A 72,089-nucleotide genomic window follows, 5' to 3' on the forward strand; every position below is an offset into this window, starting at 1 on the left:
AGGATGAAGAAGGGTGGAGAGTGGATCTGAAGGGTCAATATCCGCCCTCACCCCAAAAAACTTTATTTTTCCTTCATCCTGATTTCCTCATTTATTTTTCATTATTTTACTACTCAGACTCTATGTTTAGGTCAGCTGCTTCAAACCCTTTCTTTTTAAAGCCAAAAGAGGAATAACCATCATATATATATATATAAAGTTGGAACGGGCTTCCCTGATGGCTCTGACAGTAAAAAGTCTGTGCAATGAGGGGGCCTGAGTTCTTTGATCTCTGGGTCAGGGAGATCCCCTGGAGAAGGAAATGGCAAACCAGCAGAAAGTCCTGCCCTAGTCCCCAAGGTGCTCTGTCCTCTGGAGTTTTCACGCTGCATGAAGCCTGTTGTTGAGTCACCATGAGGGCTCTCAGAGCCCTTTGCTCACGCTCTCCTGGCCACTCATCCAGTTACATAAACTCCCAGCAGGCTCCCTATCACCAGGGCTTTCCAAGGACATATTTGAGGCAAGAGTCATCTTGGCACCAAGTGCTTCTGACAGATGTTGCAGATTGCCATGCAAGAGAGGCCCAGATGGGGGTACATAGGGGGAGGAGCAAGCCCCAGAAGGGTCCACAGGCTCCTCATCTCACATGGAGAACACATCAAATAATTCTGGGCACAGGCTGGGAAGATCGTCTTTCCTCCCTGAGCCCCAGCTCACTGCAGGAGTATTTAGACACAGGAACAGATGTCAGAGCTGGGAGGACTCTTGAGACCGACAATGCAAGCTCTTTGTTATACAGATGTGCAGACTAAGGGCCAGAGAGGGGCAGGCTAACAGGGTAACATGGCTAGGGAGTGATGGGGCCCCGGCTCTTAGGCACATTGTGCTATATGCCATGTTCATTCATTCATACTGTTACTCATCAAAGACCTGCTGTACCTGCTACGTGCAGGGCACCAGGCCAAAAAATGCAGGTCCATATGGGGACAAGGCTAGCATTACTCTGTCTTCGTGGAGTGTACAGAATAATCAGCTTTCTACCACCATCACTAATCTTCACACAAGCCTGCAAGGTGTGGGAAAGTCTGGGAAACCAAAAGGACCCAGCCCAACATTGTTCATAAGTGGAAAACTAAAGACAAGAAAGTCACCACCTGTAAGTTAAATATTAACCCTTTACAGAACATCACAGAGATGTGCACAGTCATGGAAGGAGGCAGAAAATGCTTCCAGACCTGGAGGCCTTGGCTTTAACCTAATTGAAGATACCAGTATTCCTAAAGGAAGAGACTGTCCATCTGCAGGGTATGGGTCAGGCATAGAGGCCTAGAAAATGAATAAACAGAAGCTTCTGTTTAGGAAAAGGTCAGGAAGTACTGCCTCAGCTCTATTGTGGTTTTTCTCCCTATTTTCAATGAATAAAATAGAGAAAAACCTGTTTTCCTCAACTTCAGGGAAAATTGGATTTTCTCTTCAAATCAGTCTTCTGATTGCTAATTGATTCTAACAATCAAATGAGTTTGGACTCAGCATTGAGCCAACCCAAGACCGTGACTTACATGGTCTTGTGATGCAGGCTCATTTTTGAAGGGCTGTCTTGTATTTCATGCTGTCCAGGAGGAAAGTGCCTTCACCAGTGGACTTCTAGTGAAGAAGAACAGGGTTCCTGGTGTCAAACTAACTGATTATAAGAACTGGCTCCACCATTGAAAACTCTGTGACTCTGAGCAAGCCATTTACCCATTAGGAGTCTTGGTTTTCTCATCTATATAATGGGAAGGATTATAATCCTTCCTATAAGTCTGTTTTACAGGTAGCAATTGATACCATAAATAGAAATGTTTAAATGCTTTTCATGTAGTGAGTACTAAACAATTGCCATTATCAGTATTACTGCATAGAGCACTCCATAATTATTAGTTTTATTAATTATTAGGTATTAAAAACAACCATTTACAAAGTTCACATGGTTCACAGTGGTAAAGTTGTGAAAGTTTTTGCTGGATAACATTTTTAAGTCAATTTTTTACTTTCTTTTTTTATTCTAAAGGGGAATACACATTCCTCATGGAAAAATAGAAAGTACAGAAAGATTTAAAAGAAAGTTTTATTTTTATCTACAGTCCCACAGTCTAGTGATAACCCCTCTTAAGTTGGTATATTTCTCTCCAATTTTCTTTTCTTCACATGTGTGTGTTAGAAAGAAAGGAGTTTTACATAAATAAAACCATACTTTACGTATATGACTACTTTCCACAGAAAATGGTTCTGTGATATTACTTCTGTGCACTATAATTTTACACAACCAGGCTCAGATGGTGAAGAATCTGCCCACAATGTGGGAGACCCAGGCTCTATTCCTGAGTCGGGAAGATCCCCTGGGAATGGCAATGCACTCCAGTATTCTTGCCTGGAGAATCCCATGGACAGAGGAGCCTTGTGGGCTACAGTCCATGGGGTCACAAAGAGTCAGACACTATTGAGCGACTAACACTTTCACTTTCTCTCATTCTCTTACTGTTAGGCTTTTGAGGTTCCACCCCCCACCACAATATTTCGATTCTTATAGTTCATGCCGCAATGAAATTGTTTGCATAGAAATCTTTTTATATCTCTCATAATTCCTTAGGAGAAGAATCTCTTGGAAATTTTGGATCAAAGGATATAAACTTTTTTAAGTCCATAACACATTTTGTCAAGTTAATTTCCAATAGGATTATGCTAAATCACCCTTTCAACAGAATGTGAATATCCATTTTAAAATGTTTCATTTCATGAAAAAAAGTGAAAATACCTTTTCTTTATTTTCATTGCTTTGATTAATAGTAAACTTGATAGCTATTGCTGGTTCTTTTACTAAGAAATGTATGTTTAACCTTTGACCCACTTTTCTACTATATTTCATAATTTTTCTTATCACTAGCCATGATCTCTTTATATAATAAAGATACTTTAAAAATATGTGGCAAATAAATTGCACAGTCTATTTTTTGCCTTTTACTTCTTAATGTTATTCTGACATATATTTTTAATTTTATATAGTTTGAAAATTTACTATAAAATTTAATTTTGTTCCTATAAGTATAGTCAACTACAAACCCTTAAACCTCACAACAAGCAAAAATCTCAATATAGTTAGATCTTTTCTATAATAATATAAAACATGTTATATTATATAATATATAATAATTATAAAGCATATGTGATGTATGGTTTATATTATAAACATAATATATAGCATGCTATATTCTTGTTGATTTGTGGGGTGATGGGTGCACAGAGATTTATTACACTGTTCTCTTTCTGTGCATGTTTTAAATTTTCTCATGCATGCATGTTTAGTCATTCAGTCGTGTTCGACTCTTTGCAACCCCATGGACTGTAGCTGCCAGGCTCCTCTGTCTGCAGGATTATTCAAGCAAGAATATTGGAATGGGTTGCCATTTCCTCCTCCACGAGATCTTCCTGACCCAGGGACCGAACATGTGTCTCCTGAGTCTTCTTCATTGGCAAGTGGATTCTTGACCACTGAGCCACCTGGAAATTTTCTTATTGTTGTTCAGTCACCCAGTCGTGTCCAACTTTTTGTGACCCCATGGACTGCAGCACACCAGGCTTCCCTGTCCTTCACCATCTCCCAGAGCAGACTCAAACTCATGTCCCTTGAGTCGGTGATGACATCCAACCATCTCATCCTCTGTTGTCCCCTTCTCCTCCTGCCTTCAATCTTTCCCAGAATCAGGATCTTTTCTAATGAGTCGGCTCTTTGCATCAGGTGACCAAAGTATTGGAGCTTCAGCTCTAGCATTAGTCCTTCCAATGAATATTCAAGATTGATTTCCCTTAGAATTGACTTATTTGATGTCCTTGCTGTCCAAGGGACTCTCAAGAGTCTTCTCCAACACCATAGTTCAAAAGCATCAGTACTTCAGCACTCAGCCTTCTTTCTGGTCCAATTCTCATAACCATACATGACTACTGGAAAAACCATAGCTTTGACTATATAGACCTTTGTTGGAAAAATGATGTCTCTGTTTTTTAATATGCAGTCTAGGTTTGTCATAGCTTTTCTTCCAAGGAGCAAGCATCTTTTAATTTCATGGCTGCAGTCACCATCTGCAGTGATTTTGGAGCCAAAGAAAATAAAATCTGTCACTGTTTCCATTGTTTCCCTACCTATTTGCCATGAAGTGATGGAACCAGATGCCGTGATCTTTGTTTTTTGAATGTTGAGTTTTAAGCCAGCTTTTTCATTCTTCTCTTTCACCTTCAATCAAGAGGCTCTTTAGTTCCTCTTTGCTTTCTGCCAGAATGATGATGTCATCTGCATATCTGAGGATATTGACGTTTCTCCTGGCAATCTTGATTCCAGCTTGTGCTTCATCCAGCCTGGCATTTCACGTGATGTACTCTGCATATAAGTTAAATAAGCAGTGTGACAATATACAGACTTGACATGCTCCTTTCCCAATTTGGAACCAGTCCTATTGTTCCATGCCCAGTTCTAACTGTTGCTTCTTGACCTGCATATAGGTTTCTCAGGTTTCTTATAACAAACCCTGAAACATTACTTTCATAGTCTTGACTTATTTTCTGCTGCCATTCAAGTTTCATGGACATAAATTTCTAATTTGTCACTTCAGACAAATTTTGAAATCTCTCTAAGCTTCGGTTACCTCTGCTACTAAAAATCAAAATCAAACAAATAAGTAAAAATACACCAAAATGTTGAAAGGAGGAAATGAAATAATGCATCCTAGTATATAATGTTGGGCTTTACCAGTGGTAAAGAATCCACCTAACAATGCTGGAGACATGGGTTCAATCCCTGGGTCAAGAAGATCCCCTGGAGAAGGAAACGGCTTCCCACTCCAGGCTTCCTATCTGGGAAAATCCCATGGACAGAGAAGCCTGGTGGGCTACAATTCATGGGGGTCACAAAGAGTCAGATACAACTTAGTATCTGAACAGCAACAAAGTATAGGATATAGTGCCTGGATCCAGGAGGTGTTCAGTAAAGGTTTTTTATTATTATTATTATAGACTCTTTACCATCTGAGCCACCAGGGAAGCCCATTATTATGATTATTATGATTTTATTGTTATATTACTACTAATATTATTTCAATGTTTATGTCTCAGACTTCCTTGCTGCAAGGATCAGAAACTAAGGTTTATTTCAAAGATATTGGGAATGGCAGAGGACAAGTTCAAGGAAAGTTTAAGAGAGATGCTTAGAGACTTGGCCTCAGAAGAAACTTGTGACTGCTGCAGGCCTGCCGAGCACAAGTGCAAACTACCCTGGCTACAGTCACCCTCATAGAACCGGTCCTGCCCCAGCCCTGGGCACCTACCCTGACACTGGCCCACGAATGTTTCTGAGCAAGCCCTGCTTCCTCTAGCTGCTCCTTTGGGTAGGTCTGACCAGTGAATCCTTGAGGAGTCGGACCCATAAAGCTTAAACCTCTGAAACCAGGAGTTCAAAAAATGCTGACAACCAGGCAGAAAACTTAATGATGTCCTATACAGTCTCCCTGCTAGCTGCCCAAATTTCACATAGATCTTCCTTCCATTCTGGAGCTTGACAACGGCAACAGTTATTATTACCCAACAACAAAAATCTAACACGACGAGACTCTCCATCCTTGGGAATGTCCTCGCCCTCTGCGTACAGGAAGTCAACCAAACACTCATCAATTATCATTCTGGGCAATGCATCTGGGGTCTCTAGGTAATGTTTCTCCTCCTCTAGTTCCATCACAATTCTATCTGAATGTGCTAGAGCCTGTAGACAAATCTGTAAAATTCACCACCGCCACTATGCGCCAGTCAGACCATAAGAGAACAAAAGGCAAAAAGGGAGATTTGTTATAATACAGCCAAAAAAATAAAATCCTAGAGATATCCTCAGTAACTTGTCATGAAATTACAGTTAGGAAGAGTGAGGGAGAAAGAGAAAATTAAATACTGTGTTTGTTCCACTCTCAGCCAGCATCTCAGCTGGTCAGAACTCTTGACTTCGTGGGGTGACCCAAACCAAATCTTCATTCCTGAAGGATCTGAGCCATTGGTGGTCTTATCAGTATGGAGACTTAGAAGTTGTTTTTTCTTCTTTTTTTTCAAACCCCCAAACGTGAAAAAAAAAAAAATTGTAGAAGACTCCACAGAGGAACTTAATTCCAGATAGACCCCTCCATGCCCAATTTCATTAGCAGCAACCTATTTTCTCTTGGTCATCAAGACTAACCACCATAGAAACACAGTAACCTCCTTTTCCACCTGTTCACTGAGGGTAAGAAGGAGTCTGAAAATATCCAGATGGTGATTCAGCTTCTAGCCCCAGGACCCATTGCTAAGCACCCTGATGAAAGAACACCTTCCTTGGTACAGAGACCTCTGAACACACAGAACCCAGACAGAGTCTCAGGGGTGGAAAGTACAATTCCATAATCGGAGTCATTAGGGATGGCTGCTCTGGCAGGTCCTGTCTGGGGAAACAGAAGCTCTAACAACTCAAACATCAGGGAACCCAATTCCAGACTGCTATGCATATAATTTAGAGTTTCAGGGTGGCTGGAGCTTGTCCCTTAAGTCTAATTAATGTATGCCATTGAGTTCTCAAGGGTACACATGCCTCTAGAAAATGCTCTGGGTGGTCCTGCTTGATTTGGGGGAACCTGGGATTAAACAAAATGTGTTTGACCAGCAAATCCTTACCTGTTAACCTCGGGTAGAAATATATTCCAGGTAGAAAGGAATGTTGCAATAAATAGTTGAGGACATGCTGCTATAAAGAAATCCAGAGTTGGTTTTGCACCTCTCAGTGGCATGGAATTATTCTGAGGATTATATTAAATAACAGATGTAAAGTGTGTCACATAGTAGGTATTCCATAAAAATGAAAATGTGTCACCCCATGCTTCTAAACCGTGCTAGGGGTAAGGAGGCTGGGTATTCCATTTTATAGATTAAAAAGCTGGGGCTCAGAAAAGATAGATTAATGAGGACACAGTTAGGAAGTGGGAACAGCAATGGCAGGAACTGACCTTGGCCTCCTGGCTCCACTTGCAATTAATTAGACTCACCACTTCCCAAGACACACAGCCTCAATCTGGTCTTACTCACCCCACAAGTTAACATTTCACAAATACTGAGTCACAGCTGCCCCTCCTCTTGGCTGCATGAGAATCCCAGCACGCTCCATCCCAGGCCTGGCAGCCCCCACCCTTTTCTGGGGCCTCTGATGGGGATGCTCGAGGCCCAGCCTGCCAGGAACTGAGGGAGTAGGTAAGGCATCTGTGCCTGGGGAGGCACTGACCCGTGTGAGCTGGCAGAACCTGAGATGCTGCCAAGGACCACATCAGAAAGATAATATTTGAAGAGTGAAATGTTCTCCAAAGAATGTAAAATCCTCCAAGCGAGTAAGAGCCTGAACTTCTCTGGGCATGACTCATGCTAGATGGGCCAGAACGTGAGCTGTAGACAGCAGGTGAAACAGGGCACAAGAGAGCAGGGTGTCCACGCTGAAAGGGATTTAGGAGATTATCTGTCCCTTTAGCAAAGAAGAAACTGTGGTTCAAAGCAGACTGACATTTCTAAGGTCACACCACTGAGGGATAGCCCTAGAACCTAAACCCAGACTTCCTCATTCACTTGTTCAATATTAACTGTGTGCTTCCACGGTGCCTGGAGGGCTATTAGGTAGCACTAAGAATACAGAAGTAAACCAAACAAGCAGGATTTCTGTCTCCCCAGAACTGACTTTCTAGACATGAGGAGAAAGAATGTAACATGTCACTGTGGAGAATGAGAGGTGCTATGATGGTGGCGGGGAGAGGGGTACAGAGTGCTGTGGGGGCACAGGGGAGGGTAGTCTCATCCAGTCTGTGGAGTCAAGAAAGGTCTCCTGGTCCAAGTGATGATACAGCTGAGATCTAAACCCTGAGGAGGCATGAATCAGGTGAATGGAGTTGGGGTGGAAGGAAGGAGAACACCCCAGGCAGGAGGGAGTTCTACTAGGCACAGAACTAGACCCTCATTTTAAAGAAATGCATAAGCTATGGATGCCCCACACTGAACAAGTACGCAGGCACAAAGAAAGTTTGAGAAAAGACCACCTGTCTATCAAAAGGAGGCGATATTTGGATCTTGACGGATGGGTGGGACTTCAGCAAGTACAGAGAAAGCAGATGGCTAGTCCAAGGCCAAGGGATTAAGTGGGAAAAGGCACTGAAAGAGAACTTACAACAGGGTGTACCTGGCACAGGAATTGATCTTTATGTAGGAGGTCAATACATGTTTGTCAAATACTAAACCTCAGGACTAATGGTCTTTGGTGGGGCTCAGAGAAGCACAGAGGGAGTCCTGGTCTCCCATGGCTGTGAGCAACCCCTCCCAGCTGTAGACTTAGAACAGCTGCTGCTTGCGCACAACACAGAGAAGGGGGTGGCCCAGCGTCACTGCCCACACCCAGGTCCCCATGCCGCTCCATGGTCTATATGGCCACTGCAGCCCAACAAGCAGCTGGTGTCCATGGATCCCAGGCTTTCTCAGCCCTGAGGACCCCAGGTGAGCGAGGAGTAGTCAGAAGGAACAGTCTTTCAGCTAATCAATCTTACTCTGATTATGGGATAAATCTTTTGTCTTTTCATACTTTCATGGGGTTCTCAAGGCAGGAGTGCTGAAGTGGTTTGCCATACCCTTTTCCAGTGGACCACGTTTTGCCACAGGATTGGAAAAGGTCAGTTTTCATTCCAATCCCAAAGAAAGGCAATGCCAAAGAATGCTCAAACAATTACACTCCTCTCACACACTAGCAAAGAAATGCTCAAAATTCTCCAAGCTAGGTTTCAACAGTTCATAAACCTAGAACTTCCAGATGTTAAAACTGGATTTTAAAAAGGTAGAGGAACTAGAGATCAAATTGCCAACATCCATTGGATCATAGAAACAACAGAGAATTCCAGAAAAACATCTACTTCTGTTTAATTAACTATACTGAAGCCTTCGACCCTGTGGATCACAACAAACTGTGGGAAATTTTTAAAGAGATGGGAATACCATCTTCTCTGGTAGCTCAGCTGGTAAAGAATCCACCTGCAATGCAGGAGGCCCCGGTTCAATTCCTGGGTTGGGAAGATCCACTGGAGAAGGGATAGGCTACCGACTCCAGTATTATTGGGTTTCCCTGGTGGCTCAGATGGTAAAGAATCCACCTGTAATGTGGGAGACCTGGGTTCGATCCCTGGGTTGGGAAGATTCCCCGGAGAAGGGAACAGCTACCCACTCCAGTATTCTGGCCTGGAAAATTTCATGGACTGTATAGTCCATGGGGTCACAAAAAGTCGGACATGACTGAGCAAACGTTCACTTTCACTTTTTCACTTACCTGCCTCCTGAGAAACCTGTATGCAGGTCAAGAAGCAACAGTTAGAACTGGACATGGAACAACAGACTTGTTCCAAATTGCGAAAGGAACACGTCAAGGCTGTATATTATTACTGTGCTTATTTAACTTATATGCAGAGTACACCATGAGAAATGCCAGGCTGGATGAAGCACAAGCTGGCATCAATATTGTCAGGAGAAATGTCAATAACCTCAGATATGCAGATGACACCATCCTTATGGCAGAAAGTGAAGAGAAACTAAAGAGCCTTTTGATGAAGGTGGAAGAGGAGAGTGAAAAAGTTGGCTTAAAGCTCAACATTCAAAAAACTAAGATCATGGCATCTGGTCCCAACACTTCATGCAAACAGATGAGGAAACAATGGAAACCATGACAGATTTTGTTTTCTTTGGCTCCAAAATCACTGCAGATGGGGACTGCAGCCATGAAATTAAAAGACGCTTGCTCCTTGGAAGAAAAACTATGACAAACCTAGACAGGGTATTAAAAAGCAGAGACATTGATTTGCCAACAAAGGTCCATCTAGTCAAAGCTATGGTTTTTCCAGTAGTCAGGTATGAATGTAAGAGTTGGACTGTAAAGAAGGCTGAGTGCTGAAGAACTGATGCTTTTGAACTGTGGTGTTGGAAAAGACTCTTGAGAGTCCCTTGGACTGCAAAGAGATCAAACCAGTCAATCCTAAAGGAGATCAATCCTGAATATTCATAGGAAGGATTAATGCTGAAACTGAAGCTGCAGTATTTGGGCCACCTGATGCAAAGAGCCAACTCATTAGAAAAGACCCTAATGCTGGGAAAGATTGAAGGCAGGAGAAGGGGCCACAACAGAGGATGAGGTGGTTGGATGGCATTACCAACTCCATGGACATGAGTTTGAGCAAGCTCTGGGAGACGGTGAAGGACAGGGAAGCCTGGTGTGCTGCAGTGCATGGGGTTGCAAAGAGTCAGACATGACCAAGGGACTGAACAACAACAACAATGGAGCAGACAAAATGAAATAGAAAGACAAGAATTCCTAATGTCCCATCCAAGAACACAGGTAGACACGTTAAAGAAAACAGTGCTAAAAATAGCCTCCCCATGCAAAATCTTTGTGGTGCAGGGTGGCAACGGAATAAAGATGGTGTTGCTTCCAGTTCATCACTTCACCACTTGCTTCCATGGGAACTGAGATGAAACAGCTGAGCTGGGGTCACAGCTTCGTCTTTGAGGCCTGGGGAATGGGAGCCTGGGACACAGCCCCTACACAACTCAGGCCTTTAAAAGGAACTCAGAAGGAGGACAGACTGCAGTGTCAGTACCCTGTGGCCTGTCCTTAAGTGCCTGCCCCAGAAACAGAGTCTTAGGGCTGTGCTGGACACAAGATATTGTGCCCAGATGCACTACCTGTGGGAGGCTAAACATTCAGACTTGTAAAAAACCTTTTCTAGATTGGTTTTCATGTATGATTCCCATGTGTTTTTTGAATTTGAATGCCATGCTTATTTTACTGAAGGATTTACTTTAATTTTAAATAGAAATTGATGTTTTACGTTGAAAGTGAAAGTGAAGTCACTCAGTTGTGTCCGACTCTGCGACCCCATGAACTGTAGCCTACCAGGCTCCTCTGTCCATGGGATTTTCCAGGCAATAGTACTGGAGTGGATTGCCATTTCCTTCTCCAGGGGATCTTCCCAAACAAGGGATTGAACCCAGGTCTCCTGCATTGTAGACAGACACTTTACCATCTGAGCCACCAACCAGTAATTACTAAGATGTTTGGAAGACTGTGTTCAACTGATCTAGATGCAGCGTGACTACTGTTTACAATAACCCTGCAAGAGAGCCTCCCACATGTACAGGTGAGGCCTCGACAAGCATGAGAACAGGTCTCTCTGACTCCAAAGCCCACATTCTTTCCACGAGGCAGCATCAAATGAGGACACGTGGGTGGACTGCTTCCCAGGATCACAGTGGTCTGGTTAGTTGACATTTGAGGCACAGGAGGGGGAGCAGTGAGGGATGCATTTAGGGAAACAGAGACTTGTCTCAGGCCTGCACAACCCCATGGAAGATACTGCAGGGACCAGAGAGAGAAAACACAGGGTCTCTCCCCAGGGAGCTCACAGACTCAAAGGAGATAGACAAGAAGACCAGTGTCGAGGTTGAGGCTGAAGGCTCCCTTCAGGAAGGACAAGCAGCCCTACTTCCTCAGCCAGGCAGAGCCGACCACAGTGCCAATGACTATGACCCACAGGCATTCCCTGCTCCATGCTGCTCATATCATCTGGAACCCTGGTCAAACCGTACTGTAATCCTCTCTTTTCCTGTCCTGCGGGTCATTGCTCTTTCCCCCTGTCCCCACTCACCCAATATCAGGGAATACCCAGGAAGCATGTGTGTGGTCCCACAGCCCTGACCACAGCCTCCACGTCAAATGTCAGTTGAGGACTTGCACACACCCCACCCCACCCCCAGTTCTGCAATAAGCACTTCAGCATGCTAAGCCTCTTGGTTTACATTTCTACATCTGGTTCTGAGCGAACAGAACCTCTCTGTCTGGGATGTAGGGGACAAGGCAGAGCAGCTGGTCCCAGCGGCCAGTCAACGGTCCCTAACCTGTGGAAAGTGACGATTTGAATTTTTTTTTTTTTTTTGGCCATACCAAGTGGCATGTGGAATCTTAGTTCCCCAACCAGGACTGGAACCCATGCTCCCTACAGTGGAAGAGTGACGTCTGAACCACTGGACCACCAGGGAAACACCTTAAAGGCATGGCCCACATCTTGTCTCTGCATGCTCAGTGACCAGTTCTAGGTTTGACATTCAGTAGGTGTCTAGAAAACATCTGTGGAATTGAATTAAAAATTCATCCTGGGACTTCCCTGGTGGTCCAGTGGTTAAGAATCCACCTGCCAATGCACAGGACATGGGTTTGACCCCTAGTCTGGGAAGAGTCCACGTGGGGCAGAGCAACTAAGTGTGTGTACCACAATCAGTGAGTCCATGAGTCACAACTACTGAAGCCCATGCTCTCAGAGTCTGTGCTCTGCAATGAGGGAAGCCACTGCGATGAGAAGAAGCCTGTGTACCACAGTTAGAGAGTAGTCCTCACTCACTGCAAATAGAGAAAGCCCATGCAACCACGAAGACCCAGCACAGACAAAATGAATTAACATTTGTTTTTAAGTTTTTTGTGTTTTTAATTTTTTTAATTAAAAAAATTTTAAAAAGAGAAAATTCACCCTGACTCTCTTAAATCTCTAATTTTTAAACAGTAGGGGCCACTTAACAAAATTGTTCCACATATCAGCTCTTTTTAGCAAAAGGAAATGAGTGAGCTGGGAATTAAGCATTTATTGAGCATTTGCTAAGTATCAGGACTACATGGTTTCCAAATGTGGCTTCCTTTAATCCTCCAACAACTCTCTGAAGTAGTTGTTCTTTTTCTTTTTATAGAAGCAGGAATAAATCTTACAACAGCCCCCGATTACGATCCTAACTCTACCATTTATTAGCTGTGTGCCTCTGGGGATACTTCCAGCCTCTCTGGCCCTGTAATCTTTCTAGTTCATCGCTTTGCCTCCTAGGGTTTGAAGACAACAAGTGCATTCCCTCTGAGATTTTTCTTATCTCCAAACAGCACATCACCAGCTATTTTCAATGTCTTTCATGGTACAGTGGTCAAGGGCATTGGCTCTAGAATTAGAATAACCAGGGTTTGTCCCTAACCATGTCATCTTGTGCACAAGAGGCTTAACCTCTCTGAATGTTGGCTTTCCTATCTGTGTGACATGGGATACTCACCATCCCACAGAGTTGTTGTGAAGATTAAATAATATCACAAGTGTAAGCACCTCACACCATGGCACACAGTAGGTCCTCATGAGATGCTGCTGCTTCTGGCTTTGAGTTCCTCCTCCCTCCACCATTTCAACTGAATTCAAGCCAGATTGCTGGTGTCTGATTCCCATCATATGACATCAGAACTGGACATTCTCTGGACCACTTTGTTTTCCAGAGAACATCACAATCTGCCATGTCAGCCCAGATCCTGCCTCTTGAGGAGAAGGAAGGATCCGGAGCATGTGAATAGGACTAGGGTCATACCACTTCCAGGAACCCACACAAGATCTGATGATAAATCATGACTCAAGAACTGGTGATAAATAAACTGATGTTTACTGTAAACACAAGAGCAAAGATAGTGATTTGATATAAATAGTTGGATTTTTGTTACATTAACTGTTTAAGAGCAACCATTGGGGAAGCCTTCTCCCTCCCAGGAGAATTAGTGAGCATAACACCAGGAAGCAGATCACCACCCTGGGGTACTTTCTTAAGTCTCAGAGGACACTTTTTCCCACATAAATGTTCTAAAATCACAATGCATCCGATAACCAATGGACAATAATAATCATTTAAAATAGTGCCAAGTTCCTCCTTCCAAGAATTTATGATTAAATTGATGATGGTGCTCTCTTGGGCAGCACACATACTAAAATTGGAATGATATAGACAAGTTGACACAAGATTGCACAAGGATGGTGTACAAATTTGTGAAATATTCCATATTTTTTAGAGAACAAACTTATGGTTGCCAAGGGGGTGGGGGTGAGGGAGGAATAGATTGGGAGTTTGGGATTAGTAGGTGCAAACTATTTTGTGTAGAAAGGATCAACCACAAGATCCTACTGTATAACACAGGGAATTATATTCAATATCCTACAATAGGCCATAATGGAAAAGAATATGAAAAAGAATGTATAACTGAATCACTTTGCTGTACACCAGAAACTAACACAAAATTCTAAATCAACTGCACTTCAATAAAATAATTTTTAAAAAATAATAAAATAAATTGATGATGAACAGTAGAAGAGGCAACTATTAATTGAGTACCTACTATCTACTAGATCCAATGCTGTGTTCCAGATCCTTTCATTTTCGTTGCTTTCTTTTATGCGCTTTCAGAATGTATGTTCCCTTTATAAAAATTAATAAACATTGAAGAAAACTTTAAAAATACAGGCAACTCAAGTATCCTGGAGTTCCCCAGTAACGAGACATCTAAAGAGCTCCTTCAGAATCTAAGGGGCTGTAACACTGTGAAAATATCAACTTGCATAATTGTAGGAACAAAACCACACTCCACCCACATTACCACCAGCTATTTCTGAAGATCCCAGGATAGCTTACATTCTTTTAGTAGTCCCCTCTCTCTGCAACCTCTGCTCCAAGTTTCTCTACCATTCAATTCTGCCCATTCAAGCTTCCCCAAGCTGCCACTGCATCTTCCCTGGCCTTCCCACACCTAAACATTGATCTTCCCTTAATTTCCCAAAGTACAGGTGATGCTATACCTGAGTGTTTGACCAACTCTACTCAAGTCCTGAAGGGACTACAAGGGCACTACAACACTGAAAAGTAAAATAGAAAAATGAATCCCAGATGGCACTGAATCCAAAGACCAATGTCCTTAGTCTATATAAGGGACCACCATCCTCAACCAAAGCAGGGTGCCATTTCGCTCCATCTGGGCTAACCTCATGAAAGAGAATTCCCTCTTACCTCCTCTCCCCTGGGTTCCATGGCCCCAGTTCTCTCCCTCTGGATACTGCAGAAGAAGGCCAGAATGTATTACTATATTAGTTGAGATAACACTAGCTACTTTAACAGCAAAACTCTGAATCCCAGGGGTTTAAAAGAAGAATTCTGTTTACCCTTACAAAGTCCAGCCAGTGAGAGGCAGGGCTCACAGAGCTGTACTCCATAGAATCGTACATGGAGCCAGGCTCAGAGGATCTGCTGTCTTCTACACAGCTTGCTCTGGACATCAACACCCAGTCTGAAGACAGGGCAAGAGAAGGAATCATGTGTAAATGATTTATTTATGTGGCCAGTGTTGCAAGTGGCATGTGAAATTTCCACCCCTGTTCCATTAACTAGAACACATGGCCATGCTTTATTGCAAAAAAGGCTGGGAAACATAAAACAACTTGTGCCCAAAAGGAAAAGGAAGCAGATTTCTCAAACAATAGTCATCCTGCCACAGGCACTATTATCATGTGCCCCGTACCCAGGAAGCCAACAGCACCTTCTAGATGATGATGCAGAGCAATTTACCACCTATTCCTTTTGCTTCAGGGCTTCCCTGGTGGCTCAGACAGTAAAGAATCCATCGGCAATGTGAGAGATCCCGGTTCGATCCCCGGGTTGGGAAGATCCGCTAGAGGCGAGGCATGGCAACCCACTCCAGTATTCTTGCCTGGAGAGTTCCCATGGACAGAGGAGCCTGGCAGGTTACAGACCATGGGGTCGCAGAGTCAGACACAACTGAGCAACTAAGCAGACACTCTACTTCAAGCTCTCCTGACAGACTGGCTTCTGGCCATGCTGCTCCAGAACCAAAAGCCGATTTCACTGTTTTTCCTAAACAATAAAGAAATCTCCCTCCAAAAAAAAAAAAACATAAATTCTGCTGCCAACTCTAGAACTCAGAAATACTTGCTATTGTTTTCATGGGTGTTTGTCCCCCTACATAGAAAAAATGTTTGAAGAAATTACTCATAATCTTATAACTCTAATAATCTTAATGTATTTCTTTCCTTAATATTTGTAGATGCTCAAATCTTGTATAAACTTCAAAGTCTTGTTCCAGTGATATATCTTTCTTGAGCCTGAGGCTCAGAGAGATTAAGTAACTTGCCAGAGGTCACACAGCTAGGAAACAGTAGAACCAGATTTTGAACCATGCTTTCACCCCAGAGTTGAGACTCTTGCCAATGCAGCATGCTGCCTCTGGATATTCCTTGTAACTGTCCCTGGCCTTTTACTCACTCATGTCTGCTGGATCATAATTATCTGTGTCTAAAATGACCCCCAAATTTGTGAAGCATTCCATATATTATGGTTAGGGTTAGGGTTAGTGACTTCTGTAAAAAACCTTGTCTTCCCAAATGTCACCTCCCAAAAGTACATAGCTGTATTTGATTCCTCTTTGCAACCACAGGCTTCCCTGATGGCTCAGTTGGTAAAGAATCCTCCTGCAATGCAGGAGACCCCAGTTCAATTCCTGGGTCGGGAAGATTCCCTGGAGAAGGGATAGGCTACCCACTCCAGTATTCTTGGACTTCCCTTGTGGCTCAGCTGGTCAAGAATCCTCCTGCAATGTGGGAAACCTGGGTTTGATCCCCAGGTTGGGAAGATCCCCTAGAGAAGGGAAAGGCTACCCACTCCAGTATTATGGCCTGGAGAATTCCATGGACTGTATAGTCCATGGGGTTGCAAAGAGTTGGACACGACTGAGTGACTTTCACAAGGCTTGGCTTATAATAGCTGTTTAATTCTCTACTGCCCAAAGAAGCAAACATCAAATTGGAAGCTACCTAAAAGGTTCTGCTCCAATCTACTGCCCAATTCACAGCCCTCCTTCTCATGTCACCCATGACCACAGCACAGACTTTGTTCATTTCCATCACCACAAATCCAATTCCAAGTTCATTTTCCCCTCCACCACCGTGTGACTTTGGACAAGTTACTGAACTTCTCACTTTGTGAAACTCAAATGAGTTAACACACAGCACATTGATAAATGGTAATGATTGTATGATTGTTGTATTGGCCAAGAAGTTCATTCAGGTTTTCCATACATCTTATGGGAATAATATTACTTATTAATATTATTACTTGTTTTAATATTAATTTATTACTATTCATATTATTACTTATTATTAGCACCAGTATCCACCCTCTGATTTTTCCAAATTGCTTACCATAGAAAGATGTGAATTAAAACTTTAAGGGTTGGCAACAAAAAGGAGGTGAGATTTTGAGTGCTTCTCATGACCCTCGGAGAACAGAGTGGCGCAAGTACACTTTGGGGGAATTCTTGACCCTTCTAAAATCCCATTAAACCTAAACACACATCTGTTAGCACACACCAAGCATGCAGTGTCTGCTTTCACCCAGCACTGAGTAGTACAAGAAGGAATATTATATCCAGTAACTCATATGGAACTATTTATCCCCAATCACTTTGTGCTTTTCCTTCAACTTTTCCATAGTCTTTAGTTTCAAAGGCCATTTTAGAATGACTAAATTTCCTTGCAAAGTAAGTCTCCCCCTGCCCCCACCAAAAAAAAAAAAGAGAGAGAGAGAGATTGTTTTAGGAAAATCTCCTCGGGGTGTAGGGGCTATGAGTTTCCAAACTTGCTTTCTCCTGCTTTCCTTTTTTCTTTTAAATAAAAATTGCCCAGGAAACCAAGATTTGTTAAGAGTGATGGGGAAAAATAAGACTGAATTGAAAGGCATCTGAGGCTTTGGGTTTAGCAGGGAACTCACAAGGCTCTTTTAGGAGAATCTTTTAAGACCAGAGGATATGGGGACAGGAAAAGACTTCAGACATCATATAGCTCCAACTCCTATTTTGGAAGTAGGAAAATTGAGGTCTAGAAGAGAAAAATTATCCAAAGTGACACAGCAAGTCAGCCAAACAACTGAGATTTGAACTCAGGTCTCCCATAATTCAGCCAAATTAGACCAACTTCTCTAGAAAGCAGAGCCTGACGCAAGGACTACATACAGGGTTGATGCTTTACTCAGAAGACACAAGTCCAGGCAGTGAAAGTGAAGAAAAAGGGAAATGAGACCAGAAAAGGTGGTCAGTCGTGCAGGGTGATGCCATGAGAAGCACTCTTGCGCCCGCACCAGTCAGGAGACTGGTTTACTCAGCACTTGGGACTTCTCAGGAGCTGTAAGGAGAAACCGCCTCCCTAGGTTGGGCATCTAGAAACTGCATCATCCCTGACCAGTCAGATGGGAAGTTGGTGGATTATGAACAGTTGGGTTTCCTCAACCTCAGTTGGGCTAGTATAGGCATATGTGCTACACTGACTCCCAGACTGAGTGACTGATGTGTCTGAATTTGCCTGGGATTTCCCTGGATTCTGGTGGCTCAGACAGTAAAGAATCTGCCTACAATAAAGGAGACCTGGGTTCAATCCCTGGGTCAAGAATAGCCCCTGCAGAAGGGAATGGCAACCCACTCCAGTATTCTTGCCTGAAGAATTCCATGGACAGAGGAACCTGGTGGGCTACAGTCCATGAGGTCACAAAGAGTCAAAGATCAAAGAGCTGGACATAACATAACTGAGTGACTAGCACTTTTCTCATACTTTCCCTCAATTTCTCACTGAAAGTTCCTCATCTCAGCAAACCCCTTAACCCCAGGTAAAGTGGGTCAGTTGTTCTCCTTCTCCCAGAGGATCCCTGTGTAACTTGGCTCCAACTGTCCATAGTAACTCCCTACTGGTTTCCTTTCCTTTCCTAGTCATTGTCCTGTGTGTGGTTCCTAGGATCATAACCCAGTTAAACTCTTTGCCTTTCAGTCTTCCTCTCAGGGGTGTCTGCTTCTAGGGGAACCCAAGTGTCTGGCACATAGCATGTGCTCAATAAATGTAATGAGAAATCGTATTAAAACAGCATACACTGTCTTCTCCCTTCCAGCTGCTGTGGGAACTCGAGCAATGCAGTCTTCTCACCCCTGGTCTGCTCCTCAGGCACCCCACAAGTCTGCAGGAGAGCTTGACTCTGGTTTTGCCCGCTCCAGGCAACAGAATGGTAATGGAGATTGTCAGGCAGGATCTAACCTGCCTGGGCACATATTTATATGCCACCGTAGTTGCACAACTGCTTTAACTAGGGACTTTTTATATAGTTAAGAATGACTAAACTAGGCTAGAACACTATATACAATTTATCATACAGTTAATTTAAGTCCCTTGTGTATATAATACTGCAGAATTCCCTACAGTGTGATCAGCAGTCCACTACCTACATCCTAAGCATAGGGCTGGCCGGCTTGTTCAAAATGATGGTCCAAGGTCCTATGCAGACGGCCCCTACGGAATGCTGCCGGGTGCAGCCCGTCATCTGCAAGAGATACTGAGGCCCGTTAAACCTGGAGCTTCTCCAGCCTGAACAACTAACTGATGGAGACTTTTTTCCTCCTCCTTGTGGGACCAGTGAACTTCCTCTCCAGGCTCAGTTTGGCCCCCATGGACTCCTCCCCTTGTACCACCTGATTTCTGAAGTTCCCCTTAGAGAAAGCCCCTTACTGCTCTTGACCAATGATCCAGGCTGACACTGCCACTTCCTAGGGGATCTGTGTTTTCAATCTGTCCTTCAGAGCTTGTTCAAAGTTGACTGTAAGCACAAGCCTTTATCCATCGTGGTGTCCAGAGTAAACGCCTACATCTTATGATGAATTAATCCAGCTGGTACTTGGCCAGTCCTTCCTAACCTGGGCTTCTGTGTCTTCCTGGCTTCGGGTGCAGAAAAGGATCAGCATACTTTGAGCCTCAGTTGCCATCATCAAAGAATGTTCTTTTCTACTCCCTTTGCTGGCAAAATAATCTCATCTCTGGGACCCAAGATGGAAATGGATTTTCCCTGTTGGGTAGAGCCCAAAGATCCTGATATCCCCACATGATGCCAAGGAGTATCTCACCACTGCCCACCCCCTCTCGCCTAGTTGAAACAGTGCCAATGTTCCCGATGAGCCACTTAGCTCCCATGGTGGGGTCTCCTCATATGTTTTCTTGTGAGTACATAGGTTCCTTCTACTACATTATGAATTTCTCAAGGGCAAGGATCATGCCCAAGGGAACTTGCAACAAATCTAAATGATCCCCAGCAAAATGCCTAAATCTTGGTTCAGATAAGGTGTTCCAACAACATTTGCTAGAAAAAAAAAATTTATATATTTGCTATAATATAGAGATAATACATAATAATGAGTGGCCAATTTCTATGCCATTATCTTGTTTTTATTTTCTTTACAATATTTATCATCTAAAATTACCAAGTTTGGGGACTTTCCTGGCAGTCTAGTGATTAAGAAGCTGTCTTTCAATGCAGGGGACATGGGTTTGATCCCTGGTTAGGGAACTAAGACCCCACATGCCGCTGGGAAGCCCATGGGCCACAACTACTGAGCCTCTGCACCACAGCGAAAGATCCTGCATGCTGCAACCAAGATCCAACGCAGCCAAAAATAAATGATAAATAAATATTTTAAAATATTTTCAATAACATTACCTAGTTTGCTTATTTGTTTATTGGTATAGTCATTTGTTGCCCCTCAAACCTGACACAGTCTGTAAAGAATCTATATTGCTTGTAATGCAGGAGACTTGGGTTCAATCCCCAGGTTCAATCCCTGGACCAGGAAGATCCATTGAAGAAGGAAATGGCAACCCACTCCAGTATTCTTGCCTGGGAAATCCCATGGGCAGAGGAGCCCGTTGGGCTACTGTTTATGGACACGACTAAACCACCCACCACCAAACCTGACACACACTAAAATGCAAATCCCCAGCAAGTGTTATGAGCCAAATTGTGTAGCCCCCAAAATTCACATGTTGAAGTTCTACCACCAGTAACCCTGAACGTGACTGTATTTGGAGACAAGATTCTGAAAGAGGTAATTAAGTTAAAATGAGGTCATTACAGTGGGCCGTAATGCAGTATAATGGTGTCTTTATAAGAGGAGTAATTAGGGTAGAGATAAATACAGAGGGAAGACCATAGGAGGACACAGAGAGAAAATGGCCATCTACTAGCCAAGGAGAGAGGCTGGAGAAGAAGCCAATCCTGGGACTTCCCTGATGGCTCAGTGATAAAGAATCCATCTGCCAGTTCAGGAGACACGGGTTCAATCCCTGATCCAAGACGATCCCACATGCAAAGGAGCAACTAAGCCCCTGCATCACAAACGTTGAGCCTGTGCTCTAGAGTCTCGGAACCACAACTACGGAGCCCGTGTGCCACAACTACTGAAGTCCGCATACCCGAGAGCCTGTGCTCGGCAGCAAGAGGAGCCGCCACAGTGAGAAGCCTGCACACCGCAACTCGAGAGTAGCCCCACTCACCAAAACTAGAGAAAGCCCACACAGCAACAGACGCAGCACAGCCAAAAAAAGAAACCAATCCTGCCTACGCTTCCGTCTCAGACTTCTAGCCTCCAGATGTCAAGAAAATAATTTTTTTTTTCAAGCCACCAGTCTATTGTACCTTATTGTGGCAGCCCTAACAAACTAGCACAGCAAGGAAGAAAGAAACCTGCCTTGATTACTCCTGCATCCTGAGCACCTGGAACAGTTTCTGCCACATAGTAGGTGCTTAAGAAGTAATCAGTGGGGACTTCCCTGTAGTCTAGTGGCTAAGACTTTGCCTTCCAATGCAGGTGGTTAGGGTTCGATCCCTGGTCAGGGAACTAAGATCCCACATGCCTCAAGGCCAAAAAACCAAAACATAAAACAGAAGCAATATTGTAATAGATCCAGTAAAGACTTTAAAAATGGCCCACATCAAAAAAAAAGAAAATATTTTTTTAAAAAACAATAATCATTGAACGAACACTCTGAAAAATACAAACTATTCAGTGTTCCCCCTCAAATGTACAAACTCTTTCATACATCTGTGTCTTTGTTGTTCCTCAGCCTAAAACCCCCTTCTCCATCCAGCTAAAGAAGTCCTATTCTTTCTTCTAAATTCAGTTCAGATTCATGTTCTCCTTGACCCCACCAGACAGAACTGACTACTCTCTTCTCTGCTTTTCTGAACTTTGTAGACATACATCTACATCACTGTAGCTGCCAGGCTGCGAGCCTGACTTCAGAAACCATATTCAGTTCTGATCCCTGCCATTCACTTTGGGGCGTGATCCAGAGGACCTGATCCTTCATTAAACCCCCAACCCTTTGAATCCTTCTTATCTGACTGCAAAGCAAACAGTCCTTGTCTGCTAGTAACTTTCTGCCTGATGCGGGACAGACCCATAAACTCACATCTCTGGCACATACTGGTGTAGAAATAACTTTCTAGGCCCAAGATGGAGCCCCTCCTGCCCAGGGTGCCACATCAGGAAACCAAAATGTGGATAGCTTTCATGTTCCTACAAATGCTCCACTTGCCAAGAAACACAGTATACCCGGTCAGCCTGTCCTCAGATGCCAAGCCAGCTCTGGGCTCTCTACTTACTTCCTTGTTCCTTCTCTCCACAAACAAGGTTGACAGGTGACCCCAGCCAATGAGATATTTTCTATTTTCCTCTTTCTTGTTCTTTATTCTTTACCCTGTAAGCTTCCTGCCTATTGCCCCCACATTGCAGTACTATGATTGGAGACTGTCCTGCTTCGTGAAGTTTGTTTATCACCTAATTGTCTTCTTGAATCACGTTTAACACTAGTGAGTAAAGTGAAAGTCGCTCAGTCGGGTCCAACTCTTGGTGATCCCATGGACTATAGTCCCTCAGTCTCCTCTGTCCATGGAATTCTCCAGGCAAGAATACTGGAGTGGGTAGCTGTTGGCAGATTCTTTACAGTCTGAGCTACCCAGGGAGCCCAAGAGTACTAGAGTGGGTAGCCATTCCCTTCTCCAGGGAATCTTCCTGACCTAGGGATTGAACCTGTGTCTTCCGTATTGGAGGCAGATTCTTCACCAGCTGAGATACCAGGGAAGCCCCATTTAACACTAGGTACTCAACAAATATTTGTTTGATTGAAATGTACCAAGTTGTTGGTAAATTTCACATTCCCACTATGGTGTTTGCTTAGCATGTCCACCTTTATCCTCTCCTTCTGAACAAATCACCCCAATTTTTCAAGTCCTAACTCTTTGAGAGTTCCCTACCTGGCTTTTCTCGAATTTGCTGAGTTCTAAGAATTAGTTCTGAACATGATTCACAGTAAGAAACATGAACACAGCCCAGCTGTGAGGGAAGCACAATGCTTCCATCCTGGATCCCAGAGCACTTCTTAACTCTGAAGCCAGCAACAGGCAGGTCTCTTCCTGCCCTGCACTGACCCAGCCTGGGGTGGGGCCCCTCCACCCCCCAGGGACTGAGGCAAAACCAGCCTGGGTTGCACAGCCTGAGTTTTGCCTTAAGGAACAAAATCTGCGTGGAAAGAAAACACTGACAGGAACCATCTGCCCTCCCCCAAAGCTTGAAAGAAGTTGCATGTGGACCCCTTAATCCTTCCTCTCTCTCCTCAGCCAGGAATGAATTTCATTTGGAAGGAAAATGAGGGGGGCTGTGAGGGAGAGAGAGCAGAGAGGTAGGCCAGACACATCTGGACAGCTTTGCTCTGTAAATTCAGAAGACTGCAGGGAATCACTTTCTCCCCTTGACAAAGGAAATGGGCCATGATCAGAAATTGATGACTTGCAAAATTCATGCAGGCGAAGAGGTTATTGTGCCTCAAGGTCTTTGGGGCTTAGAAAAAAAAGGAAAGAGCAAATAATTTAAATGGGGCAGCTGTTTGTGTGACCAGAAACCCCACCACCAGCACCAGTCAGCAGAGAGAGCAGTCTAGGGGCCCCAGGGTCATTCCTCTATTGATTTGTTCAGTTATTCAGCAAAAATATCTTAAAATATACTTGAGGTTTTTTGTTTTTTCTTTTTTCTTTTGCCAGGCAGGATGCTTGGTATTAGGGAAATAGTCACGGGCTTAGATTCATCTTCATCTCTAATACCCTCACAGGGGAAACAGTCACGTAAACAATGATACTCAGACCAACAGTCACAGGCGATCATCCAGAAACCAGGACAGATTGGGTGTGAAGTACTATAAACAAAGTATCTGAAAAAATGATTCCCTTAACTAGTACCTATACTTGGAGAAAGTGAAAGTGAAGTCGATCAGTCGTGTCCGACTCTTTGCGACCCCATGTACTGTAGTCTACCAGGCTCTCCGTACATGGGATTTTCCAGGCAAGAATACTGGAGTGGGTTGCCTTTTCCTTCTCCAGGAGATCTTCCCAACCCAGGGATTGAACCCAGGTCTCCCGCATTGCAGGCAGATGCTTTACCGCCTGAGCCACCAGGGAAGTTATACTTGGGGAAGCAGTGACAAAGCTCTGGAAAACAGGGGACAAAGCTGGATTCTGAAGGCAATTCAGAAAGAAAAAAATTTACAAACGAGAGGGCAAAAAGCATAGTAGTGTGAAAGTCGGTGCACACTTGGGGGAACAGAAGCAGTTGGGTATTGGGTGTGATCACAGCCAGGAACTGCTGTGGAAAGTGGTGGGAGACATGCCTGTAGAAGGAAGCAAGGACAACTTCCTGGGAGCCAGGCCGTACATCAGTACATCAATGCCGTGCAACCTTACTCATGGAAGTAATGATACATACTCCAGAAGAGAGACTGAAGGAAACAAGGAAGAGCTGAAGTCCAAAGCAGCTTTTTATAAACATAAAATTTATTTGGAGCTATCATTTCTCCTTTCAAAAAAAAGCATCTGCATTTTGCAATCTGCTTCATAATTTTGGCTTTAATTTTTTTTAATGTTTTCCTAATTCTTCAAATAGAATGAATACCCAGCAGATGGTTTCATGTCTTCCAACACATGGCCACATAGCCCTAGGCATATGTAAACCCTAATCTGGGAAGCAGAGCTGGTTGAAGGTAGAGCCCCAGTCAAAGTTTTAATCAAAAGAAGATGAAGGAAGAAAATGAAGCCTTCATCCCTAGCTCTACCTTGCTCAATCCCAGAGCCCCCTCCTCCAACAAGCAAGAAAATAGCAGTAAAAGATACAGTTCTCTCTTCTGTGCATGTGTGCTAAGCCGCTTCAGTCGTGTCTGACTCTTTGTGACCCTATGGACTATAGCCCCTCAGGCTCCTCTGTCCATGGGGATTCTCCAGGAAAGACTACTGGAGTGGATTGCCATGCTCCCTCCGGGTCTCTCTTCTGTAAGTGAACACAAATCCAGAGCAACATAAAGGAGGACCCCTATCCACTGCTCAATGCACATTTCCCCTCTTCTGCCAGTACCACAACTTATGAGGGATCTTCTCTAACAAAGTGACCCAGCTCTTCAGTCTCGAAACATCTCAGTCCTTGGTGGTCCTGTTCTTGTAAAGGTCTAACAGTCTAACAAGGGGGCATGGTAATACAACAAGAACAGAGGAATCATCAGAGTTCCCTCCATATTCCTCTCTGCCCTCTACTTTGTATTCAAATACAGTTTCTTTTCATTGGTCAAGGTCAACCACACAAACCAAACTCTGTTTGTTTGTTTTCTGCATGGCTCCTAGAGCCCAAGTGGCCAGGGAACCCCCCATAACTTCTAATTTAGTAGAAGAATGACTGTTTTCCCAATGAGATTATTCCTTCCTTGGGTACTTTATAAGGTTTAGCAAACTACAGAACCCCAAATTAAGAAGCAACATTCTGAGCATGAATCATTCCTTTCAGTTATAAAAGGTACCACCCTACCTCCACCTCTCAGTTCCTGAATCTATAGTTACCCATTCAGAATATGTATTACATTCTGAAAAAAAGCATCCTAAACTTGTTATCGGTTACCTCCCACCTGTTGTCATATCCAAATCTTCAATATAATATTCACTGTCCTTTAAGTTCATCCAGAAAAGGAGATTATGATAAAACCAGTGATTGTCATAATAATCAGTCCACTGCCTTATTTCTTTCACCGTACATATCAGGGGCTTAGAGTTGGTCTGTGGGGCTGCAAAATTAGGTACTAGCAGTGGCAAGAGACATGGAGTGTCAAAAAGACATGAACCCTTGCACAGTATATCCATCACCTCTTTTGCTTGCTTCACATCCTCTCAATTTATCTTCATTTCCACCTATTACTTTATTTTTCTGGGCTCCAAAATCACTGCAGATGGTGACTGCAGCCATGAAATTAAAAGACGCTTACTCCTTGGAAGAAAAGTTATGACCAACCTAGATAGCATATTCAAAAGCAGAGACATTACTTTGCCAACAAAGGTCCGTCTAGTCAAGGGTATGGTTTTTCCAGTGGTCATGTATGGATGTGAGTTGGACTGTGAAGAAAGCTGAGCGCCAAAGAATTGATGCTTTTGAACTGTGGGGTTGGAGAAGACTCTTGAGAGTCCCTTGGACTGCAAGGAGATCCAACCAGTCCATCCTAAATGAGATCAGTCCTGAGTGTTCATTGGAAGGACTGATGTTGAAGCTGAAACACCAATACTTTGGCCACCTGATGCGAAGAGTTGACTCATTGGAAAACACCCTGATGCTGGGAAAGATTGAGGGCAGGAAGAGAAGGGGACAACAGAGGATGAGATGGTTGGATGGCATCACCAACTCAATGGACATGGGTTTGGGTGGACTCCAGGAGTTGGTGATGGATAGGGAGGCCTGGCATGCTGTGGTTCATGGGGTCACAAAGAGTCAGACACGACTGAGCGACTGAACTGAACTGAATTGAACCACCTGTTACTGCAGCAACAAGCCTGCAGACTTAGCCTGACAGATAATGGCCTCAACCCTGCCACTTACCTCCGGCGTTTGCCCTGGCATTCTCTGACACTGTGGTGTAAGATGCCTACAGGGGCCCTTTCAGTTGGCAGGCATAGGCAAACCTAGAAATAAGAGGGTAGCAGTACTCTTGCCTAGAAAATCCCATGGATGGAGCAGCCTGGTAGGCTGAAGTCCATGGGGTCGCTAAGAGTCAGACACGACTGAGCGATTTCCCTTTCACTTTTCACTTTCATGCATTGGAGAAGGAAATGGCAACCCACTCCAGTGTTCTTGCCTGGAACAAGGAGGAGCCTGGTGGGCTGCGATCTATGGGGTCGCACAGAGTTGGACACAACTGAAGCAACTTAGCAGCAGCAGCACTCCATGGAAGCAATAGACTAACGCTTCCTTTTTTGCATCACTTGGGTGGAAAATTCTGAAGTTTTTAGAGGGTCACAATGGAAAAGCCCCAATCACCCACCATGGTGATCAGCTCAATAACATAACCTGACATTGACCTTCCTTTCATCCCTGTTTTCCTCTTCCCAGACCCCCACCTATGTTCTCTGGAGCCACATCCCAATATCAGTAACCTGCCCATAAACACTTGTCTCTAGATCTACTTTCAGGGATAACTTAATCTATGAAAGTTGCGATTAAGAAGTGGTCTTGGGGGCCTTCCCTGGTGGTCCGGCGGTTAAGACTTCACCTTCCAGTGCAGAGGGTGCAGGTTTGATCCCTGGTCAGGGAGCTAAGATTCCACATGTCTTGTGGTCCAAAAAAAAAAAAAAAAAAAAAAACATAAAAACAGAAGCAATATTGTAACAAATTCAATAAAGACTTTAAAAATGGTCTACAACAACAACCAAAAAAGTCTTCAAAAAAAAAAGATGTGGCCCTGGAAAGCAGGACTTCCAGGTGCGATTCTGGAACTGTAGCACTCACTGGCCAGATGGTAAGAACCCACTGCTGCTGGTGGGTGGGGTGGTGATAATCCCCAGAAGTACAAAGTACCAAGACAGAGGTAGGTTGGAAGGAGTTAAAGAAAGCATGGGGACATTGAATGCCATGACAGTGGTGGTAACTGTAAGGACTGTAGCTATGGCCATTTGTGGTCAACAGTTTTCGAAGCCCTGACGAAAAGAAAATGACAGCTCCGTTAGCCAACCACCTATCCAAGACTTGCTATAAACAGTCAGGAGGCCTCGAAGGCAGTTGGGATGGCTCTCTGAAGCTTGGGCATGAATTTGGCCTATAGTATCAATACATGAGGAGGAGGTACCAAAACTGCCCCTGTAGAATACTGAAAGGGCTGGAGGCTCAGGAAGGTAAGAATATCAGAATGGTGTTCTCATATGAGACCATTTAGCACCTGTATTCACAGTAGACCATGAAGCCCATTGTATCCCCAGGTCAGAAGAGGTGATCAGAGAGCCACCCAGACTGCATTTTGGAAGAGCTCAGAGATCCTTCTTTCAATCTGGGCCCCTTTAAGGCTTCTAGTTTTTTCAGGTCACTTGGCAAATGGGTAAGAACAATATACCCAAACGTGACACTAACTGAATTCCAAATATTTCAGAGACCCAGTTACCATCGTGCCTCCTTCATAGTGGAAGGGAGACCAGGAAAGACCATTTTCTCCTTGGAGGAGCTATCTGACATGTGACAGATCAGAGAGGGGTCTGCAAACTAAGATCTACAAGCCAAATCAAGCCCACAGACTGTTTTTGTAAATAAAGTTTGTGGGAACACAGTCTTGCTTATTCTTTGCATATTGTCTATGGCTGCTTTATTACAATAGCAGAAACAAGTGGTTGCAAGAGACACTATGTGCCCAAAGCTAAAATTATTTCCTATCTGACCTTGTACAGATTACTGGAAATGTACAGGCACTTGGTTTCACAGACTGTACAACTCACCCTCTGCACAAATGGATCTTGCCAAACATCTAAGGAATCTGTTAGTTCGAGGTCTTACCCTCTGTAGGAGAGGAAAAAGTTTTCCTTGACCCTTTTAAGGTCCCTGACCGGGTCTGAAAATTAAACTGGCAAAGACAGATAACAGGAGAAAAGCATACAAGTTTTATTGAACTTTTTACATGTGCAAGGGAGCCTTCACAAGAAAATCAAGGCCCAAAGAAGTAACCATGGAAGGAAGCTTCTATATCTTTTAAACAGAGGAACAATAAATTTGTGAAGAATTGAAAAGACAAAGGAAGTCCAAAAGTGAGGGGATATATGTATGGTTCACTTTGCTGTACAGCAGAAACTAACACAACATTGTAGAGCAACTACACTCCAATAAAAATTAATTTTAAAAAGTTTTAACATTTAAATCTACAAAAGGGGAGGTGGTGCTGGGCTGGGGTAATAAATAGTGAAGAAGTAACTGGGAAGATAAGAGTGAGTTTAACAAGGTTTGACTGCACAGTTTTGTACAAATTTCTTCACCTCAAATCCCTCATCTCTTATGAATGTCTTCCTACCTTCTGGTATAGGAAGGGTACCTCTCACAGGGGAGTTTTATGACCTGTTTCAGGGAGAAGTAAGGGCAGGGGTCAGGGAAGAAGTCAGAATGGACTTCCTGCTTCTGACATTTTCTCAAACTCCTTCAGCTTAAGATAGTCAATGTGCCAAGGTGCCATACTGTCACCAAGCTATTGGACAAACATGATATTCTGTAAGATAATGAAGCCATCAAAATCCAGTAGAATAAACTGTAGAATGGCTTGGGAGAATTTACACATTCCTGAATCAGGATAGTAAACATATGAGTGCTCTCCCTACTACTAAGTCGCTTCAGTCGTGTCCGACTCTGTGCAACCCCAGAGATGGCAGCCCACCAGGCTCCCCCGTCCCTGGGATTCTCCAGGCAAGAACACTGAAGTGGGTTGCCATTGCCTTCTCCAATGCATGAAAGTGAAAAGTGAAAGGGAAGTCGCTCAGTCGTGTCTGACTCTTAGCAATCCCATGGACTGCAGCCCACAAGGCTCCTCTGTCCATGGGATTTTCCAGGCAAGAGAACTGGAGTGGGGTGCCATTGCCTTCTCCCTACTAGATGCAAGCAAATTGCCTCTGATGTTCACTGTGACTCAGAATGGGGGGAAATGTATCTGCCTGTTCACTGGCTGCACATCCATTGTCAGGGGTTGTATTCCTTAGTTCCAGGAGGAGACCACATCTGAAACAGCAGTTCAATTGGGTTCTCCACCTAATCACATGTATAATAAACCATTATCAACTCAAGGATCCTTTAACCCTGGCAAATGGGAAAATTAAGTGGGGATCAGCTAGGAGGCAACTTGCCTGTATCTTTCAAGCCTCTGATAGTTCTGAACGTGTCTTCAGCTCTGCTCAAAAATGCAGTATGACTGAATTTGATGTGTCTCTTTTTTGTGTAACTGGTGAATATTAATGTCTTCTCTGTGATCCTTGCTCCATAGTAGGCCTTCCCATGGTTCAGGAAGCAGTGTGCAACTGCTGTCAGTTGCTGAAGATATCCATTCCAGCTATGTATCCAGATGTGGGTAATCATAACAAGGAGATTTAGTGCTCAGCTTTCCTCCTATGAAGAGAACTCAAGTGAGATCTCGATGTATCTCTTGGCCTGCAAAAGTCCTCCTCCACCCCCCAGTTTAAATGATAAACCACGGTACAGTTCTGAATTCCTAAGTTTAGCTTGGAGTCAGTATCAAATAAAATTCCAGAAGGTTGGCTATATCTTTTTCCCTGGGATACAGTTACTGGGCTTAAATGGCAGCAGCTTCCTTTGGGAAAGACTGAGATGTTCACAGGGATGTTATGTGTCTATGGAGCAAGGGTCCATTGTCAACGGTTCAAGTGTTCCAGGCCTCCTGTTCAGCCCTGGAATTCAGGGACTGTCTACTGGGTCAGGTGCAGGGTTGGAGAGAAGTGTAGGCTGCGTTGGGAAGTGTTCACCTGCCTAAGTCATAGTCCAGCAGGAGAGCCAAAAATTATATTTGGAAATGTTTAATATCTAACTGCACTGTGATACAGCATGATATGAGCACAGGGTGATGTCAGAGCATGCACCCTGCTCCGGTCAAGAAAGCTGCCAAGGTAATAACATGTAAGCCAAAATCTGAAGGATAAATAGCTAAAGAATCAGAGTACAAAAAGCATGACATTATGCTCCCAATTTTTGTCCCAATTATCTCTTATTTTAAAAGTTAGATGTTTAAATGTATGATTGGAGAATCCCACTACTCAGTTTGGGGAACATCATTTCTGTTCTGAGAACTGACCAAGTACAATGTGAATCTTTATATGCAACATATACACACACACATGGGCTTCCGTGGGGCTCAGATGGTAAAGAACCTGCCTGCAATGCAAGAGACCCAGTTTAGATCCCTGGGTTGGGAAGATCCCCTGGAGAAGGGAATGGCCACCCCAGTATTCTTGGGGCTTCCCTGGTAGCTCAGATGGTAAAGAACCTACCTGCAATGTGGGAGTCCTGATAGTTCGGTCAGGAAGATCCCTGGGAGAAGGGAATGACTACCCACTCCAGTATTCTTACATGGAGAATTTCATGGACAGAGGAGCCTGGCAGGCTACAGTCCATGGGGTTGCAAAGTCAGACACAACTGAGCAACTAACACTTTGACTTACCTTCACCAGAAATCAAATTGCCAACATCCGCTGGATCATCAAAAAAGCAAGAGAGTTCCAGAAAAACATCTTCTTCTGCTTTATTGACTATGCCAAAGCCTTTGACTGTGTGGATCACAATAAACTGTGGAAAATTCTGAAAGAGATGGGTATACCAGACCGCCTGACCTGCCTCCTGAGAAATCTGTATACAGGTCAGGAAGCAACAGTTAGAACTGGACATGGAACAACAGACTGGTTCCAAATAGGAAAAGGAGTATGTCAAGGCTATATATAGTCACCCTGCTTATTTAACTTATATGCAGAGTGCATCATGAGAAACGCTGGGCTGGAGGAAGCACAAGCTGGAATCAAGATTGCTGGAAGAAATATCAATAACCTCAGATACACAGATGACACCACCCTTATGGCAGAAAGTGAAGAACTAAAGAGCCTCTTGATGAAAGTGAAAGTGGAGAGTGAAAAAATTGGCTTAAAGCTCAACATTCAGAAAATGAAGATCATGGCATCCAGTCCCATCACTTCATGGGAAATAGATGGGGAAACAGTGGAAACAGTGGCTAACTTAATTTTTCTGAGCTCCAAAATCACCACAGATGGTGATTGCAGCCATGAAATTAAAAGACGCTTACTCCTTGGAAGGAAAGTTATGACCAACCTAGACAGCAAATTAAAAAACAGAGACATTACTTTGCCAACAAAGGTCCATCTAGTCAAGGTTATGGTTTTTCCAGTAGTCATGTATGGATATGAGAGTTGAACTATAAAGAAACCTGAGCGCAGAAGAATTGATGCTTTTCAACTGTGGTGTTGAACAAGACTCTTGAGAGTCCCTTGGACTGCAAGGAGATCCAACCAGTCCATCCTAAAGGAGATCAATCCTGGGTGTTCATTGGAAGGACTGATGTTGAAGCTGAAACTCCAATACTTTGTCCACCTCATGCGAAGAGCTGACTCATTGGAAAAGACCCTGATGCTGGGAAAGATTGAGAGCATGAGGAGAAGGGGACGACAGAGAATGAGATGGTTGGATGTCATCACCAACTCAACGGACATAGGTTTGGGTGGGCTCTGGGAGTTGGTGATGGACAGGGAGGCCTGGTGTGCTGCGATTCATGGGGTGGCAAAGAGTCGGACACGACTGAGTGACTGAACTGAACTGAACATACATACACATGCATAGAAAATGTCTAGAAAGCTATGTAATAAAGTGCTAATGGTGGGTATCTCTGCAAGGTGTAATTATAAGCGGGTTTCTTTCCCAAATAAATTGTTCTATGATTATTTTTCACATAACAGAAAAGAAGTTACTGTTTTTGTTATAAGAAAAAAAGAAATTCATTTGTTTTCTTAGCGAGAAGGCTGTGCATCAATTTTTAAGTCATGTGACCTCTTGACTCTCTCCTCCAGCTGGGCCTGGCTGTACACGTGTCATCATGAACTTCCAGAACTGAAATCTAAACCCTGGGAGCAGTGAGTGGTATCAGATCTGTCCCAAACTGCAGCATTTGGGATTCCAGTCCTGAGCCAAGGGCAGAAGCTCTGACGCTGGAAAGATGCTCAACATTCTGACTTTCTGGTCCATCTGGCACTGACTACTGCCCAGGCAGTGTGAATCCTGGGGTCAAGAAGAGACAAACCATCAGTGTCCCTCTATGCATCTCCCACTTCACCTAGGAGACTGGGCAGGCTGCTGTGGTCCAAAACTTCACTGACTTCAGATACAACAAATGCCTAGGCCAACAGCTTAACTATTTTTGCATTGAGGATCATCAAAACATCTTGAACTCTTTCTCTAGTATTTTGAGTTTGTCAAAACTCTCAGTCATGCTTGGCTGATTAATTCTAAATGCATGCAGCTTAAAAAGAAGCAGGGAGAGAGCAAATGGGATCCTTATGGTTTTCATTCATTCACACCTAATACAGCCATATGTGGGAGAATGGTGGGGGAGGGGCACCAGATGCCCTGGGTTCGTTCAGTCATGGAGTATTCTATCAAGGCAGGAGGCTGACAGGGACCCCGGGAGCCAACAGGGAGCCAGAAAACCTGTATTCTTGTCCAGTCTTTTCTAAGTGCCTCCTCTCGTGTCAGGCCCTGTGCTGGATACTGCAGATACAAGGTGAGTCAGGCACATTTCCTGCTCTCCGAGGATTCAAAGTTCGATGTCAGAGATGAATATATAAGGAGCTAATTCCCTTAAAGAGTGTCAGAGATGCACAGGGTATAGTGGGACTTCAAGGAAGAGGCAGTCTGTTCTTCCCAGAGTTTAAAGAAAGGCTTCAGAGAGTATAATAAGGCTAAATTGTTGTGTAGTCACTAAGTCATGTCATGTCTGACTCTTTGCAACCCCACCAAGCTCCTCTGTAGCCCACCAGGCTTCTCTGTCCATGGGCTTTCCCAGGCAAGACTACTGGAGTGGCTAACCATTTCTTTCTCCAGGGGATCTTCCCGACCCAGGGATCGAACCCACATCTCTTGCATTGGCAGGCAGTTCTTTACCACTGAGCCACCAGGGAAGCCCCGATAATGCTGATGCTCGCCCTGTATTGAGTACTTGTCATGTGTATTAGTTTCCTGGGGCTGCCTTCACAGACTGCCACCAACTGCGTAGCTTAAAAGAACAGAAAAGTATTCTTGCAAGTTCAAGATTCTGGATATCAAGGTGTCAGCTGAGCTGGCTCCTCCTGAAGGGTCTAAGGAGAATCTGTTCCACACTCTCTTCTAGCTTCAGGTGGCTCCAAGCAACCTGGGTGTTCCTTAGCTTCTAACTGCTTCACTCCAACTACTGCCTCCTTCATCACACAGCTATCTGCTCTGATCTGTGTGTCTTTTGTTTCTATAAGATGCCAATCTTCAGATCTAGAACATACCTCAATCCGACATGATTTCATCTCAAAAGTCTTATTTCCGAATACATTGAAATTCACAGTATAGGGAGGCTAGGGCTTGAACGGCTTTTGGAGGACACAGGTATACTACACCACATTGCAGCCCCTTACGTACATTATATGATTTCATTCTTGCAACAGCCCTGTGAGACAAGTACTATGGTTAGTTCCATTTTATACATGAGGAAACAGACATGCAAAGGTAAAGAACTGGGCATTCAGTAAACATGCTAAGTGAAACAAAAATTTGTTCAATAGACCAACCATATGACTTTCCCCAGCATACGCAGCTGACCTGCTGCAGGGAGAGTATATGATACACACTGAGCTACTGTGTATGAAGATCAGAGGTTTAATCTGTATTTTGGGGTGACAGCATACTAATAAAATAATAATGCATTCCTGTAAAAAAAAAGAAAAAAAAAAAAAACATAACCAGTAAGACAAAAAGCATGGTTTGAACACAGGTCCAACAGATCCCAAAGCCCTATCCTTAGTCAATGTGTTACTCTCTTAAGTTGAATCTTGAATGGTGGCTAGATGTTTATCAGGGAGATGACAAAGTACCTGGGAGTTACTCTTTTCAAGGAGACAGAGCAGCTAGGGGGAACCAGAGACCTCAGGCTTCCAAAAGCAGGGCCAGAAACACGTGAGGTAATGAAGAACCATAGAGCCTGAGCTCCCCTCCAGTCCAGTACACAGCTAAGGGGAGAGGCTTGCAAGGTCAGTGTGGAGTTCTGGGCTGGGCCAGGTGCCTGGATGCAAGTGATAATGAAGCTCCTTCAGCCTGGGTGTTTCTGACAGTGTTTTCTCCCAAAGCCATGGCTGCTGTGGACTCTGCGCATGGTGACCTCCATCTTTGCTCAGAGCCAGGACAATGGACCTCAGGTGGACAGAGCCTGACATCCTCGTGTGTTCCCTTCTCCCTGCCCTCACTGCCCTCCTCCCTCTTTCCTTTATCCAGGCTTCTTGGAGAGTTTTTTATCAGCTCTCACTCATAGGAAGCAGGGGCAGCACCAAGGAGAGGCATTGCTTCCAAAGCTCTTGGTTCTCATTCTAATTGAAGCCCATGCTTGGTCCTCCTATAATGAGACTCTGTTATCCCCAGTATGGCAGCCCTGTGGGCGCCTGTACTGCACTGGCCACATCTTCCGTATCTATACAATCCAGCTTCTTCCACTGACTACTGGGCTCCTCTTGTGCTTGGCTGACAGAACCAATCACACAAAGAAGCAAAAATCGCCTACTCCCATCAGGGGTTAGTATCTCCCATTTCACAGCAGACAATGTGCTTGTGACTCTGCAAAAGGTAAATTCAGGTGCTGAGTCACCTGTCACTGTGTCTTCCTTTCCTTCTACCCCATGCCCCAAGAGTGCCCTATGTTCTTGATGCAAAGAACCAACTCGGCTTTGTTTTCTAGACAGGACACACCCAAGCATTCCTCTGGGCCTTTGCTTTTGCGATTTCTTCTGCCAGAAACATCTTGCTTCACCTTCAAGCTCCTCTGGTCCTTTAAGACTGAGCTGAAATGTTATCTCTCTGCAAATCTCTCCTAGTTTTCCCAAAGTGACTCACCCAAGTTCTGGGTTTTAAGTCTTCCTTCTTATGTAAAGCACTTGCGTCACATCTGTTTTCATTCTCTTCTCCCCCAGATAGACTCATTCCTTCATTTCTATTTTCCCAGAAGAGAGCACAGTGACTGGCACATAGTTGGTGCTCGGTACAAGTTTATGGTATGGGTGAACAGGCAGGAGGGAGTTAAATGTGATTTCACTCCAAGAATATGGACACCAGCAGAGCAGATGGAAACCATTTAGGAAATGCAGCTCTTCCTCTCCAGCCCCACCCTCTCCAGCCTGGGCTCCACCTCCCCAGGGTCTCACCTGAGCTTGAAACACCCAACAAGGGCAGTGCCCACTTTAAAGCAGATGCTGTGGCCTCTCTCCTAGCAGCATGTTCTCTGAGCTCTTCTGCATGTTTCCCACTGTTGATCTCATTTCCAGCGTGGACTACCTCTAGGCTCATGACAGCCATTTAACTCCTGAATATCGGCTGCTATCCCTCCAATAGAGATGGAAAATGGGGTGTTCACTTATCATCAGCCAACATCAGGGGGTGCTGGGCTGGACTGGACACAGAGATGAATGGAACTCGAGCTCTAGTTTGGGGGAGGTCTCCTTCAAGAGGGGTTGACAGCCTAGTGAACAAATATACATAACACAGTGTGGTTCACAGTGAAAAAGAAGAACCACCAGGTCAGGGAGCAGGGATGGGAAGGTGTATGTGGGAGAAACAAAGGAGAGAAAGGGCATCAGGCTTGAAGTGTTCAAGGAAGGCTTCTTGGCAGAGGCAATACCTAAGCTACAATTTTAACCACGTGCAAACACAGGACCTTAAATAATTTTAGATCCAGACTCTTGTGATGTCTAGAGAGTTCCCCAAGGCAGTGTTAGGAATGGAAATATGATGCTGTCATCTACAGACCCTGGAGCCTACCATTTCTACAGGTAGGGGAGACCCATGGCATAAAATTCTTCAACAGTTGCACGGGCTTATCTGTCCCTGCTGCTGGTGTCCCTCAGGCCCCGCAGCACAGAGCTTCAGGATTCAAAGCTCTCTAGTTCTTTGTCACAGTTCTCACTTTTAGTCTCTGTAAAAGGTCTTACCTTTTATCTGACAGAGGCCTTGTAAGATATGCTATTGTAGATTCAACATAGGCAGGGGAGTCAATTCACTGGGTTTAATTCATTGCTGGGTGTGTGACCTTGGGCAAACCGCTGAACCTAGCTCAGTTTCATGCTCTGTTAAAGAAAGGTGATAATTAATAATATCTCCCTTATGGTTGTTGAGGGGATGAAATGGAATATAGGATGGAAACCTCGTCTTCCATGCCTCTTTGCTCCCTTGATCACATCACGCTCTTTTCTGCCCTTTTACCTGTTTCCCTCAGCGGGAAGGTTCTACCTCAGTTTAGTTGTTTAGCCCCTCCTGTCTTCTAGGACCCCCTTGAGGTCACTCCTCAGGACAGCTTTCCCTGACACCTCAGACCCAAGTACCTTGTATCACAAAGGCTCATAGTCATTGGAATTTCTTTTACACCAGTCTCAAAGACCTTGAACATCAAGCAGGTCACGACATCTTTGCCAGCCAACTGTAAGATCAAGGACATCAAATCTCTCTTGTTCAATGCTGTATCTCCAACTAACTCACAGGGTCTGGCACACAGCAGGTACTCAGTAAACATCTAATGAATGCATAGATAAACAAGTAAAAGAGAACTCAGTGATGATGGATATTACTAGTGATACTATAACCTCAGCCCACCACTTACTACCTATATGACTTAGTTGCATCACCTGTAAAATGAGAAGAGTGAATATTCAGAATGACCCTGCAAAATAGCTATTGACTTCATGTAGATAAAATGTTTATCTCATAGTGTTAAAAATGGAGTTAAACATGTCCAAAATGGAGTCATCTGTGCTAAGCCCCATGTCTTGATTTGGTGCACCAAACCAAGACTTAACTCACAGTTTTGGTTCTCCCAGAAGTAGAACCTCAGTCAATCAGAAATTACCTGACCAGCCTTAAGTAGGTAATCTGCCTGATATACCCCTGCCAGGTATAACTTCCTTGTTCCTGCTCCCTTCTGCCTGTAAGTCTTTCGTTTCATACAACTCTTGGAGTTCATTTCCATCTGCCAGATTGGATGCTGTCTGGTTCTAAATGATTTTTGCGTAAATAAACTCAAAAGTTTTAACATGCCTCAGTTTATATTTAAACAGGAGGGAATCACCAACTGACAGTGACTCTTCTCATCATAAGGACAAAGGGGAACTAGGGCCTCTTCTTCAGAACCCAAAAGGATCCTTTCCCCATGTTTCCAAAGGTCAGAAGAATGCTGTGATCCTCACCCCTGTATAACCTAGCACTCTCCAGGAGAGCTTGAAAGGAAAAAGATGCCCGTGGCCATGCCCGGTCTGCTGCCTTGACAACCGAGGCTGCCTCAGCGTGGGGGCTACTGCAAATCTGCACACTCCTGCTCCCGACCAGAGCAGAGAAGCAGACAGGGGATCATTGCCAATGGCTTTGTGCAGATTCATCATTTCAAATCCTCATTCTTAACATGTGTTTTCGATTGCACGCAAAACATGGCTTTCTGGTTTCCATTACCTTTGTTTCATTTTTGAATATAATGTCTTTTATAGCCTTGGGAAGGGAGGGAGTTCCAAGCAAGCCAGTAAGAGTGTGAGTATATGCTTTTTATGTTTCCATCAGAAGAAAGAGGGATGAGAGAGCCAAGAAACCAGCGATGGCAGGCTTGCCTCTGACTCCTTCAAGTCAATCACTGATTCCCCAGACATTTATTCAGCACCTACTCTGTGCTCAGAGAGAGAGGATAAAAAGATGACCCCCATGTGGTCCCTGCAGTCTAGTAATTTGCAACTGAATGAAGCAAACTGGCTCACAGCACCACAATAGGAGACAGATTTTTCTTCTGGAAGGGAAGGAAGGGAAAAAAAAAAAAAAGAAGAATGAAGGAAGGGAAAGGTAGGAAGGGAAGGAGAGAAGAAAGGATGAAGGCAGAGTGCAGTAGGGGAAGGAAAGAAACTAACATGTATTTATGACTTCCTGTGTTCCAGGCACTAGGCTAAGTACCTTACATCTTATATTCTATTTACACCTCCTAACAGCCTTCTAAGGTAAATTCATTTACCATTTTACAGAAGAGAAAACAGAGACTAAGGTGATGCCCAGGGTTTCATAGCTGGTAGAACAATCTGAAGGTGTTTCACAGGCTCTGGAGCTGGTGGTGCCAGCCCAGCCCTGCTGTACAGACTGGAGCCTCCTTGAGTGCACAAGGCGCCCACAGTCTGAGAACCTCTGGCTCCTTGAAGTTCTCCCGCAAACACAGAAGGCTAGAATCGATGGAACTTAGAAATCATTAATCCAACCCACAGGAGGAGAAGCCGAGATCCAGAAACAGGTGGTGGTCACTTGCCTGGGGTCTTGTGGAAGGTTCATAGAAGATCTGGGGTCTGGTCCTTCCTACCAGAGCCCACGGGGAACTCAGCAATGCCAACAGCCATGGCATTTAATTGTTTCCAGACCATGGAAGATTGCAGTCCACCCTCCTCACTCTGTCCCATTCTGGCTCAAGCATTCCCAGGTCTGCTGAGCAGAAAGGTTTGTTTTGGCAGAAAGCTGGGTGCTGTCCAGCTCGATAATCACCCGTGTTAACACACCATTATGTGTGTCGTTAACAGACTTGGCAACTGGGATTTTACTTTTTTTTTTTTCATTTTCTTTTTATTTTCAAAAAATAAAAAAATAAAATGCAACCCCCATGTGTGAATCAGAAGGACCAGTCACACAGGTGCATGTTGACTCTGCCTGGAAAAGGAGGCTTTTCCAAAAGCAGGTCTTTCTGCCTAGGACAGAGATTACAGCTTTGCTTTTGAAGGAGGCACTGTCTGTCATCAGGAGTGGGATTTGCCACTCATAGCTGGGGCCCCCACGTCCAGTCTTTCCTCCCATGCCTTACCAGCACCTTCTCTATACCAGCCTAGCTGATAGAATGGAAAAGGTAAGGGCTATGAGCTCAGACAGACTTGAGATTAAAGATTAGCTTCATCACCTTGTGGCTTGTGAGGACTTAATTGAGATTTAACCTCTCTGAACTTCAGTTTCCCCATCTAGAAAATGGAGTAACAATAAGATATCATATATCGTCCTTCCCTCCATTTATGTCATGCTCAGAAACTTACCGATTTTAAAAAAGAAAGAAAAACATTTAAAAATAATATTGTACTCCCATGATTTGGCAGGCCTTGTTCTAAGTACTTTGAATAGAAAGATAAATCAGATACAGATCTTGCCTTCCAAAAGTTTACAAAAGGCTCACAGGGGAGCTAAAGAAATTTAATCATTATTCCACAAATACACACTAAGCCAATGTTAACCCATTTCCAATGCTAACACCCTGGTCCAAATCACATGTTCACTCACCTTGACCCCTGCAGTCACCCAACCAGCCTCGGGTTTCCTCCCTTGCTCCTTTACAGTCTGTTCTCAACAGAGCAGCCAGCATGAACCCTTAAAACACCAGTAAGATCACATCACTCTGCTGTTCACAACCTCTCAATGGTTTCCTTAAATTCAGGGGGAAAACAACTTAAGTACTTAGACTGGCCTAGAATGTCCTAGGATCCAGGCCCCTCACATCTCACTGCCCACCTCGTTCACTCTGCCTCTGCCCCACCAGTCTGTCTGCTTGCTATTCACTGAGCACTCTTGGAAGCTCCCACTTCCAATTCTTCATTCTTCCCAGAGATCGGAGGTCCCCTAGGTATCTGCACCTTCCATCACTTCACTCAGGCTGCTGCTCAAATGTCACCTCATCAGAGAGACGCTTGATTCACACGAGCATCCGGGTGCCTGCCTTGTCCTTACTCTGTTTTACTTTCCTCCATAGACTTATCGCTTCCTGAATGATTGTGTTTATCGATTTGTTTGTTTTCTGCCCTTCTCATCAGAATACAAACTCGCAAAGGGCAGAGATTTCGGAGCAGCACCCTTCTCATACTATGTCCTTGATAAACATCTATTGGGTACAAAAATGATACAAAACAAAACATACTATCTGACAGACAACTGCACTAAGCAGTAGAGAGACCAAATGGACAGACAGAGGCCACCTTTCCTAGTCTGTGTGGGGAGGACGACAGAGGGAGCTCCCTGGGTCTTCTGAGGAGGTACTTGACCCAGCTGTGGAAGGTCGGAATCAGGGAATTCTTTCAGAAGGAAAATATCTCTAAACCTGGCCTTAAAGAATGAGTTAGGGTACAGAGAAAAATAGGAAAGTTGGAGACAGGGGAAAGGTATTTCAGATAGAGGAAACAATATGAGAAAAGGAATACAGGAAAGAAACAGGTTGGCATGTTTTGAGACCCACAAAGACTTCCGTTTTGCAGAAGCTATACCTGTGTGTGTGTGTGTGAGTGTGTGTGTGTGTGTGTGTGTGAGTGTGTGTGTGTTGGAGGTGGTGTAGAATAAAAAGAGATGGAGCTGGAGATACAGAAAGGAATGGTTCGTGGAAGGATGTCTATGTCAGTTGAAGATATGTGATCTTATCTTACCGGCTAGGGAAAGCCATTGAAGAAGAGTGTCAGGGTCAGATTTGGGTTTTAGAAAGATCTTCTGACCAGAGGATGGAAGACAGAATCATGGGATCTCAGGGTGAGAATCACGGAGGTGAGTTAGCTAGAATTAAAAAAAAACTGTTTTGCTTTCTGTAACTCCAGCTATCATCTAAAGAGGACAGATCCCACTAAATGGGAACAAGATCTTATTTCAGCTAAGACTTTCTATGATTTTGGTTATATAGTTTTGTGGACAAGATCTGGGGAGAGCTAAATTCTCTGTATCATATGAGGAAAGAATTTGGAGTTTTCCCAAAGGATCTCAATGGGAAAAAATAGGAGCAAAGGAAAGAGGAACCAGTAAGACAATGTGATGTTAACTACTGAGCAGAGTAAATTTTCTATAGAAAAACCCAGTAGTGATGGAGTGTTTTAAAAAACAAGAGCTTGTAATTTGTGGTTTTAAGTTGCTTGCTAATTAATGAGGGTACTAGTATAAGTATGCCTGCCATCAGTGAAATAAAACAAACACAATGGACAAAGCACAGAAGGCAACAGTTTTCTGGCACTGGACAAAAGGCAGTACAAGGCCAGGATGACAGCAAGGAGGGGCGTTCACAAGGTGAGCCCCGAAATTGCCCCAGCTCTCTGTCTGGGGGGGGATTCCCCCACTGCAGAGCAGAGAGCCAGCGTGTGCCCACAACATGATAGTTCTAATGAGCTGAGGAGGTCAAAATCAGAGACAGAACAGCTGGAATGGCTGGAACTGTGAGGAAAAGCAGAGAGGAGTGAACTGCACAGACAGGGGTCTCCAGAAGGTGTGGAGGGAGGCCTATAAAGTCCTGAGCTGAAAGCTAGGCTATATTCAGAGACAGAGTAGCTGCAACAGAGCGGAGAACAAAACAGATACTGAAAGTTAAGCAGTGCTAGAGAACAGTTCAGCCAGGGGAGGGGAATCTTGTTCACACCCAGGTCCCCAGCTGAGACATGAAGATGATGACAGTGTAAGAGTCAGGACCGCACCCTAGAGTCAGGCACACTCTTGATAGTCACTGGCCATTAGAACTTCTGCAGTGATGTTAATGTTACTTGACTGGTCCAAAATGATAACCATGAGCTGCAGGCAGTTATCAAGCACTCAAAATATGACTAGTACAACTAAGGAAATGAGTTTGTAATTTATTTCATTTCACTTTATAAATTTAAACAGCTACATGTGGCTGTCATATTTTGCAGAACAGCTTGGGTCCCACCAAAATAAAAAGCCCTAAATCCAAGCCCTCACAATATCCACAATAGACAAAGATTTGGAGGTTGGCCCCATCAAGTTAGAGTTGCTTGAGAAAGACGTGCTTTCCACAGATTCTCCATATCAAAACCTACAGTCAAGGTGATGCTGCTGCTGCTGCTGCTAAGTTGCTTCAGTCGTGTCTGACTCTGTGCAACCCCATAGATGGCAGCCCACCAGACTCCCCCGTCCCTGGGATTCTCCAGGCAAGAACACTGGAGTGGGTTGCCATTGCCTTCTCCAATGCATGAAAGCGAAAAGTGAAAGTAAAGCCGCTCAGTCGTGTCCAACTCTTAGTGACCCCATGGACTGCAGCCCACCAGGCTCCTCCGTCCATGGGATTTTCCAGGCAAGAGTACTGGAGTGGGGTGCCATTGACAGTTAAGGTGATGAACCAGTCTAAATAGATTTATTTGGACAAGCTAAAGAGGCATATTGTTAGCTTTAGAGCAACAACTAAGAAGCAGTAAGAAGTATTGATGAGAAGCCAAATAGAGGAAATAAAATGGAATTCCAAAAATGTGTATAATTAGGAAAGGAAAGGATCATTAGAGAAACAATCCCCAAAAAACAAACAAATGAAAACAAATAGCAAAATGATAATCTTAAACCTAAAATATTTATAATCTTACTAAATGTAAAACTCCTCAATTAAAAAAAAAAACAGAATGACAGACTAGATTAAAAAGCAAGATTCAAGAATATTCTCTCTCTAAGTGATGCACTTTAAATTTCAAAACACAAATATGTTGAAAGTATATAGACGAAAAACACATATTATGAGTTATGGGCTGAATTGTAGCCTCCCCCACAAATATATGTTTCCCTGGTAGCTCAGATGGTAAAGAATCTGCCTGCAATGAAGGAGACCTAAGTTCTATCCCTGGGTCGGGAAGGTCCCTTGGAGAAGGAAATGGCTACCCACTCCAATATTCTTGACCAGAGAATTCCATGAACAGAGGAGCCTGGAGAGCTACAGTCCACGGGGTCACAAAGAGTCAGACACGACTGAGTGACTAACACATATACACACACAGCACAAATATACATGTTTAAGCCCTAATGCCCAATGTGACTATCTTTGGAGATAGCAATTTTAAGGGGGCGGGGGTGGCTATTAAGGCTAAATAAGGTCCTAATCCAATAGGACTGGTATCTCTGTTTTCACCTTTTTTATCCTTTTCTTATGTGGAGAGGAACTATTAATACTTAAGGGGCGGCACTGACGCAGCACGGGCCACGCAGGACACAGTCCAGCTCCCAACCAGTGTCTTCCAGGTTGCAGAAAGGTTGCAAGAAAGGATTTGTGCACTCTGCCCCAAAGTCCTCAAGTGTAGTGTCCTGTACTTTGCACAATCAGAGAATATAGCTGCTCATGAAAACTGTTTGCTGTATTCCTTGGCAGTTGTGGAAAGTGAGGACCATGACCCATATAATAATGATAGAAATTTTGATGTGGAATCAGTAAAGAAAGAAATCAAGATAGGAAGGAAGTTGAAATGCATGCTTTGTGAGAAAACAGGAGCCACAGTGGGATGTGACTTAAAATCCTGTTTCAAGAATTACCATTTTTTTTGTGCCAAGAATGACCACACAGTTCTACAAGCTGATGGACCTAAAGGAATTTATAGTGTTTTGCCAGCAACATGCTGACCCTCAAAATGATCTACCATCAGTAAAGCCTTGTCTGGTGTCTTCCCTTCTCACTACAGTGAGCGGACCAGACCAAGACAAGCCTATTTTTCAGGAGTGAAAACAAAGAGGAAGGAGGAAACCTCTCTCAACAGGCAGTCCTGTACAGCCACCTGAAGAATGGCCCTGAAGAAGGAAATGGACGGCAGACACACAGGCGCAATTGTGGACGCTGCTTTTCTTAAGAAATGTAAATAAGCAGGACTTCTTGACGCTTTACTTGAAGAAATATTAGACAAACTTCATTTGAAGGAAAGACTCATGGATGAGACTACTTCAGAATCAGACTGTGAAGAAATTGGACTTCACTTTTTGACTGGAGATTGTTTGAAGACACACTTGCAAATTTTCAAGCAGCAATAGAGAATCAAATTCGTGAATCTGAAGAGAGGTGGCGGCAGCTGATGGAAGAGATTGAGCTACCTCAGGACTTAAACCTTGTACTCCCAGCTTCAGTCAAGTTCCACTTTAGATTCTTCTCTGTCTTCTTAAGAAGGACCATTTCCTAAGCCAGGAATCGAGCATAGCTGCAAACAGGGAGAAATCTGGAGAGTGGTCTGTGAGAGCCACACACCTCCAGCACCAGGCCCCTGGGGTCTCTGTGATCCCTGCCTGCTGTCCCCTGTTCTTGCTGATGGGCATCTGATGCCTGTTACTGCCTTCCCCTCCTTACCATCATCTCACTTCTACCTCTCCCCCGCTAGTAAAATGTTTCTCAGAGTCTACTTCAGTAAATTAGACCATGCCTCCCATGGCTCTAAAAATCCTTTGGTAGCCTCCTCCCCTCCCCTACTCCAGTGAGCTAAGTGGATTCCAGGTGCTCCCACCCCAGGGCCTTTGCTTGTCCTGCTGTGAGGTCGTCATCAAAATCTGCTCATACCTGTTCCACCCGAGAGTCCTTTCCCCTCGCACCTCTTCTCAGTATAAGCCACTGTATCACACATCAAACTACTGGAGTATAAGCAGCCTGAGGGCAGAAACTCCCTTCCTGTGTTTTCCTCCCTGTCACATTTCCAGCAGCTAGCATGTTCAGTAAATGTTAAATGCATAAACTGTTTTTATCTTTTAAGACAAGTTCCAGCCCATAATGCCTCTTTGATATAATGAATTTTAATATCATACATTACCAAAAAAAATACTTAATCAGGGATTATAGCACGCACACAACCAACCACTCTAGTAGTTGAAAAGGTTAACTGACATAATAGAGGATTCTTTTAAAATGTAAGCAACAATCTCATTGCCTTTCAGCACAAAACCCTCAGATGGGAAGACGAACATGGAGAGATGAGAGGGGAAGAGGGAGTGCTGGGGTTTGGGGTTGGAAAAGGAAAAGGTTTCATTGTTGGAGCTCCCTGGGAGAGGTGCAAGAAAGCTTCTTAAGAAAGGTAAAGAAAAGAAAAATCTGTGGAATAAAAATCTGGTTCAAGTAAAAAAGAAAGGAATCAAGAGTGAGTGAAGGAGGGAGGGAAGAAGAAAAGAAAAAGAAAGAAATGCACATCACTGGCTTCCCATCTCAGAGAAAAAGCACAAGCTCTTGAATTGGCCAACCAGGCACCACGGAGTCACCAAGCCTGTGCTCCACTGGCAGCCCCACACCCTCTGCTTGCCCCCCTGTAGACGCACGGCTCCTGGTTGGTCCTTGAGTCCAGCAGGCACATCCCCGCATCATCAGGGCCTTTGCACTAGGACTTCTCCCTGCTGCCAAGCCGCCCCCCACCCCCAAGCAGATGCTTGCTCCCTCACCTCCTTCATATCTGTGAAAAGTCACCCTTCATCAGGCCTTACCTGATCCCCCTTCTCTATTTAAAATCCCACGTGCAGATGCTATGCCCTTCCAGTTTTTCTTTTTCTCTACAGCACTCGCCATCAAACATAATATAAACATTACTTACATATTTTATTTATTTCCTGACTGCTCGGCAAGGATATAAATGTAAGAACATCTGATTTTGTCCATTATGTTCACTGCCACATCCTGGTACCTGATATGTGCATAGCACATAGTAGGTGCTCAATATATATACAATTCTCCCTCGGTATCCAGGGAATTGATTCCAGGACCAAACTCTGAGGATGCTCAAGTCCTTTATATTAATAAAGTGCAGTCATATTTGTGTATAAGCTATGAACATCCTCTAGATTACTTATAGTAATCAATAAATCATCTCTAGATTACTTCTTATTATACTTATTACTAGTACCTAACACAACGCAATGTTGGTGGTATCCACAGATACAGAACCCATGGGTGTGGAGGGCCACTGATTTGTTGGGAAGAAGGAATGAAGGAAGGGACATATAAAGCATTTTCCACAGTTCCAAGTACATAGTAAGCCTCTAGGCCTCTCTGGTAGTTCAGTTGGTAAAGAATCTGCCTGCGTGCAGGAGACCCGGGTTCAATCCCTGGGTTGGGAAAAATCCCCAGAGAAGGAAATGGCAAACCACTCCAGTATTCTTGCCTAGAAAATCCCGTGGACAGAGGATACTGACACACTACAATCCATGAGATCGCAAGAGTCAGACACAACTTAGCAACTAAACCAGCACCAAGCCTCTAGTAAAGGATAATTTTTATTACTGGATCTAGGAAATGAAGCCTAGAAAAAACAAAAGCCTTGACCAAGGGCCATGGAAAGTTTTTGATGAGACCAGTGCAAAGCTCCAGGTCCCCTGACTCGTAGCATATGCATATATGCATGAGAAGTCACTTCAGTTGTGTCCGACTCTTTGTGACCCTATGGACTGTGGCCTGCCAGACTCCTCTGTCCGTGGGATTCTCCTGGCAAGAATACTGGAGTGGGTTGCCATGCCCTCCAGGGGATCTTCCTGTCCCAGGGATCAAACCCACGTCTCTTATATCTCCAGCATTGATAGGCAGGTTCTTTACCACTAGCGCCACCTAGGAAGCCCCAACTTGTAGCATACAATTAAGGGAAAAAAAGTAAAAGAAGGAAAAAAAGCTTTGACTTCCTGTTATGCACCTGGCACTTTCACATTTAATCTTTCTATTAGTTACCAGAGGTGAAGGTGTTATTTTAATTCCAGTTCTGAGAACACTGATGCTCAGAGAGGTCAACTTCCCAAGATCACACAGCAAGTAAGTGGTAGAATCAGGATTCATACCCAGGCCTATGATTTGAAGCCCAGTCCTTTCCTAATAATTCAGGAGAGAGGTGTGGTCAAAGTGCCAACAGCTTGAAATGAAATCCATCACTCACAGCCCAAATCCAAACCTCCCCTCATTTAGCCTCAGGCAGGTTTTCCTCTCAGGCTTGACCTTTAAGAGAAGTCTGCTGACACTTTGGCGTCTGCCTTTGAAAGTCAGCTGCCCGTTTCTCAGACTCCTAAATTGCCTGTAAGAAGTGTTTCATTATTCTGTCCAGGCGACATCGAGTACCTGGGCCGTATTTCATGAAAAGTTCCCCTTCAGGCCAGGCCACAGGGCAGGTAGCATTTCTGTCTCCAGGAAACCCCTAAAATCCACCTTCTGGATAATTCCACTGGAGACAAATTAGAAATGAAAGCAGCTGCCTGCCCTCTTTCATGTTCCTGGGGGAGCCGGGTGGGTATGGGCAGCCAGGCACCAAAGAATTCTTTATTCTTCCAACACAGGGGAAATTGAGGGAAGAGAGTAAACACAGCACCTTCCACCCATACATCAGTCATGGGCACTGTGGGCAGGGGGCAGGAGGGGCCCAAAGGTGTCATTCCCAAGGCAGAAAGCTCACAATTAAGTCACTTGAACTAGAAACGTATTTACTATATAAATGAACAATAATGTATACATATAGTTGACTCACTTTGCCATACAGTAGAAACTAACACAACTCCATAAAGCAACTATATCCAATAAAAATTAATTTAAAAACTGAACAATAAATGAAGACAGCAACCATGTCTTGACAACAATCGAGTTTGTCACTGGGATTTTCATTGTGATGCCAAATCTTTCTCCATTCCAACTACACATCAAGTGAACACTGCTCTCCCCCAGCCTTATATGTTCTCATTTCTGTCCCTGAGGAAGTGCCAAAGCCAACACAGCCAGAGGCGAGGGGAGGAGGATGTGGGCGGTGCCCTGGCAGAGCTGGCAGCTGTGAAGGGGGTGGGAGAGTCCCTTGCACTGAGGGCCTTCTCTCTGCCAGGTGCCCACGTTAGTTCATTAAATCCCCAGGACAACCCCAACAGGTGGGCATGGTTATTCCTACCCTAGAGTGAGGAAATGGGGGCTCAGAACAAGGAACTGCATTTCCCAAGAGCACTGGTTCTTAAACAAGGGCACTGGAACCCAAAGTCAGCTCTGTGTGTCTCCACTCTGCTTGCTTCACCCTGTTTGCAAGGCCTCCCAGAAAACTGGGTGGGAAGCTGTAAGTACCAAAAGGGTTCATCATTCTAGCTGAGGCACCATAGGAGTGCTTCCTGGAGGAGGAGGCATTTTTTGAATTAAGCCTGAGGCCAGTGGGGGTTTGGCCATATATCCCCTACACACACACACACACACACACACTTCTGCATAGACCCAGGGTGGCCCTCAGCCACTGACCAGGCAGGAAGAATGTGTGTACACACTCAAAAGAGAGCTGTTGATTTAGTGCTGGCGACACTCCAGCCATGGAAGTGGGGGGTCCCAGCATACTTATTATTTCTTTTTCCACCAGCAGAAAACATCTGTCCTGTGAAAATTATATTCACTAAGAGACCACGGCATACCTGTCGGGAGCCCTGCAACCCTCCCCCAAGCCTCCCTGTCAGCAGAGGCTACAGCTTGTGCTCTGAGGGAATTGACCATGGACCCCTAAAGGCTCTTGGTGCCCTGAGCTGAGTAAAAGGAAAGAAGGTTCCTTGGACAGGAGCTTCCCTGAGGACCACTGACATGGAACTCGGGACTCTCATGAAGAGAACGTTGACTCTGCCTGAACCGCCTCTTAGAGAAGGAGATGGTTACCCACTCCAGTCTTCTGGCCTGGAAAATCCCATGAACAGAGGAGCCTAGCAGGCTACAGTCCATGGAGTCAAAAAGAGTCAGACATGACTCAGCAACTAAAAACAACAGCAGCAGAACTGCCTCTGGATCTCACTCAATTGACACATGTAAGTAACCTAAGTAGAATTCCTCTAGCAGAGTAAAAGGAAACACAATAGAAAGAAGAGTAAAGAAGACCACATTTTCAAAGACCCTAGTATGTCTCAGCATTGTACAAACTTCTCTCTCTCTTCCTCTCCTCCCCTCTAGACACCATGACACTCTTCATGTCTTTCTACCAGGGGGTGGGGGGGAGGGGTGGGGAGGGAGAGGGCGGAGAAGTCTACAGGAGACCACAGAGACTGCTTGTTATCCTGGAAATGGCTTAGGTTTGGGGATGATGAAGCAAAGGCCACCCAAGGAAGCCAGGAATACTGACATGGGATGCAAATGTGGGGTTGCAAGCTCCCTTAAACCTTACCCAACCACTTCCTCCAGCAAGTAGTCCCAGTTGACTATAATGTCAAGGACATTCATGGGTGTAACAGAAAGATAAAAAGCACCCAGATTGGGAAAATTCTTAAAAGCCAGGATGCAGAGATTGAGCTTAATTCAGGGGGCACTGGGGAGCTACCAGAGGTTCTGGGGAAAGAGGTAGAGTTTATCAGGCTTGTAGATACAATCCATCATGAAAGATACACATGGATACCTCAAGGGTGCTAGTTTACAGAGAGGTTCTAGAGACCATCCTGATCAGCAGACACTCAGTAACCTTTGTTGGTCTGTGAAGGGGCACCATCCAGCCTATGAGTCCACTGATGGAGGCTAAGGACTAAGCAGGCATGAACTGGGGCAACTGCTGATGTCAAGCCCATCTCAGAAGCAAGGTCCACTTCTAGCCATGAACATCTTTCTCCAAGACAAAGGGAAATGGGCACATGGGCCCTAGAAAGAGCACCCTGAGCGACCTGGAGCCACATGGTCCCTTCTGGGACTTGCTTCACTCCAGGGTGGTCTGGGTGGTCTGGACAGAAGCTGTAGTGCTCAGTAGCTCTTAGGTGAGTCATTGGGGGTTGAGCCCCTGCTTCGTGGCAGCCGCGTGCCAAACATATACTATACAGTTACTTCTCTCTCCAGTTACTGCCTTCAGGGAGAGGGTCTTTCGCAGACAGGGGTCCAGCTTCATGACCTCCGTGCATCAGGTAAACCCTGGGCCCCAGTCCAAGCTCCACTATTCACGAGCATGTGACTAGGGGCAGCTACTTCACGTCCTGCTGCTGCTGCTGCTAAGTCGCTTCAGTCGTGTCCGACTCTGTGCAACCCCAGAGATGGCAGCCCACCGGGTTCCCCCGTCCCTGGGATTCTCCAGGCAAGAACACTGGAGTGGGTTGCCATTTCCTTCTCCAATGCATGAAAGTGAAGTCGTTCAGTCGTGTCCGACTCTTTGCAACCCCATGGACTGCAGCCCACCAGGCTCCTCTGTCCATGGGATTTTCCAGGCAAGCGTACCGGAGTAGGGTGCCATTGCCTTCTCCATGTCTTATCTTTATAGAAGTAAGATAAACACCCGCCTTGCAGAGTGGTTGTGAGAAGTCAAGTTAGTCCTTAAAGCACTGAGGGTGATGGGAGGACCAGCACGTGTAAACAGCTGACGCCTGTTAGTAATTCATACTGTGAATTAGGGCTACAGTAGAGTGACCCTAGATGCCTGGTGAGATGCTGGGAGATCCTGGGGAGGGAAGGTCAAGGACCATAACCCAGAAGAGGTGGCATTTGATGTTACCAGGCACAAAGGCTATAACAGGAGGAACCCAGGGAAGGGGAGCAGACAGTGGGGGGAGGTGAGTGACAGGTGGGAAGGAAAGGTAGATGGGCCCCAGACTGTGGACAGCATCTCAGAACAGGCTAAGGATTTAGACTTCGTCCAGTGGCAGTGGGGATCCATCAAGAGCTGGGGCTTAAGAGCAGGGTCTGGCCTGATTAGACTTAGAGGGGAGTCTGGCAGTGAGAAGAAGACGGACTAGAGGAACCATCACAGCTGCAGAGGAGCCAGGCCCACAGGAGAACGAACAAGGTTGGATGGTGCAACAATAGATGAGCCCACTTGAAGGCTTCTCAAAGGTTCTTGCAGCTCCCTTCTGGCTTGACATTCCAGGATTGTGGGATTCCTCCAAGACCTCTACGTGGCTGCAGCTGGGCAGTACATACACTTCAGGGATCTCCTGCCAGTTGCTTGGAGCTGAGAAGGCAAAAAGCTCCACAGGGAGGTGGTCAGAAGTTCTGCATTGGCTATGAGGTCTCCTCCCATCTCTCTTCTAAGAATCCAGGGAATGACAGAACCAGAGCAAGGCCTGGCCAGGGAATCGGAGGGATTGGGGCCATCCTCTAAATCCAAAGGGATCAGCATACCCACAGGGATAGCTCTGTACCCCCAGGTTTCATCAATCATCCCAGTGGCCTTCATCCCAGCTTTGTGCAGCTCTTTCTGCTGTAAACACTCTGTTTGCTGCTCCAAAAGATTTGTCATACTTGGAGAGCTATGCAACAAAGGCCACTGGGACCTGGGTAAGGGAGGTCCAAGGGGAGGATGAGGGAGTGGGGACAAGGCAGGCTGGGGCCTGGGTGGGAGATGCTCTCTCTGCTGGAAGCCTGCCCAAGGGGCTAAGCAGAAGGGAACTGCTGCTGACTGAGAGCTGATCCTGGCTGGGTGCTTTGCTGGTGTCCTCTGGGGCTTCCCAGGTAGCACCGAGGTAAAGAATCTGCCTGCCAATGCAGGAGACACAGAAGACGTGGGTTCAATTCCTGGGTCACAAAGATCCCCTAGAGAAGGAAATGGCAATCCACTCCAGTATTCTTGCCTGTAAAATCCCATGGACAGAGGAGCCTTGCAGGTTACAGTCCATGGGGTTGCAAAGACTCAGATACAACTGAGCACGCACACACACAAGTCATCACCCTTTTACCAAGATTAAAATTAGAACATCAAATTGTTTGCCCAAAATCTACACAGCTACTAAAATTCAGACAAAGATCTGTGTAGTCAAAGCTATGATTTTTAAAGTAGTCATGTACAGATGTGAGAGTTGGACCATAAAGAAGGCTGAGCACTGAAGAATTGATGCTTTTGAATTGTGCTGGAGAAGATGTTTGAGAGTCCCTTGCACAGCAAGGAGATCAAACCAGTCAATTCTAAAGGAAATCAATCCTGAATAGTCATTGGAACGACTGATGCTGAAGTTGAAACTCCAGTATTTCGGTTATCTGATGCGAACAGCTGATTCATTGGAAAAGTCCCTGATCCTGGGAAAGATTCAAGGCAAAAGAAGAGGGTGGCAGAGAATGAGATAATGAGATAGCATCACTGACTCAAAGGACATGAATCTGAGCAAATTCCAGGAGATATTGAAGGACAGGAAAGTCTGGCATGTTGCAGTTCATGGGGTTTCAAAGAGTCAGACACAACTTAACGACTGAACAATAGCAAAAAGGCAGACAAAGATTCAGGCCCAAGTCCATCGTCCTCTGAAAAACATTCATTCATTCATTCATTCTCCCAACAAAAGTGTATAGAGGGCCTACAATATGCCAGGTCCTGTACCAGACACCAGAGATACAAGTCAGATATATTTCCTGCCCTCTTTCGGGAGAGACCAACAATACCAACTTCATAAATGAGCAAGATAATTCCATATGGTGATAAGTTGTAGCAGGGATTATCAAAATATAGCCCAGGGCCCCAATCTCACCTATGGTCTGTGTTTACATCGAACTGCAAGCTAAGAATGGTTTTGAGATTTTTAAGGGCTATAAAGAAAGCAAAGGAAAACAGGAAACAGAGATGGCACATGCCCCATAAAGCCTAAAACATTCCCTATATAGTCCTATGCAAAATTGCCAGCCCCTGGAAGAGAGAAAGCCTGGAGGGGCTACCTTGGCAGTGAGCAGGGAAGGCCTCTCTGTGATAGTGTATTTGAACTGAGACCCAGTGATTGAAAACAATCACTAGATGAAGAGAACCAAGGAGAGGGAACAGCAAGTGAATGCAGAAGCCCTGGTGTAGAAAGAAGCTTATCGGGTTCAAGAAACAAAAAGAGGGCCAACGTTGTTCAAGCACAGGAAATGAGAGGAGAAGGGGTACCAGGTAAGCTCATGGAGAGATGCTGGGAACAGATCCTGTAGGGCTTTCTGGCTCAAGACTGAGAGTGTCCTCTCCACTCAACCTTGGTTCTGGTGTGGCAAAGTCAAATGCAAATCCAGCAGGTGTCAGGATGCTCAGGGTCCAATCTAGTGGCCCAGGCATAGTAATAAGAACCCAGGAACCATGAGTCGGACACATGGTAGCATCAACTTCCAGGGGATGTGATCACCCAGCGGTCAGAGGGTACCAGGGAGATGATCCAGGCTGGACCAGGCTGCAGGAGCTTGGCAGGCTATCAGGACCCTTGCCAAACAAGCTGCCATCCAAAGAAGGCCTTGAACTCTAACAGGAAATAAAGGGATAAAAAAAATCAAGAGCCAAGGATGAATGACGATCTGCTGAGAGTGGTGCTGAAAACAGTGAATTCTCAAGCATTTGGCTACCCAGGCCTCAGCGCTGCACATCAAATGCTAGAACCTTGGCCACATGACTTATTCTGGCCCCTCCCACCCTCACTGCTCCCTCTTCTGGTCAGCAAGGTTCAGGAAACGGGAGGAGTCAACCTAGAGAGAGAATGGCAACAGTGGTTTCTTCTGAAAGGAGTCCATGAAGTGGACGCTGGTAGGACTGTGCAGAAAGCGAGCGTGTTCGGTTGATGGTCGGCGCACACGTGGTCCTGGCATCATGCAAGCGCACTGCAGGGGACTGAACTCAAGCTAAGTTCTCTGACCGAGGGGAATGAGAGAACCGATCATCAGTGTCCATCGCTGTAACAGTTTGTACTTTGGCCACTGCTTAGTTTAAAATGGCTCTGCTCCTAAGCGTGTCCCCAGGCAACGTGTGTTTTGTAATTTGAATTTTTTCAAAACAACTTTTATTGGGTTGTTTTTTTTTCCTTTTTAATAAAGGCAACACATGTTCCTTTCAGGAAAATCAGAAAATATACAAATACCAAAAAGAAGAAAATAAAAAACACTTATCCATCTACTGAGATACAGCCATTGTTAACATACCTTGAAGTCTATTTTTCTAGGCTTTTCTTTGTGCATATATAATTTATCAAGTAAATGCAACCCAAATATCCTCCAGGTCTTACCAGGTGTAGGGGTGCTCAACTCAGGTAGATGAATAGTCACCCTGCTGACTTGATAGCTTGTACCTGCCTGTCACCAGGCCCCTGGACTTCTTTCCGAGGTTCCTCCCCGCTCAGTATCCCTGGACATCTTCAAGAGTGTCCCCCACAGGCTGCCAAGCCAGTTCACACCTTTGTCAGAGCCTACCACTGCCACACCCACTTCACCTTGCTGCTGCTCCTCACAGGCCACTGCCCCGAGTTGCTCCCCGAGCTGAATTTCAGCAGTGAGAGGGACACAACACACATATACTCTTAGAACCCTTTTTTTTTTTTTGTCAATATATTACAAACATCTTTATCAGTAAGTATGCTTCTACATGGGGCTTCCCAGGTGGCACTAGTGGTAAAGAACCTACCTGGCATTGCAGGAGACATAAGAGATGCAGGTTCAATCCCTGGGTCCGGAAGATCCCCTGGAAGAGGGCATGGAAACCCGTACCAGTATTTTTGCCTGGACAGAGGAGCCTGATGGGCTACAGTCCATGGGGTCACACAGAGTTGGACACAACCGAAGCAACTTAGCACATGCTTCTACACCATGTTTAATGGTTGCATAGTATTCTATTATATGCATTTAGCTCAATTTCTGTTAACAAACCCTATTATAGACACAAAGTTGCAGCCAATCCAATATTAAAAATAAAATTGAAAATCTTACTTTTAAGTGAAAAACATCCCTTGGCAAAAATTCCTTATCAACCTTCAAGCTTGAGAGGAAATTCTCTTGGTCAACTATTAAATGCAGCTGGGATGAAGCGTTGGTTAACGTGTCCTGCACCACAGTGTGCTCTACACTGGACTGTCCTGAAGGAGGATGTAGAGGGTAGGTGAAGGCAGTCTGCATCCTGAAAGAGCTCACAGTCTTCTGAGAGACGGGCCTGGGACAGAAATGACCTGATGGGAGGCAGAGCGCACGCTCCTAGCAGAGTCCGGCCGCGAGGAGCGTGCATCAGAACGTCGTGGCCTGGCATCTGTTCTCCTTGGATTCAAGGAGGAGGTAGCGCTTCGCCTGGGCCTGGATGATAGCTGTGATTTTATTCAGGAGGGAGGAAAAAGACAAAGTAAGCTAGGAAACGAGCTGGTCAGAGCTGAGGTGTGGAAGCAGAGAGGGACAGGGTTTGGCAGGAACGGGGAAGAGCCTGACTCTGGAGAACAGAGAGCAATGAGAGAGAGACAGTGATAGAAACAAGTCTAGAAAAACACACCAAGTCATGAAGCAATGTGGAGCCATTGAAGGTATCAAGGTCAGGAGGGGCAGAATGGAAAATGAAAGAGGAAAACTCAGCTTTGAGGGGGTAGTCCTTAAGACATTGCTCCCCCAAATGAAATTTTTCCTCTGTGTCATTATTCTTATGTCAAATACTATCATCATATAAGTGTAGAAAATTATACTAAATACATTTTTATAATCCTAAAACTGGCCATGTTGATTTTGATCTACAACAATGCTAAAGAATAAAATTCTATACCTACAATCTACCCAATAATCTCAGTGGTTATTTTTCCTCATGGAAAAGTCCTGAATATTCCAGTCTTTGTTAAGACAGAAGTGCTCCTGGTGGCACGGGCACACTGACCCTCCTTTTTACTCTCACGCCTCAGAGCCTTTGCAACTGCTGTTGCCAAAGCCTGGAACTCTGTTTCCTTTTCCTTCACCTACCAACCCCAACATACTTTTCAGATTTCATTTCAAGCTTCACTCTTCCTAACCCTCCAAAGGTGAGCTAGGTCTCCCTACGCTACGTTCTTGGGATAGTCGGTCCTTCCTTTTAGCATTTATTATGATTAAAATTGAATAGTTTGATGGTGCACTCATGCCCATGTGTTTGAACTCAGGAGGTCAAACCCAATATCTCCCACTTGAATGTAAGCTCCATGAGAACAGGGATTGTATCCTTGCACATAGAAGACACCGTTAGGTGTTTCTCAAGTGAATGAGTATCATTCATTATCTATGTGTCCAAAAATTATTGATAATTTCAAGATTTTTAAAAATGTATTTTCTCAGAATGACTGTCAGATAAAATCTTACAGCAATCATGTCTTTTATTTGTATTTGCCTTTTCATAATAACCCACCTACTTCTAGAAAGGAAATTTGCATAAAAGACAAAGTTGAGAAGACATTAAAACTCAAATGGGTCCATATTTGATTGACAAAGTGATTTAAATCTACAACCTCAATACCTTCTGAAAAACCATGGGAGAAATTTTTGTGGGCTGGGGCTTGTCATCCCCAATTAGATGAGGACACTAAGGCTCAGAAAAGTGAATGAACGTGCTTGCCTCACAAAACCAAGAAGCAGAACAAAAGGAGGCTTTTCTAGGGCAAGAAAACTAGAAGTTACTGCTCTCTACTGCCTCTTGTTGGTGTGAAGAGGAAAGAGCAAGGCTCTCTGGGTTTGCTAAAGAAGCCAGGCCTGCATTCCTTCCGGGGGTCACTAGTGCTGAGCAACCTGGCAAGACTCTCCAACCAGCTCCTGTGACCTTCATCTCCCCACCTTTCCACTTGGCCAGATTCTCAGGATGCCTAATTGCTCCGATTTACACAAGTGATACTAATGGTAAAGAACCCTCCTGCCAATGCAGGAAACATAAGAGACACAGATTGGATTCCTAGATCAGGAAGATCCCCTAGAGGAAGGCATGGCAACCCACTCCAGTATTGCTGCCTGGAGAATGCTATGGACAGAGGAGCCTGGAAGACTATAGTCCATAGGGTTGCAAAGAGTTGGACGTGACTGAAGCAACTTAGCATGCACAGACTTGCAACCAGAATCCAAGAATCAAATTGATGGCCTTCAGAGTCCAGACTGGCTGGCTGGGCAGGCTGTGTGGTCCCACGTCAGTCGATGCTTCAGCACCTACCCTCTGAGAGGTGAACTCTGAGCCAGGTGAACTCTGACACATCCCAGCTGTGTGTCTTCGTTCTCCTGGCCTCAGTTTCCTTCCCCTCAATAAAACCAGGATGCACGTGGCTTTACTAGGACATTGTGACACTGAAACTCAATTCGAAGGTAGGCATATAGAAAACGTTTGCTTCCCTTGCTTCCCTCTATGTTTTTGCTGGCCGTTTCGGCAGTGCCTGAAATATCGATCACTCTCCTACCCTGTGCTTTGGCCAGGGCTTTGGAGCCTGTTTCCAGGTAGTGAAGTCACTGAGTGCTGAGCCAGGAGGATGAGTAACTGCCAATCTCTCCAGCTGAACTTTGTCTCATACAGGTGTCCAGGGCAAGGCAGCCCAGGTTCCTCTGCCCAATCCCGAATCAGACCATTACACCCGGCATGTGCTATGAGGCAACAGAGCAAGCACAGCCAATCGTGGCTATAAATCCAGGACGTTTATAAAGTCTTTGTGCACCTCTAAACTCAAATAACCTCAAGTCCCACAGGACTGAAGGAAACAAGTTACAATTGTTGTTTGTTCACCAAAACCTCATTCTTCAGAGGAACAACCAGGACACAGGTGTCACTCAGTAAATCGCCCAGCAGCAACTGGGGAATGGTGCAAGGTAGGGGGGAAAAAACTGATCAAATAATGAGTTGGAGGAGAGAGCATGGCTTGAAGCAAAGAAATCAGCCTGGATAGGGCAGGAACCCAGAAGATTCCTTCTCTCTGTGCGATTTGCAAATGTGCACATTCAGAGTGATTCACTTTAACATTTCATGAGGAGGGGGCCAGGGCTGGCTCAACTCCAGGTCCAGGTGGTTACTAAAAACATGCTACCAGTTCAGAGCTGTGGGACAAATTGTGTTTTCAGTGAAGGCAGAGAAGTACAAGGTCGGCATCCAGCTAACAGATAAAGCCAACATAGCAAGGGTGGGAGTGGGCTGGGGCTCAGAGAGCTCACCCCAGACACCAGCAAGCCACTCAGACTCAGAGACGCCCCTCCTGCTAGGCAGAGGGTGCAGAGTCCTGCTGGTCCTGCATAGGCTTGGCTCAGAAGGGACGGTGATATTAGAGAAGAAGGGCATTTTGAGAGGATGTCTGAGACCAAAGCAACCTCTTCACTTTAAAAACATAAACAGCAAAACAAAACAACAATGACCAAAAAAGAGTAAATTGAGGCCAAGAGTGAAGGAAGTCACTGGCTGATCTCGCCATCCATTTGATGGCTATCAGTCATACCGGAGGGGCTTCCCCAGTAGGCAATGTAAAGTATCTGCCTGACAGTGCAGGAGACGTGGGTTTGATCCCTGGGTTGGGAAGATCCCTGGAGAAGGAAATGGGAACCCACTCCAGTGTTCTTGCCTGGGAAACCCATGGACAGAGGAGCCTGGTGGGCTACAGTTCATGAGGTGACAAACACAACTTGGCAACTAAACAATACCAACAAGTCATGCTGAAAGTCCATGCAGGCCTCTTGAGTGACAGTGTGCTATGCCATTTACTTGAGCTATTGACGTGCAAAAATAGAATTGAGGAGTTGTAAGGACGTATCTAATCCTATGATGGAGAACGTGTGGCCTGTGTGATACCAACTGCCTCCCACTCACAGGCTTTCTTCTGCTTCAGTGGCTTTTCCACACCCCTTCTGCTGGGACTCCCTCCTTGGCTTTCTTTTAAAACAAAGACTGGAACCTAGCAGAAAACATCTTCTACACTAAAGGTATAAAGATAGACCTGTTGCAGGAAGGGGGACTCCTTCTATCCGAGAGTGGGTTCTTGTCTAACACTCAGAAATGAATTGCTTGGGGAGACCTGTGCTGCCAAAGCAAGAACTAACAAGCCATCACCAACTGGAAGAATTTGGGAAAGTCAAAAGGAAACATCACATGTTTACCACCTCCCAGAATCCTGCTCACTGGAATCCATTTTGGCTGAACAATACAAATGCCACCAGGATGGACCCTGAGTCAAAATGATTGACCAGAAACAACCTGGATACTAATCCCATCACCATGGGTTACTCAGGTGGCCCTAGTGGTAAAGAACACATCTGCCAATACAGGAGACTTAAGAGATGTGGGTTCGATCCTAAGATCGGGAAGATCCCCTGGAGGAGGACATGACAACCCACTCCATTATTCTTGCCTGGAGAATCCCCATGGACAGAGGAGCCTGGTGGACTACAGTCCATAGCATCACAGAGTCAGACACGACTGAAGTGACTGAGCACGTGCTGATAGCAAGAGACTTTACTAGGAAGTGGTACCCAGGCATAGAGCAGGAGGGTAAGGAAAACCAGGACTGCTCTGCCATGTGGCTCAAAGTCTCCAGTTTTATGGTGGGATTAGTTTACAGGTTGTCTCCCTTGGACTGCACTCCCTTGGACTGCAAGGAAATCCAACCAGTCAATCCTAAAGAAAATCAGTCCTGAATATTCATTGGAAGGACTGATGCTAAAGCTGAAACTTCAATACTTTGGCCACCTGATGCGAAGAACTGACTTATTGGAAAAGACCCTGATGCTGGGAAAGATTGAAGGTGGGAGGAGAATGGGATGACAGAGGATGAGATGATTGGATGGCATCACCGATGCAATGGACATGACTTTGAGTAAGTTCCAGGAGTTGGTGATGGACAGGGAAGCCTGGTGTGCTGCAGTCCATGGGGTCGCAAAGAGTCAGACATGACAGAGTGACTGAACTGAACTGAACTGAACACTGGGGGAAATAGAGACTTCAATTTTAAAGGGTGTACACAAAACCTCAAACATACTGGGACCCAGGGCAAAAGAAGTAATTCAAAGAAGCCTGGGCCAGACATACCTGGTCTTAGAGAGTCTCTTGGAAAGGTGGGGGAAGGGGTGCGCAGCCACAGCTTACCCTGGGGACTAAGACACCTATAGCAGACATTCAACCATGTAAACACTACTGGTTACTGACATTGACTCTAACACCAAGACCTGGCCCCACCCAACAGCCGACAACTACCAGTGTTGGGATGCTTCAAGCTAACCAACTTAACTAGGCAGGGATACAGCCCTACCCATCAGCAGACAGGTTGCCTGAAAACCAAAGAGCCCATAGCTACCTCTAAACATGCCTCTAGACATAGCCTTGCCCACCTGAGGGTCAAGACCCAGCTCCACCAGTGGGAAAGCAACAGCACCTCACACAAGGAAGCCCACACTAGACTCTAGACCAGCCTCACCCACCAAGGGGCAGGTATGAGAAGCAAGAAAGCTATGATCCCACAACACAGGCCAGACTCTACCCTGAGACCAGCTGGACCCTGGCCTTGCCCACTGACATGCCAACACAACCTTTGGGACACCACAGACCCCATACCCAACTGTGGCAGAAACCGTCCCCCCACCCCCACTCTATGAACAATCTGAAACAAGCTCTGGGATGCCTGGGCCCTGCAGCCAGACTCCAGGAACCCATTGCCAGTTGGTTCTAACTAACTGGCACTATCCACAGGACCTGGCTTCACCAGCTGCCAGTGGGTGGGCAATAGCCTCAGAGTCTTCAGGACTTCAGCACTAGCCCAGGACCCTCTAGGATTCCACAATCAGCCACCTCAAGATCAGCTCTGCTAAAGAGCAGGCAGCAGCATCTGCACTAGGCAAGACCTAGCAACCAACCAGGCTAGGAGCCAACCAGACCAGGCCTACCAGATCGCACATATGAGCAACCCGCCACAACAGAAGAACCCATGCAGCACTTATAGGGGGAACCCCTAGAGCATACAGCTTGAGTGACAAGAGGGGAATACACTTCTGGGATGCATAGGATGTCTCCTACAGAAGGCCACTCATCCAAGGTTAAGAAATGTAACTAAGATGCCACATAAATAAAAATATAAATGGCAACTTAGATGACATGAGGTGGCAGAGGAATAAGGTAAAACCCCAGAGGAAGAACTAAGTGGGACAGAGATAAGCAACCTATCTGAGAAAGAATTCAGGGAAATGATTGAAAAGATGATCAAAGAACTTGGGAAGAGAAAGATGTACAAAGAAAGAAGATTAAAGTTTTTAACAAAGAGTTAGAAAATATAAAGAACAGTCAAACAGAATTCAAACACAATTGCTCTCTATATAAAGAACAGTCAAACAGAATTTCTCTTGATATTTTCTAGCTCTTTGTTAAAAACTTGTATTCAATAACTGAAACTAAAAATACACCAGAAGGGTACAATAGAAACTAGTACAACATTGTAAAGCAACCATACTCCAATAAAAATTAGTTTTAAAAAATACACCAAATGGAATTAGTATTAAGCTAAATGATACAGAAGAATGGATCAGTGCTCTAGAAGACAGAGTAGTGGAAATCACTACCACTGAACAGAAAAAAGAAAAAGAATGATAAGAACTGAAGACAGTTTAAGAAAACTCGAGGACAATGTCAAGTGCACTAATATTTGCATTGTAGGAGCTTCAGAAGGAGAAGAAAGAGAAAAGGAAAATATTTGAAAAGATAAGAGCTGAAAATTTCCCTAACCTGAGAAAGGAAATAGTCACCCAAGTCCAGGAAGCAAGCACAGAGAGTCCCATACAAGACTAACCCAAGAAGGAACATACCAAGACACACTGTAATCAAAACGACCAAAATTTAAGATGAAGTGAAAGTGAAAGTCGCTCAGACATGTTCGACTCTTTGCAACCCTATGGACTATACATGGAATTCTCCAGGCCAGAATACTGGAGTGGGTAGCCATTCTCTTCTCCAGGGGATCTTCCCAATCCAGGAATTGAACCAGGGTCTCCTGCATTGCAGGCGGATTCTTTACCAACTGAGCTATCGGGGGAAAGCACCAAGGGAGAAGCAACAAATAACATACATGGGAACTCCCATAAGTCTATCAGCTGATTTTTCAGCAGAAATTCTGCAGGCCAGAAGGGAGTGGCACAATGTATTTAAAACGATAAAAGGGAAAAACCTACATCTAAGAAGACTTCCCTGGTGGCTCAGACTGTAAAGTGTCTGCCTACAATGCAGGAGACTCGAGTTCAATCCCTGGGTTTGGAAGAACTCTTGGAGAAGGAAATGGCAACCCACTCCAGTATTCTTGCCATGGAAAATCCCATGGATGGAGGAGCCTACCGTCCATGGGTTCTCAAAGAGTCAGACACGACTAAGTGACTTCACTTCACCCCACTTCAAGAATACTCTACCCAGCAAGGCTCTCATTCTGATTTGATGGAGAAATCAAAAACTTTACAGACAAGACAGAATGTACCTCCTCATGCTATGAAGTCTGCTGCTGCTGCTGCTAAGTCACTTCAGTCGTGTCTGACTCTTCGCAACCCCATGGACTGCAGCCTACCAGGCTCCTCCGTCCATGGGATTTTCCAGGCAAAAGTACTGGAGTGGGGTGCCATCACCTTCTCCGACTATGAAGTCTAGCTGGGGCTGTTAATCACAGTGCTCCACTCCCTGGCACAAGACTGAGGACACACGACCCAGGACTAAAGTACTCTCTCTTCTGGCCATACTTTTTGGTTTGGATACGGACAAATTACCAAAACCTATCCAATCAGAAGCCACCCAGGGCTTTTCTACCAAAGTTAACTAGAAAGATGTCTCTTTCCCTCAAGGTTGCTAAGTTAGAAGCATCCACATGTCTGGTACTGCCAGCAACTACATTGCCCACCCAATAAAAAGAGCCTTTGTGGGACAAGGAGCCAACCAAAATCAGGCAGACCCAAGAAGTGGAAAGGGAAGAGCTTCAACAAGTTGTGTCCCCTTCCTTGGGTCTCAGGCAGTTCTCCCCACAGGAAACCCTGTTAGTGAGCCAATACACTCTCTTTTTATTTATAGCAGTTCCGTGTGGATTTCTGTCACTTGCTGTCCTGACTAATATCACTCACCACTTACAAAGCTCTTTATTGTTGAGCCCAGACATAGTCTCATACTTTTTCTCTACATGCTGCCTCACATAGTTGCCATGTATATGTGATACAATCAAATGGCCTTCCCAGAGTCTAATCTAATGCTTTCATTTGGTAAATGAAGAAACAGAAGTCTAGAGACAGAGAAGTATTTCTCAAGCCCAGCTAACAATAGAGCCTAATTCATGCCCCAGTGGGTGCTGGATATTACTTGATATCAACCCATTTTACAGTTAAAAGACCAGCTGCCAAAAGTTGAACAAAAGCTCATGAAAATCTCTGCACCTTTGGTCAGCATTTAGACCCTCCCTACCGCACATTCCCCAATCTCTTAGCTGTATGCCTTCACAGGCTTGAAGTTTCCTAGGATTTCAGTGTGAGATTTTGTGTACCCTCAAGATTACAGTTTTGAATGGGACTCTGGAGAAAGCTATTTAAAAGGGTAAAGAGAGGTCCATTTTACTTCTACATGCCTCTATTAGGAAGACTAGTTCTTTGAGAGGTCCTTTTCTAATGTTCACTTATTTCTATGGTTTATTCACACCTCATAGTCTCAGTGCTGAATCTTTTTATTCCAGAAGTGGTATGACCAGAAGTTAAAATTTCCCCTCCTATAATTCAGGTGCTATATTTCTTTCTGTACAACCTAACAAATCATTAGCTTTTGGAGCAACCACATGATTCACTGTGAAGAATCAAAAAGCAGGGAGAGAAAAGCAATTGAAAGAATTTTTAGCCTGAAAATGAGAGTACTTGGGGAAAGTACACTGTGTTTTTAAAGGATTACCGTGAGTCAGGAAAAGTAGATTTCTGTAAGAATCCAAAGGGAAGAATAGGAGTGAAGGGGCATAACCTACAAGGAGATAGATGTATAGATCCAGAAACTGAGGCTCAGAGAGGGTGAGTGACTCACTGCAGCCACACAGCACATTGTTTATCAAATCAGATCAGATCAGATCAGATCAGTCGCTCAGTCGTGTCCGACTGTTTGCGACCCCATGAATCACAGCACGCCAGGGCTCCCTGTCCATCACCAACTCCCGGAGTTCACTGAGACTCACGTCCATCGAGTCAGTGATGCCATCCAGCCATCTCATCCTCTGTTGTCCCCTTCTCCTCTTGCCCCCAATCCCTCCCAGCATCAGAGTCTTTTCCAATGAGTCAACTCTTCGCATGAGGTGGCCAAAGTACTGGAGTTTCAGCTTCAGCATCATTCCTTCCAAAGAAATCCCAGGGCTGATCTCCTTCAGAATGGACGGGTTGGATCTCCTTGCAGTCCAAGGGACTCTCAAGAGTCTTCTCCAACACCACAGTTCAAAAGCATCAATTCTTTGGTGCTCAGCCTTCTTCACAGTCCAACTCTCACATCCATACATGACCACAGGAAAAACCATAGCCTTAACTAGAAAGACCTTTGTTGGCAAAGTAATGTCTCTGCCTTTGAATATGCTATCTAGATTGGTCATAACTTTCCTTCCAAGGAGTAAGCGTCTTTTAATTTCATGGCTGCAGTCACCATCTGCACTGATTTTTGGAGCCCAGAAAAATAAAGTCTGACACTGTTTCCACTGTTTCCCCATCTATTTCCCATGAAGTGATGGGACCGGATGCCATGATCTTCATTTTCTGAATGTTGAGCTTTAAGCCAACTTTTTCACTCTCCACTTTCTCTTTCATCAAGAGGTTTTGAGTTCCTCTTCACTTTCTGCCATAAGGGTGGTGTCATCTGCATATCTGAGGTGATTGATATTTCTCCCGGCAATCTTGATTCCAGCTTGTGTTTCTTCCAGTCCAGTGTTTCTCATGATGTACTCTGCATATAAGTTAAATAAACAGGGTGACAATACACAGCCTTGACGTATTCCTTTTCCTATTTGGAACCAGTCTGTTGTTCCATGTCCAGTTCTAACTGTTGCTTCCTGACCTGCATACAAATTTCTCAAGAGGCAGATCGGGTTGTCTGGTATTCCCATCTCTTTCAGAATTTTCCACAGTTTATTGTGATCCACACAGTCAATGCTATGCTAAATCACTCAGTCGTGTCCGACTCTTCGCGACCCCATGGACTGCAGCCCACCAGGCTCCACAGTCCCTGGGATTCTCCAGGCAAGAACACTGGAGTGGGTTGCCATTTCCTTCTCCAATGCATGAAAGTGAAAAGGGAAAGTGAAGTCGCTCAGTCGTGTCCGACTCTTCGCGACCCCATGGACTGCAGCCCACCAGGCTCCTCCGTCCATGGGATTTTCCAGGCGAGAGCACTGGAGTGGGGTGCCATTGCCTTCTCCACCACACAGTCAAAGGCTTTGGCATAGCCAATAAAGCAGAAATAGATATTTTTCTGGAACTCTCTTACTTTTTCCATAATCCAGCAGATGTTGGCAATTTGATCTCTGGTTCCTCTGCCCTTTCTAAAACTAGCTTGAACATCAGGAAGTTCACGGTTCACGTATTGCTGAAGCCTGGCTTAGAGAATTTTGAGCATTACTTTACTAGCGTGTGAGATGAGTGCAATTGTGCGGTAGTTTGAGCATTCTTTGGCATTGCCTTTCTTTGGGATTGGAATGAAAACTGACCTTTTCCAGTTCTGTGGCCACTGCTGAGTTTTTCAGCTTTGCTGGCATATTGAGTGCAGCACTTTCACAGCATCATCTTTCATGATTTGGAATAGCTCAACTGGAATTCTTTCACCTCCACTAGCTTTGTTTGTAGTGATGCTTTCTAAGGCCCACTTGACTTCACATTCCAGGATGTCTGGCTCTAGGTCAGTGATCACACCATCATTACCTGGGTCATGAAGATCTTTTTTGTACAGTTCTTCTGTGTATTCTTGAACGTCAATTAAGACCTCTTAAAGACAAACATCCTGAGAAAGCTGAGCAAGACAAAACCTGGTCCAAATCCAGTTTCCACTACTTTCTCCCTTAGGCAAGAAGCCCTGATGTTCTCTGAATCTCCTTAACCATAAATAGGGCTTCAAGTGTTGAGGTTCCAAGATCAAATGACAGAATGTGGATAACAGGTGTGCCATAGTAAAGTTTAGCCACTAATGGCACTCAAAAAAGAAAAATTCTTATTTCTCTCATCTTCTTTTTACCTCACTATATCACCACCTCTTTTCCTACAATGTGAACACCACAGGGTCCAATCAAACACAGTGTCCATTGTGGGATTTTCTTGCTCTAATCAAAAGGGCAATTCTATTGAATTCACTGAACTCCAGGTAGTACAGTGATAAAGAATCTGCGTGCAATGCAGGAGACCTGGGTTCAGTCGCTGGGTTGGGAAGATCTTTTGGCATAGGGTATGGCAACCCACTTCAAAACTCTTGCCTGGAAAATTCCACGGACAGAGGAGCCTGGTGGGCTGCAGTCCATGAGGTCATAAAGAGTCAGACACAACTGAGCTCCCACACACATCCATCCATCCATATTTAACTCAACCCAGGTCAGTGGAAGGGCAGGTGCCCAGAAAGAATCTGGCAAGAATGATGGATATGGAAGATGATGCTTCCACCTCTCCCTGAACCTTGCTGGCTCCCTTTTTGAGCACCTTGTCCATCACTTCCCCAGCAAAAGCAACTGTCTGCTCCATTCTCTTGCCCAAACTGGTGTTCCATTTTGCCTCAGCCATACCAAACTGAGTTCCCAGAATTCACTTTTCCAAGTCCAACTTCCAACCTTCACCTGTGCTAGTCCCTCTACCTGGAATTTTTCTCTGTTTTTCCCATTCATTCTTCAAAATTTACATGACTATACATCATCTTTGCAGAAACCTTTCCCCAGAGCTTCCAGGGTTGGTAGTCTTGGTTTTGTTTGTTTAAAGTAAATTGAATCATCAAGTACAAAAGACTCAACAAAACCTATTTTCATCATAATTGCCAGCCTCATTATCACTAGCTAGAGTGTAGTCTGCATTTGGGCAGAGCTAGAATAAAGTTTTGGGTGCTGGCATGGCAACCAAAGAAGTGAGCATAGCATGGTAGTTTCCTTACTTTTTTAAAGCAGTCAGGGCACTAATAGGGAAGTAAGACTGACCAGTCCAGAAGGCTGACACAGTGACTTCTATTCCCTCAGTAAATATACCAATAGGCAAGGGGTGAGGAGGACCTAGGTAGGACTGATATATAAACTGTAATGAAGAAAGTAAAAGTGTAAAGTTGCTCAGTTGTGTCTGACTCTTTGTGACCCTATAGATTGAAGCCTGCTGGGCTCCTCTGTCCATGGAGTTCTCCAGGCAAGAATACTGAAGTGGGTAGTCATTCCCTTCTTCAGGGGATTGTCCCAACCCAGGGATAGAACCAGGGTCTTCTGTACTGCAGGCAGATTCTTAACTGTCTGAGTCACGAGGGGAGCCCATAAAACCTAGTACCCTTGACCTTACTGACAAGGCATGGAACTGCTGAGGAGCTAGAATTTTTTTCTCCTCTGACCTGCCTCCCGAAGGATGCTCAGTGAATAGAAGGTCAGGACCACAGAGAACAACAGTTGTAATCATTCAGATGTTCCCTGTCATCAGCCTTCCCCCTAGAGATGTATTCTCCTCAAAGATCAGACTGACCATGTCCTTGAGCAATTTGATTCCTATGGTCTTAGTCAGCTTAGTTTGCATAACAAAGTACCATAAACCAAGTGGCTTAAACAACAAGGATCTATTTCTCACAGTTCTGGGAGCTGCAAAGTTCAAGATCAAAGTGCTGACTGATTTGGCTGCCAATGAAAGCTCTCTTTCTGAATTTCAGAAGCCCACCTTCTTGCTGTGCCTTCACCTGGCAAAGAGACAAAGAAAAAACTATCTGGTGTCTCTTCTCATAAAGGCACAAATCCTACCATCAAGGCCCCACCCTCAAGACCTCATCTAAGCCTAATTACTTCTCCCAAAGATCCCACCTCTAAATACTATCACACTGGGGCTTGGGGTTTCAACATATGAATTTGAGGGTTGGTTCAGTTCAATTGCGCAGTCGTGTCCAACTCTGCAATCCCATGACTGTGGCACGCTTGGTTTCCCTGTCCATCACCAACTCCCAGAGCTTGCTCAAACTCAAGTCCATCGAGTTGGTGATGCCATCCAACCATCTCATCCTCTATCATCCCCTTCTCCTCCTGCCTTCAATCTTTCCCAGCATCAGGGTCTTTTCAAATGAGTCAGTGCATCAAGTGGCCAAAGTATTGGAGCTTCAGCTTCAGTATTAGTCCTTCCAACAAACATTCAGGACTGATTTCCTTTAGGATTGACTGGTTGGATCTCCGTGCTGTCCAAGGGACTCTGAAGAGTCTTCTCCAACACCACAGTTCAAAAGCATCAGTTATTTGGTATTCAGCCTTCTTTATGGTCCAACTCTCATGTACATACACGACTACTGGAAAAACCATAGTTTTGACTAGTTGACCTTTGTCAGCAAAGTAATGTCTCTGATTTTTAATATACTTTCTAGGTTTGTCATAGCTTTTCTTCCAAGGAGCAAGCGTCTTTCATGGCTGCAGTCACCATCTGCAGTAATTTTCAGTTCAGTTCAATTCAGTTCAGTCGCTCAGTTGTGTCCAACTCTTTGCGACCCCATGAATCACAGCACGCCAGGCCTCCCTGTCCATCACCAACTCCTGGAGTTCACTCAAACACATGTCCATCAAGTTGGTGATGCCATCCAGCCATCTCATCCTCTGTCGCCCCTTCTCCTCCTGCCCCCAATCCCTCCCAGCATCAGAGTCTTTTCCAATGAGTCAACTCTTCGCATGAGGTGGCCAAAGTACTGGAGTTTCAGCTTTAGCATCATTCCCTCCAAAGAAATCCCAGGGCTGATCTCCTTCAGAATGGACGGGTTGGATCTCCTTGAAGTCCAAGGGACTCTCAAGAGTCTTCTCCAACACCACAGTTCAAATGCATCAATTCTTCAGTGCTCAGCCTTCTTCATAGTCCAACTCTCACATCCATACATGACCACTGGAAAAACTATCGCCTTGACTAGACGGACTTTAGTTGGCAAAGTAATGTCTCTGCTTTTGAATATGCTATCTAGGTTGGTCATAACTTTCCTTCCAAGGAGTAAGCGTCTTTTAATTTCATGGCTGCAGTCACCATCTGCACTGATTTTGGAGCCCAAAAAATAAAGTCTGACACTGTTTCCACTGTTTCCCCATCTATTTCCCATAAAGTGATGGAACCAGATGCCATGATCTTCATTTTCTGAATGTTGAGTTTTAAGCCAACTTTTTCACTCTCCACTTTCTCTTTCATCAAGAGGCTTTTGAGTTCCTCTTCACTTTCTGCCATAAGGGTGGTGTCATCTGCATATCTGAGGTTACTGATATTTCTCCCGGCAATCTTGATTCCAGCTTGTGCTTCTTTTAGCCCAGCATTTCTCATGATGTACTCTGCATATAAGTTAAATAAACAGGGTGACAATATACAGACTTGACGTACTCCTTTTCCTATTTGGAACCAGTGTGTTGTTCCATGTCCAGTTCTAACTGTTGCTTCCTGACCTGCATACAGATTTCTCAAGAGGCAGATCGGGTTGTCTGGTATTCCCATCTCTTTCAGAATTTTCCACAGTTTATTGTGATCCACACAGTCAAAGGCTTTGGCATAGTCAATAAAGCAGAAATAGATGTTTTTCTGGAACTCTTGCTTTTTCGATGATCCAGCAGATGTTGGCAATTTGATCTCTGGTTCCTCTGCCTTTTCTAAAACCAGCTTGAACATCTGGAAGTTCACGGTTCACATATTGCTGATGCCTTGCTTGGAGAATTTTGAGCATTACTTTACTAGCATGTGAGAAGAGTGCAATTTTGGAGCCCCCCAAAATAAAGTCTGTCACTGTTTCCATTGTTTCCCCATCTATTTGCCATGAAGTGATGGGACCAGATGCCATGATTTTAGTTTTCTGAATGTTAAGCTTTAAGCCAGCTTTTTCACTTTCCTCTTTCATTTTCATTAAGAGGTTCTTTAGTTCCTGTTCACTTTCTGCCATAAGGATGGCATCATCCGCATGTCTGAGGTTATTGATATTTCTCCCGGCAATCTTGATTCCAGCTTGTGCCTCATCCAGCTCAGCATTCCCTATGATGTACTCTGCATACAAGCTAAATAAAGCAGGGTGACAATATACAGCCTTGACGTACTCCTTTCCCGGTTTGGAACCAGTCTGTTGTTCCATGTCCAGTTCTAACTGTTGCTTCTTGACCTGCATAGATTTCTCAGGAGACAGATAAGGTGGTCTGGTATTCCTGTCTCTTGAAGAATTTTCCACAGTTTATTGTGATCCACACAGTCAAAGGCTTTGGCATAGTCAATAAAACAGAAGTAGATGTTTTTCTGGAACTCTCTTGCCTTTTTGATGATCCAACAGATGTTGGCAATTTGATCTCTGGGTCCTCTACCTTTAGTAAATCCAGCTTGAACATCTGGAATTTCACAGTTCATGTACTGTTGAAGCCTAGCTTGGAGAATTTTGAGCATTACTTTGCTAACGTGTGAGATGAGTGCAATTGTGTGGTACTTTGAGCATTCTTTGGCATTGCCTTTCTTTGGGACTGGAATGAAAACTGACCTTCTACAGTCCTGTGGCCAATGCTGAGTTTTCCAAATTTGCTGGCATATTGAGTGCAGCACTTTAACAGCATCATCTTTTAGGACTTGAAATAGCTCAGCTGGAATTCCATCACCTCCACTAGCTTTGTTCGTAGTGATGTTTCCTAAGGCCACTTGACTTCAGACTCCAGGATGTCTGGTTCTAGGCGAGTGATCACAATGTTGTGGTTGTCTGGGTCATTAAGATCTTTTTTGTACAGTTCTTCTGTGTGTTCTTTCCACCTTTTCTTAAAATCTTCTGCTTCTGTTAGAACACAGTCCAAAAGACCTACTATTCACCAAGATCTACATGGTGGTGTTTTCTTCTGTTGAACTTTTTAACTTTTAAGCATAGTTGATTTACAACATCATATTAGTTTCAGGTGTACAACATAGCAATTCAACGTTTTTATAGCTTATACTCCATTTAAAGTCACTACAAAATAATGACTATGTTTCCCTGTGCTGTACAATACATCCCTGTTTCCCAACCAATTTACACATAGTAGTTTGTAACACTCAATCCCCCACCCTTATCCCATCTCTCCTCTGCCTTCCTCTCCCCACTGATAACCAGCAGCCTGCTCTCTACATTTATGAGTCTGTTTCTGTTTCACTATGTTCACTCCTTTATTTTTAGATTTTACATATAAGTGATAGAATATAATACTTGTCTTTTTCTTTCTGATTTATTTCACAAAGAATAATATTCTCTCAGGTCATCCATGTTGTTGCAAATGGTAGAATTTTGTTCTTCTTATGTCTGGGTAATATTCCATTGTGTGTGTGTGTGTGTGTGTGTGTGTGTATACACCACATCAAGAAGCCATCTGGTTCTATATCCTTTGGAACTGGCCCAAGGGAGAGCATAAGTAGCCCTTTGACCATTCCAGCAGTGTTTCCTGCATTTAGGAGCAAAGCCTTGAGAGTCCCACAGCCTGCATCTGATTTGGGTTCCAGTATCACTCATTTGGCAACCCTATACTTTCTGATCCTTAGTTCAGTTGCTTTATTTTTAAAAAAGGTGTTACTGCTACCTTCCTCCAGGCTGTTTTGGATATTAAATGAGATACCCTATGACACCATTTCTGGCAGAAAAATAGATGCTCAACAAACAGGAGTTGCTGCCTCCCAGCATCAGTCAATGCATGGGCACTTGGCTTGGTAGATCTAGGATACTCTCCTGAA

The 72,089-nt window shown here is 44.6% G+C and overlaps 1 protein-coding gene, 1 long non-coding RNA gene and 1 other non-coding gene across 3 annotated transcripts; 2 read left to right on the top strand and 1 right to left on the bottom strand.

Annotated features, from left to right (window-relative positions):
* Window positions 1–13,840: 13,840 nt before the first annotated feature.
* Window positions 13,841–13,945, top strand: LOC112585842. The gene has a single exon (XR_003110420.1). It is a non-coding gene; the product is annotated as a U6 spliceosomal RNA (small nuclear RNA).
* Window positions 13,946–14,162: 217 nt separating this feature from the next.
* LOC123333925 lies at window positions 14,163–15,230 on the bottom strand. Its single transcript, XR_006551519.1, has 3 exons — window positions 15,090–15,230; window positions 14,938–14,983; window positions 14,163–14,352 (listed from the first exon to the last, which is right to left on the bottom strand). It is a non-coding gene; the product is annotated as an uncharacterized LOC123333925 (long non-coding RNA).
* Window positions 15,231–41,412: 26,182 nt separating this feature from the next.
* On the top strand, window positions 41,413–45,074 carry PHF11 (PHD finger protein 11). Its single transcript, XM_045166226.1, is given in 6 exon segments — window positions 41,413–41,440; window positions 43,848–44,244; window positions 44,246–44,298; window positions 44,301–44,609; window positions 44,612–44,741; window positions 44,743–45,074. Coding segments are annotated over 6 exon segments (975 nt in total). The 3' UTR covers window positions 44,801–45,074.
* Window positions 45,075–72,089: the final 27,015 nt, after the last annotated feature.

This window comes from Bubalus bubalis, chromosome 6, assembly GCF_019923935.1.
Source record: "Bubalus bubalis isolate 160015118507 breed Murrah chromosome 6, NDDB_SH_1, whole genome shotgun sequence".
NCBI lineage: Eukaryota > Metazoa > Chordata > Mammalia > Artiodactyla > Bovidae > Bubalus > Bubalus bubalis.